We start from the raw sequence: 71,238 nt of genomic DNA, 5'->3' as shown, positions 1-71,238 counted from the left end.
TAGAATAGTCTCAAAACTGCAAACCCCTCCAATCTGGCACTCCAGGCAGGCTCAAGCAAATGCTCAAAATACTATTTGAACCCGGGTCTGTGTCTGTCACTCCTCAGACAGATTAGTAAGCAGAGTTGTTGGAGCTGGGGCTGGGGCTCTTTCTCTAGTGTAGCACATGAGCTCATAGATGGTAAATCTCTCCGGTGATGTGCGTCGTGAGCTAATTGAGTTTCTGTCTTTGTCCTGGCCAGCTGAGAGTCAGAGGACGTCCCCAGGCTGTCTGCTTGTCAAACTGGTCCAATCCTAAACATCCTTCTTATCTGTCACCGGCGGTCTGAGTATGCAGACATGTTTCATGTTGTTTGTTTATGTCCTGCGACAGATGATTGTCTTTATCTGGGCTTCGGTTAAAGGAGGAGACAAGAAAAACCAATTCATTCATACCTATAGCATGTAATGGTTATTACATCAATATAAAGAAAAAGTTACATGTCACCATAACGATTGCGGCAGCGTAGTGTTCTTTAAAACCCCTCAAGGAATGATATATCAATTGATGAAAATGTCATTTTTTTTAAATCGGAGGGTTTTCTAATTGATAATAATGTTGATACGTAATGCTTTGCATTCATGGTGTACATATTTGTAAGGTGTTTAGTTCTTTGCATTACATGGGGTAACTCACCCCATCCAACGCAAATGTCGAGCACCCACCAGTTTCGGGGGGTAATTAGATCGAAGTGTTGCTTTCTAAAAGTCGTACCTTCCCATCATAAATCCTGGCTATGCCTTTGAGCTGAAATCAATATGTTCAGATTGCATCACGTGTTTGCGGTCATAGTCCTTGCGGTGGTTATGAGAGGTCAAAGCAGTGAGCGCATCTGCTGAAGTGACTGTCTCTAACATTACATTTCTCAGGTTTTCAATCATCACAGTCCTGAGTCACTCCAGTGTTAAACCTTTAACGGTATCACTGAACAAAGAAACCTATTTGCTCCCAAGCGGGCTTGATGCATTCAATTAATTAGCTTTGATATAAACTGCTTGCTTTTCTGTTGGCTTCCGTCCTGGAAATAAATTGAATTTTAACTGATATAAACCAATTGAGTCGCCAGCATATGGTTCACCCACCATGGCCAACCTCAAGCCACAGTCAGCCCTCACTAGTGAATTCTAATTTCACCTGTTTGTTGTTTGACCATTGATTCTTGTCAGTCCACATATGCCTCCCTTCACATCATCTCTGAGTGTACCTCTGTTTCTTATGCCTCTGATTTTGGAGGTAAGGATCAAGCAACTCAATACTTATTTCAGATATTATTTTATGTACAATCAACTCGTATAGTTTGTCTATTGGCCCTGATACACAATGATGTTGTTCCTTTTTGTAAACATCGCTCAAGCATTTAGGATCAGAATGTTAAGAGGATGTTCGAGCACTTTGTTCTGGAGTGTTATCTACACAGCACAGGAGGTTGGTAGAGCCTTAATTGATGAGAACGGGCTCGTGGTAATGACTGGAGCAGAGTCAGTGGAATGGTATCAAATACATCAAACACGTGGTTTCCAGGTGTTTGATGCCATTCCATTTGCGCCGTTCCAGCTATTATTATGAGCCGTTCCAGCCTCCACTGTGACACAGTTATCATGTTCCCCTGTTGCCTTGGATTTCAGGGCAGGTTGACCGTTTTAGTTGTTGGATCTGAAAAAGGGAAATGTCTCCCTCTGATGGTCATTGGATGCTGCTTGGATTTGGACGCTGGATGCTGTAATAATACGTGTCACATTTCTTGCTATGCTGTCCATGTGAATACTCTGATCGGTGGAGCTTTCTTCTTAGTACTTGATGTACTTTATGATTATGTTGCTTTACAAAATCTGGCACCTCTTCACTTTCTTAATCCACGTCCACATTTTTGTCCAAATGTTGCGGTTTATTCTTCGACGTTTTTTTTTTTTCTTCAAGCAGATCAAATGTTATGAATGGCTTTCATTTGAATAGATCATGGTGTTGGTTAATGTTCCTCACTTAACTTCGAGATGTGGAGAGAAACCAAATAATCTAGCCCAATAGCAGAATTTTATGGAGGGAAAATACTTTTGGCCAGAATTTGGCCAAGATTTTTCAGACAAGTGGACCACTGGCACTTCTGTTTGTTTTTCATCTTAGCAAAGCTTTTAATAAAGAGGGTCATAGCTTTGGCTGACTGAATTTCCATCCTTCAGGAAGACTGGACACGTTTTTTCCACCAATTCGACCCCCTGTCATCCAAGCACAGCGAAATTAAATCAATGTCTGAAACCAGAGCCAAGGCCTCAACTGCACCAACAGAAATAGGAAATCTAGTTTCGCTGTCTGCTAATGACATTAGTGTGTTCCCTAAATGGCCGTCCCCACCGACATTGGACAGGAACACAACATGGGATATAATTACAGGTCTAACACTCACATCTCAATTTTCCTGTAAAACATGCATAGCCTGCAATTGCACTTTATAGATTAACCAACATTGGCCACAACCCCCCCCCAGTCCCGGCCAGCAGGTAATGATTCATGATTCATTTCTTCCCGGTATCATGTTATCCCCTGGAATTATACTTCCCAAGGTGAAACCAAGGAGAAACGGAAACCACATCCTCATGGACCATGTGAGAAACTCATTACTGCTTACGTGTCATTTGAGCCCCTCTTTTCAATTTCCGTTGACATAAGAATAAAATATTTGCCAATAAAACGTATATATTGTAAGGATACAGTCTCATCGTATAGTGTAGTCTCATCATTTGACATGTATGGTGGCATAATTGAAATAGGCCTATCAGGGAAGAGATTTCTGATAGTTGATGACGCTGTATGTGCGGGCACACCCTCAAGTTAGGCAGTAAAAAAAGTGTAATAGGATTGTGCAATTCACTGACATTGTAGGCATAAAAGCTACATTCAGTGGATATGTGTCCCATGGTACAGTCACCTCCAAAATGATTGGCACACTTGATAAAGATAAAGATTCCTCCATACAGAATCTTTCCAGATCCTTGATGTCCTTCGGGGTCTGCGTTTATGGACTGCCCTCTTCAATTCAAACCACATGTTTTCAATGGCAACCTGGACTCAGGGGTCGACGTAACAAGGTAATTGTAAATTTGATTCGCTCCATTTTGTATGATATGTTACGTTTCACATGGTGTGCATTAATTTGTGGATGTCCATCATCCATTTCGCATGTAATGTTACGTCCTCCAATTCGTATTATATGCTATGAATTGCCAATATGTATGATACATTACGAATTCAAATTTGTTGTGGCTAATAGTGATGGGAAGTTCAGCTCTTTTCTAATCTTTTCGACTTGTTTGGTCAAAAGAATGAATCTTTCGACTAATTTCGTTCATTTGAGTCAGTCATGCCCAGAGCGTGAAGGACCCCCTACTGACAGGCATTGACAGGATGGTCACAGATGGTCCAACACGTTCAGTGGTTGGATAGAACACATTATATATTTTAGATAGGAGCAATAGTAATGATACGTGCCCTCAATGTGAAGTGACATCAATCCATATATACAGAGTATTTCATTTAGATTTTTTTTAAACCTTTATTTAAGAGTACAAGAGTACAAGTAGAGTACAAGTACAACCCTTTTTATAAAAAACATTTAAGATGGTAAGAATGTAAACATTCACTTATTCATATTTCGTTAAAGAAATAAATCACTTGCTAGCAATAGCTAGCGTTACATTACAGTGCGCTGGCTGACAGTGATAGTTAGCTCGTCATTGACATGGCTAGCTAAGCCATCAAACACTTGGTTAACTTGACGAAATAGGCTTTATATACATTAACGGCAACCTAAATATATACATAGTCACATTCGCTGACGACTTCGGAATATATGAAGCAGTTTTCAAAAGACACTATTGTGTCTGTTTTAAACAGTTTTTTATGTACAGAGGAAGGGAGACATGATCCTGCACTCAGAATGTCTCTCTCAGACTGAAGAGCAGGAGGACCAACTCTTTAAATAGGGGAGACACACTCAAAATCCACTGGCTGTCCTTTCGAGGAAAATAATGTAAAAAGGTAAGTATAAAGACAGCTTTAGCATTTTAGCTAACAGCAACTTTAAAGTCAAGTTGAAACTTAAAAGTTGCAAATTAGCTAAAATACTAAAGTTGTCTATTATGTGATTCAAACACGCAACCTTGGGGTTGCTAGATGTTTGCGTTATACACCCAACTATCCTCCCTGACCAGTCTCCCTACTTTTGTTTTTGTCTTAAGTAACCCACTGTCCTATGTAACCATACCAAACATAATATATAATGCAAATTGGAGGGGGAAAAATGAACATTTACTATGTTACATGTGGATTTTGCGGCCAGGCTGTCAATGGGGTTCAAGTCCGGAGACATTGCCATTGCAAAATGTACATTTTGTGGTCAATTTACCATTTCTTTGTGGATTTTGTTGTGTGCTTGGGGTCATTGTCTTGCTGAAAGATCCACTTTTCAAGTTTCATCCTCATGGCAGAGGCAACCAGGTTTTTGGTTAAAATGTCCTGGTACTTGGTGGAGTTCATGATGACGTTGAACATAACAAGGGACCGAGGACCAATGGTAGCAAAACAACCCCAGAACATCATAGATCCACCAGCATATTCTAAAGTAGTTATAAGGTTATTTCTGCATATGCATCCTTCTTTTGACGTCAATCCCACTGCTGGTTTGCATGGCCAAAGACCTCTATTTTTCATCTCATCTGACCATAGCACCCGGTTCCAATTCAAGTGCCAATGCCATTTAGCAAACTCCAGGCATTTACATTTGTTAATTGCTCACAATAAAAGCTTTGTTCTGGTAAACCTTCCAAAGAGCCTATTGGCATGGAGGTGGCATCTAATTGTAGATTTGGAGACTTGGTAAACCCAAGATGCCCTTGGATTTTTCTTTGCCTCACAAACCTTCTTCGTCACTGGGACAAGATACACTTGCGTCCTCTACCACACAAGTTTATCACTGTTTCAGTGGTTTTAAACTTTTGAGATATTTCCCTAATATTGGTAAGTGGCATACATTTTTACCCATTGCCTGATTTATGAAGGTCAACAACCATTTGTTTCTTTAAGTTAGTGATGGATGGATGACAAATGGATTTTATATGCGTGTTACCTCATTTTCAGGGCCGGGTTACCAAACAATCATGCAGGTCAAGTGCCCTGGGGCCCCCAACCCCCCAAAAAATAATCACACAAAATTACACAAAAGTTTTTTCCTATTTTTGGGGGGTTGGGGGCCCTCCAGATAGTATATGAACATGCCATAAGCAATGGCAAAATGTGTAGAATTGCAGGAAATTAGCTTTAAAACTGCTATATTTTCTCTCGACTTCATGGCAAAATGTGTAGAATAGCAGGAGATTAGCTTTAAAACTGCAACATTTTCTCTCAACCTCATGGCAAAATGTAACGAGTGACACGCGATAAGCTAGAAACCAGCAAATGTTTCTCTCTGCCCCATTTTTGACAGCTATCTTTTGATAATAGGTTGTATTACTTGTTAAATAAAATCTCTTTCTTTGAGCAATTGTATTAGTATACATTTTTTTTGGAGCATATAATATAGCTCAGTATTTTAATTATTTATTTGATACAGTCTTTTTAGCTTATCATTACCAAGGGTGCCAATCATTTTAGAGGTGACCTGTATGTTAGCAGTAGCATATTACAATGAACATATGACATCAGGGATCGTGGTACTAATAATTCAACCCAACTAAAATGAAACATTATCCTGAAAAAAACAAAACTGTTAAGTTACAGGTCTTGGCTGCATTTGGTAACGAATCTCCCTGTCTGTTTTTGGCAACAGTGCTTACTTTTTTTCTCTCTTCAATCGAACAGCATCTCAGTTACTTGCTACAGTACTGGGAATGTCAAAGACTGTGTCTTGATATTTCAGAGTGCATTGTGGTTATTCAGACTACATTCCCAGGTATGTAAATAGTATCTGGGTGGTTTGGTGATTCCATGTGTTACGAAAGCAGCTAGCCAACCATGTGGCTCAGTTGGTAGAGCATGGTGTTTGCAACGCCAGGGTTGTGGGTTCGATTCATACGGGGGACCAGTACGGAAAGAAAAAAAAAATGTATGAAATGTATGCATTCACTACTGTATGTCGCTCTGGATAAGAGCGTCTGCTAAAATGTAAATGTAAAAAAAAGGAGTCTACTCTCGCTATGTCTAGGTGTTATTGGCCTGTCTAGCTGGTCTTGACTCTATAACATGTCTGCATTTAATGTGAAAGTAGGAGAAAGCTAACATGCATGTGCCTAGGAAGAAAGTGTACTCACCAGGGTCCAGGATGAGCTCTGTCCTGACTCTGTAGTTGTCCAGCCCAAGCAGTTCATAAATGTTAAGTTGTTGGTGACAAAAACAATAAGTAAAGCCATAACAAAAAGGTATTCAAACAAATGCAGAAAGACCTTGTCAAGCCTTACTGGCACTCTCAGCACCTGCCCCAGTTGCTGCTGCCCCCTAGAGATGGGATGTGGAAGTGGAAGTGTGCTGTCTACCTGTGCGCCTAACCTCTAACTACCTCCATTCCTAACACATGGCCTTTCTTTCTTTTTGCAGGGTCAGTTGGGCTCTACTTCCCCCAGAATCAGTACAAGGAGACCGTGTACGTCGGGCAGTCTGCAGGGACACCCGTGCTCCAGGTCCACGCCATGGTGGAGAGCGACTCTCAACGGCCCCACTTCTACCTGTGCTACCTGAGGCCTCCAACCTATGCCCCGTGGTTCCACCTGGACGAGACCACAGGGATACTCTCCATGAATAAGACCCTGGAGTGGAGCGACTTTGACTCTGCATGTGAGTTTAATAGAGACAGAAGGTTGTGCACACGTATTGTTTTCCCATTGTTTATGGAATATGTTAGGAAGTTGACCGTTCAATTTATTTCCTTTGATATACAAATGTTCAATTGTCCATTGAACACAACACTCCAGTATATTTCAAATATAGTTATATTTAACATTGTCAAATGTGTGGGGGGGGAGTGATTGAAGTTTGTTCAGCTTTCACGCTTTGTGCATTGTAATAACTTTGAGCTTCAAGGTGATACATCATGTTCACGGATCTGCTTTCAGAATCTGGTTTTAACCATTGCTTCTAACGATGAACTTAGCATTACGATGCTTTTGGGAAATCGGAGCCTGGATAGTAATGTAATTGCATAGAAGCCCAGAAAGTGCCCAGTCATCAAGAAATAAATGCACTGTGGGAGATTTAAATGGGATACTTTGTTACTCTTTTGGTTCCCTTGCTGACCAGATAAGTTTTGGAAGCTGCCGCTGAGTGTCATTGCTGCGACCAGACCATTGAAGAAGTTCCTCTGTGGCCTCAGCCACCCCACCGTACAAGTCAGCCTGACCTTCATCAATGACACGGCGCCACCGTGTGGCCAGACCAGACCAGAGCTGAAGAAACTGTGCTTCCCTGACAAAGACCTGAGCTCCCACATTAAGGAGAACAGGTTCCCCGGGGCCCTCCGCCAGCTCAGACAGCTCACCAGGCTTAACGTCTGCCCCAACTACACCATCTCCTACAGTGTAGAATCCGGTGAGGCTTGCTACACTCACCTTCACCCACACTGTCTCTGTGCCTCATATTATGAGAAACATCAAACACTTTGCAGGTCTCTACACTGGCATACCACACACCCCCACAGCCCCCCTTATCACAGTGCTGTGATAAGATATTCTGTATAATAATGAATTTGAAGAATTTATCAGCACTGTATGTTTGTCAGCTAGCTAGCCAGCCAGTTTTAGAAGAATGATTCCATAACTGTTTCTAATAAACTGCCAAAATGTCAACATTCCATTCAAATAATGCAGTCAATCTACAACTATACACTGGCTGAAATCAGTTGATGATAGGACGTAGACAAGTTGTAAATGCAACAAGTACTGATATTGTATCATATAAAGAAAACAAAAAAGTATTGGGACTGTGATACATTTTTTGCTATTTTGGCTCTGTACTCCTGCACTTTGGATTTGAAATGATACAATGACTATGAGGTTAAAGTGCAGACTGTCAGCTTTAATTTGAGGGTATTTCCATTATATCAGGTGAACCGTTTAGAAATTACAGCACTTTTTGTACATAGTCCCCCCATTTTAGGGGAAGAAAGTATTGGGACAAAATCACTTATATGTGTGTTAAAGTAGTCAAAAGTTTAGTATTTTGTCCCATATTCTTAGCATGCAATGATTACATCAAGCTTGTGACTCTACAAACTTGTTGGATCCATTTGCTGTTTGTTTTGGCTGTGTTTCAGATTATTTGTGTCCAATATAAATTCATGGTAAATAATGTATTGTGTCATTCCGAAGTCACATTTATTGTAAATAAGACTAGAATATGCTTCTGAGCACTTTCACATTAATGTGGATGATACCATGACTACGGACAAATGCCCAGCTATCAATTTCTCGCATGGAATAGCCTTCATTTCTCAGAACAAGAATAGGCTGACGAGTTTCAGAATAAAGTTATTTGTTTCTGGCCATTTTGAGCCTGTAATTGAACCCACAAATGCTGATGCTCCAGATCCTCAACAAGTCTAAAGGCCAGTTTTATTGCTTCTTTAATCAGAACAACAGTTTTCAGCTGTGCTAACATAATTGCAAACGGGTTTTCTAATATCAATTAGCCTTTTAAAATTATAAACTTGGATTAGCTAACACAACATGCCATTGGAACACAGGAGTGATGGTTGCTGATAATGGGCCTCTGTACACCTACGTAGGTATTCCATTCAAAATCAGCCGTTTCCAGCCACAATAGTCATTTAAAACATGAACAATGTCTACCTCATGTTCCCACTCTTATAGAATGCATGATATTAACTTCAATCTTTTTTTCACGATTTTCTTTCTCATTGTTGTTCCAGTAGCTGGGTGAAAATGAAACTACAAAGTCTGGCAACATGAGACTAACATGATATGTTTACATCTCCTCTTCATGTTCCGTTTGTCTCTAGATGTTCCAGCCCCATTCGCTGTAACTGACAACACCACTGAGTTGGTAGTGACTGCTCCATTGGACCGCGAGGAGAGGGAGACATACAGTCCCATGCTGATCTGCACAGTGCAGACTGACACAATGATAGACACGTTTTTTGTTACACTACATATCAACGTCTACGACGAGGACGACAATGCACCGTATGTCAGTGGAACAGACACAGAGGACGTGGTGCTGGAATTTGATCGCAAGCAGGTGACTTTACTTTACTACCAAACTGCATATCAGTTTATTGCTATACATGTATCATTGATACCACTGTTGTTCTTGTTGTGTGTTTCTCAGGGAAGTTATTTTGGGAACTTGGTTGTCTACGACAGAGACACAACACCCAGGTATCCCAAATCCCAGAGTCAGAATAGATTTGTCGGAAATATGATGACCAATGACTCATGGATAAATGAAATGTTCGCCATAGAATACTCTTTCAAAGAAGAGAAGGCCATTTTTGGCAACGTCCGAGGCACTGTTCATGAGTTCCGTGAGTAGTCCAGATGACTTCCCCAATCACCCAATCACTCTAAAGACTGGTTTCCCAGACACAGAGTAAGCCTTGTCGGTTTTCAGTCTAGGACTAGACTTAATATGTGTCCGGGAAACCAGCCTGTTAATGTGACAAACTTCTACTAAATCTTTTGATCGATTCATTAAATAAACAGCCCCCCCCCTTCCCTTTGTGTGGCATGTAGGGCTTGCACTGAAGAAGAATTTGTCTGTAACCGAGAATAGGACCTTCCAGCTGGATTACCTGGTCAATGACACTACGTACCCCCATCCAGAGGGAACTGTGATGCTGCACTACAATATCACCATCTTTCCTGTCCCCATCCACTTCACCAATGTGACATACCTCTTCGCCCTAACACGTAGAGCTAACGTCTACTCCCAGGTACCTATAGAGTCCACACACAGCCCTCTATGCTTGAGAAGAGGGATACTGCTCATGAAATGCTTATGAGGCAGACAACTCTTTTAAGATAATAGTATTCCGCTGTTCAGGAATAATGTGATGAAATGCCATTAAAGCAGTCTGTGAGGTTACTTGGTTGATATTTCAGAGGTTGGCTCATCACGGACCTATTTCTTCCCCCAGTAGACTAAATGCAAGATCATGTGTCAATCTGATTAGAACTGTAGCATTTTCCCTGTATGATTTATGTTCCTTTTCTTTTCAGGTCGGTCGGATTTGTGTGGACAACAGCCTGAAGTTCCAGGGCATCAATGTCACATACCGGCTAGCAGTAGCAGAGAAGACCGAGAATGTGTCCGACGACGTACAGTCATGCTACGCTGCGATTAGCATTGCACAGAGCCTCAAGGACATGGTGGGGTTGCTATATGTGAACGACACAGAGGCGCTTCGCAGGCCAGAGTGCCAGGACCTGCAGTATGTGGTTATTGCTCAAGAGCAACAGAATCTGCTGCAGGCTAGCACTCAGATCCTCGTTGTGCTCGACAGCGATAGTAAGTACTCTCCTGAGATAATAAGTTCATGCCCAGCAATACTCCAGACTGATGCTGATTTGGCCACAGTGATTACCAATGAATCGGGTGTATGGCATTCATATTTGGAAGTCATCAGATCAGTTATTTTTCAAGGCCTCATTGTTAGAGACCTTAGTACTAGTGTAGTAGAGACCTGTCAAATTATGTTAACTCTATCCGTGTCCAAGACACTGTCCATAGCTTTGTCCATGTCCAAGACTCTATCCATAGCTTTGTCCATGTCCAAGACTCTATCCATAGCTTTGTCCGTGTCCAAGGCTCTATCCATAGCTTTGTCCGTGTCCAAGACTCTATCCATAGCTTTGTCCGTGTCCAAGACTCTATCCATAGCTTGGTCCGTGTCCAAGACTCTATCCATAGCTTGGTCCGTGTCCAACACTCTATCCATAGCTTTGTCCGTGTCCAAGACTCTATCCATAGCTTTGTCTGTGTCCAAGACTCTGTCCATAGCTTTGTCCGTGTCCAAGACTCTGTCCATAGCTTTGTCCATGTCCAAGACTCTGTCCATAGCTTTGTCCGTGTCCAAGACTCTATCCATAGCTTTGTCCGTGTCCAAGACTCTATCCATAGCTTTGTCCAAGACTCTGTCCATAGCTTTGTCCATGGCCAAGACTCTCTCCATAGCTTTGTCCATGTCCAAGACTCTTGTGATCTTGCTTGACAATTGCATCATAGTGAAGCATATGGTGGACATGCGTTTTGTCTTCATAAAGTTTGTGTTTGTGTTGTGTAGTTGATAAGCAGGGCCTAGACCAGTGGTTCCTCTCCTGTGCAAAGGGAAGACAGCGTGGGGATTGTGAGAACATCAGAGGCCTGGGGGCAACCACAGGGAGGTGCCAATGGAGGCAGGGCTATGCAAAAGGTACCCACACTGTCATTGACCAGATTACCTGTCATTGACCAGGTAATCCAGCTGGAAGGTCCTATTCTCGGTTACAGACAAATTCTTCTTCAGTGGAAGCCCTATGTGCCACATATAGGGGTATTTAATGGAAACAGGAAATGATGCTTTATATTTTTCCTTTATCTTTCAGGAATATCAGAAAGTTATTCCACCTGCTCCCCTGACCTCCGCACGTGCCCTGATGGCTTTTGTGATGCAGTTGAAAGCAAAGACGCATCAATATGTCCTCAGGATTGTACAAGTGAGCAATGTCCTACATCTTTTAGGGCCATTTATATTTGGCTACCTTATTGACGTTCTTTCTTTTTTGACAGTATTTGAAGTTTTTTTTATTATTGTTAAATTCAATAGATTTACATGTGTTTGTGTCTCTCAGTTGAACCCGTTATAGGTGGTCATGAGAAGGGCATCATGTCTGGCATTAGAGCTGGCCATGGAACCTGCTACTGCTACTCTGAAAAATGCTTCTGTGAGAAGGATGATGTAGAGGGTGAGTTGTATCATTTCAAATCCTTTTTGTTGTACGTGTATTGACCCATATACCCCCCCCCCCCCCCCCCAATAGGTAACGAAACAGCATTCAAAATGGAGATGTTTCAAGATATGATACAGTATGTCAATCAAAGGTGAAATTACATTTTGCCCTTTGTTGTCAAAGGATGGTTTCCATCGTGTTTTTTGTTCACTGAGACCTTCTGTCTGATGCAGAGGCCATGTGTGACGAGGTCTGCAAGACCATCGTTGCCACTGCCGTGCTGCTCTCCTTCATTGTCTCCATCCTCCTGTCCTCCTACTTCATCCATCGTTACCACAAGAACTCCCCCAAGCCGCCCATCACCTCGGCTGAGATGACCTTCCGGCGGCCCGCACAATCCTACCCAATCAGCTACTCCGCTAACAACATGCGCCGTGGCTCGTTGGACTCCATGGAGAACCAAGTAGCCATTGATACCTTCAAAATACCCGTAAGGCCTTTCCTGAAAATGTTTGGGAAGTTTCCAGAATTTTCCAACCTAGCTATACTAAATTACCTTTTGAATGATCATGAGACCTGCAAATATATGTTGTATTGATAGAGACGTTTTTTTTTTTTTTTTTTATGTGTTGCTTAATTGTTTTAACAGGAGGATCCCAAATGGGAATTTCCACGCAAAAACCTGGTGCTGGGCAAAACATTAGGAGAAGGGGAGTTTGGGAAGGTTGTCAAGGCGACTGCATTCCGGCTGAAAGGAAAGGCTGGTTACACCACAGTAGCTGTGAAAATGCTTAAAGGTAAGATTAACCGGACAAAGAGCAGACAATAGGAACAGTTATTGTAAGACTCATGCAGTGAGTGAGTCCCTAGGTGTCTGTATACTGAATATACAGTGGTAGTAGATTTTTATGATGTGACTTTTGACCAGTCCATGATAGATATAAGGTGCAGGCAGTTCTGCCCCCCTAGGCGAGACAAAATAAAATGCCCTCGCAAGGTAGAATTGTAGCCTATAGTATACAGTGTCAGCTCGCAATTCATTTCATGAATGCCCATCCACGGAGGTGCAACTTTGGTTTTAGAAGTGGGGGGGACATGATTATTATTTATATTTTTTTATCCGCTATGAGAAACACTCCAAACAGCCTACCCAACCGCTCTGAGGTTTCCGCATGGTCCTAAAGCACACCGTTGCCTCGTTTTGTATCACATTCCAATGATAAAATTGGTGGGGGACATAAATGCAATTTCAGAATGTGGGAGGGACATGTCCCCTCCCATCCCCAGTGAAAGCTGCGCCCTTGCCCATCCATATGGTACAGTTTGTCAGTCCTGATTCCTGACAAAGACCTAAAACAGATCACTTTGGCTACTCAAGCTCTGAATATAAACTACCCAAGATTATTAAATCCCGCCCTCGTCAGTATGTCCCCCTAGGCGGCCACCTAATCCTGTCTAGTGGGCAGGCGTATAAGGTGATGTATTTTATGAAAGTATTTCATGAATCTCTCTTTTATTTTGCAACAGACCATGCCTCACATAGTGAACTGCGGGACCTCCTGTCAGAATTCACCTTACTGAAGCAAGTCAACCATCCACACGTCATCAAGATGTACGGAGCCTGCAGCCAGGATGGTAAGGCTTCATACCGATCCACTCCGAGCACCATTTGAGGGTATCAATGTTGCTGATTGACTGTACCTTCAACAATGGAGATGTGTGATACTTGAGAATCTTGTCTTCAGATCTTGTCCTTTATGGTAGCAGTGCCTCAGATACCCTGTCTGATCAAATGATGCTCAAAGTCATCATGAGATTGTGGTATAATAAATTGGGGGCCCACTTGATCATATTAATGAAAACATGATGTCCTTGCAATGCTTAACCTTCCGGTGTTATACCTGGTATATGTGATGCATATTTAATTTAATCCTGCCAGATACTGTAAGCCTAAGTGTGTGTTCTGAAGTGTTGTGTCTTTCCATCTAGGTCCAATGTATCTGATTGTAGAATATGCCAAATATGGGTCACTGCGCAACTTCCTGCGTGAGAGCCGAAAGGTGGGACCCAGCTACATGTCAGGCAACGATGCCAACCGCAACTCGAGCTACCTGGAGAATCCAGATGAGAGGGCACTCACCATGGGCGACCTGATCTCCTTCACCTGGCAGATCTCCAGGGGCATGCAGTACCTGGCTGAAATGAAGGTGCCTGTCTAGCAATTACCACTTTCAGAATATTCACCATGTGGCAAATCTTAACTTCCACTTAAGTCAAATTTCACTCAGTCTCCCATTGACATCAATGCATGACTCAGTGAAAATTTGACTGAAGTGGAAGTAAGGATTTGCCTTTATTATACAGTCACCTCCAAAATTATTGGCACCCTTGATAAATACTGTATGAGCCAAAAAGACTATATAAAGTAAATAATACAAATACTAAACTATATTGTATGCTCTAAAAACTTTAATATTTATACTAATATAATTGTTTAGAGAAAGAGATTTTGTTTTACAAGTAATAATTGTTTATCTCAAAATTATAGGTGTCAAAATTATTGGCACCCCTAAAGATTCTGATCTATAAAATCAAACAAAATTATACCCCTCTCACCATTACCAATTTCAAGGGAGATTGGGAGATTAGGGAGATTAGCATGTCTTGGGGGTATGATCTTTGTGCCTCAGTAACTTTCTCACTCATCATTATTCACGATTCATTTAGGATTATCTGTAATCATGGTAGCATGCACATTTATGTAGAAGTGTTTAGAAACATTCTATTCTTATTTACAATAAAAGAGACTCCAAAATGACACAATACATGATTTACCATTCATTTCTATTGGACACAAAATAATCAAACACAACTAAAACAAACTGCTTGATGTAGTCAATGCGCGCTAGGAATATGGGACCAAATATTACATTTTGTTTGATTTTATTGATAAGAATCTTCCCAGCTAACAACAAATGTTCACACAACTTTAGAGAACGTTCCCTTAAGAGTCTCATTAGGTCATTAACTAATGTTTTCATAGGAATATTCCAGTGATGTGACTGTTTCCAAGAGCCCATTCCCTTAACCCTTTACACTAGTAGGAATAGGTTTATATGGATAGGGCTACATTTGAATGTTTCTATGAAATGCATAAGCATAGTAGCAATTGAAAGGGAACAGTTTGGAGATTGTGGAAAAATTATTAGACCAAAGTTGAGGACACAGCAGTTCACCTAACATAAGACTAAATCCAAAGATTACACTGTTGATTTTATGTGCATTTTACATTTACTGTACTTTTCACCGCGTTTGTTGATAACGAAATATGAAAATACAATGTAGAAAATAGTTTAAAAAAAGAAAAACCCTTGAATGAGTAGGTGTGTCCAAACTTTTGACTGGTACTGTACATGATTACATTGTACATTTTCATTTATACAGTCATTATTATTCAACTGGGATTTTAATTTAACCTCTTGGTTCATGGCATTCTGATCTTCCTGTTTTGGGTTTGTTCTTTGTTCTGGGTAAAGTTCTGGTTATTGTTCTCCTAACTCTAATGCCAAAACATGCTAAAGATAAAATAAATATGACTTGTTAAACAAAATCCTTTTCTCTAACCAATTGCATTAGTATAAAGTAATATACATTTCACATTTTTTGGAGCATATAAATTGCTCAGTATTTTATTTTTTACAGTCTTTTTTGCTCAATTTATCAAACCCACTGTATGTATGAATTCCATGCTAAACCTAGCTCAATGTCAATGTGACTCCATGTTTTGTAAAGAAAGGAGCTTGAATTGACTTTTGTCCTCCAATAGCTTGTTCACAGGGACCTCGCTGCAAGAAATGTCCTAGTTGCGGAGGGCCGTAAGATGAAGATTTCAGACTTTGGTTTGTCCCGGGACGTGTATGAGGAAGACTCATATGTGAAGAGGAGCAAGGTAGGGAACCCAAATATCAAATACCCAAGTACCTTTAAAAATGACTAAATTATATTGTTTTCTGAAGTTGTCAATTAGTTTGTTATCGATTGTAATAAGGATTTCTTTCACAGAACTGAGATAACAATGTCCATTCTCTTATTTTTTTGCCTCTCTTTTCAGGGTCGAATCCCAGTGAAATGGATGGCAATAGAATCCTTGTTTGATCACATTTACACAACACAAAGTGACGTGTGAGTACCTTGCGCAATCAACTTAAAACACCTGTGATACATATCCATAACCAACAATGTTTGCATGCTCAAAAATCGACTAAATTGCACAACTGAATGCATTCGACTGAAATGTGTCTTCCACATTTAACCCAAACCCTCTGAATCAGAGAGGTGCTGGGGGCTGCCTTAATTAACATCATTGGCACCCAGGGAGCAGTTGTTGGGGGTTAACTGCCTTGCTCAACGGCAGAGTGGCAGATGTTTCCACCTTGCCAGCTCAGCGATTCAAACCAGATACCTTTCAGTTACTGGCCCAATGACCTTAACCGCCAGGCTACCTACCTCCTCGGATAAACTATACAGCAAACATCAGAATAACTGTTTCATCCAGGCATTAGACTGTGGTGCTATTAATGCGGTGTCCTCTGTCTCCTGCCAGCTGGTCCTTTGGTGTGCTGTTGTGGGAGATTGTGACACTGGGTGGAAACCCGTACCCAGGAATCGCCCCTGAACGCCTATTTAACCTCCTCAAGACTGGCTACAGGATGGAGAAACCAGAGAACTGTACTGAGGAAATGTACGTTTGCCACTTTACTTTACCCCAGCATCATTGTAACCACAGTAAAACTCACTGTTACTCTATTACACTGTGATGGTAATGACATCCATGACATGACAAACCAGCAGCAAATCCACACTTATTCATTCTAATGTTGTAATGAGCTATTGTAAATTGTAGGTAAACCATCCCATTCATTTATTTTCACGGTGAATCGTGTGTTATGTTTTGTTGCTTCTGACCATTAAGTGTCGTGTGAATGTGTTTCTGCAGGTATAATCTGATGCTTCGATGCTGGAAACAAGAGTCAAACAAAAGGCCCATATTCATAGACATCAGCAAAGAACTGGAGAAGATGATGGTGAAAAACCGGGTAGGATCAAGCAAAACAACCAACACTCTTTCTCTGTCTAGTGTGGTCATTACATTGCTCACTGGTAGTTACAGTACGTGATGTCATAAATGGTAGTTACAGTACGTGATGTCAAATGGTAGTTACAGTACGTGATGTCAAATGGTAGTTACAGTACGTGATGTCAAATGGTAGTTACAGTACGTGATGTCATAAATGGTAGTTACAGTACGTGATGTCATAAATGGTAGTTACAGTACGTGATGTCATAAATGGTAGTTACAGTATGTGATGTCATAAACAGTCTCATGTCCAGCAATAAGTAGAACCAATGTCAGGTGACCATCCCCAAAATATGGCCCTGGGCAACATTTGCAAAACGTATAATTACAATAGATAGCAGTTAGTCTTGTGTTGAGGTAAAGAGGCGAAATATAGTAAAAAAAAATGTGGATGTCAAATACAGTGCAAAAATGTGATTCATATGTTTAGAATTTGAAACAGAGTACTTTTAATACTGTTTATCTCACACAAAAGTAGGAAATGTATTGCTCTAATATATTCGGTTTCCTATCAAATGTTTGTCATTGGATGTCTTATGCCAGTTAGCTACAATCATAACTATATGGGAGGTTAAGTTAGGTCATAACTGCATGGTAGGATATGACTGTATTATGACTGTATTAGCAGTGATTAGCCTAATCAGGGTGTTCCTCTCCTGTTATCAGGATTACCTGGACCTGGCAGCGTCTACGCCAGCCGACGCCCTACTGTACGACGACGCCCTCTCCGAAGAGGACACACCCCTAGTGGACAGCAATAATGCCCCTCTCCCTCGAACCATTCCCTCCACATGGATTGAAAACAAGCTCTATGGTAGAATTTCCCATGCATTTACTCGATTTTAGAGACAGGACACATAAGGTCTGTTTTTGACATGCTGTGATTGGCTTCCTGTAGTGTGTGACTGTGATCTAGGCATGCTTCATGAAAAAGTCTCCCATTTCTTAGGAAATGAGAGTCAGTGGAAAAGGAGACTCTTGTGTCTGATGATCACTATTTGGACCTGCTTCCGATGTACATTCAACCTGACCAAAATATTTACACATTTGTAAATAGTAAACATTTCCATAATTCCCTCATATGACATATTGTAATCCACATTCAAGCCTGCGTATTGATTTTATATTAGGAAACATACATTTTGGACGACATAAACATTTGCAAAACACATTCCAACACCCCCAATTTTTTATTAATTTGGAAAATACTGTTCAAATACAGTTTAGCATTTGAAACAGGTCCTTGCTGAATCAATCATTATCTATTACATTTGGATTCCAGACTGTCTTAAGTTATCTGAATTGTTTGTGTGTATATAGGCTACCTATTAAGCATAATGTAAGCATACAGTAAGTCTTTTGAAATAAACTTTTGGCTAACATTGATAAACAATACTTTGTAAAAGTATTTTCATAAGAAGTTCCCAAACAAATCCTATAGATCCTAAGCACTTCCAGTTGATAGTTCATAAAAGTATTTAGCAATAAGATGGCTGCCAGTGACTTAGTTACCATGAACAAACAGTGACTTGGTGACCGTGGTGTCCTGTTACAGTGATGCAATTCTTGTATCTGCTTTATATGGACAACAGTTATCAATGGTGCATGAGCCAAGGATAACATTTAGAGATCATGACATACATTACCAAAAATGTAACGATAATTGTTATTTTTCTTAGAATCTTATTTAATCAATCCAGTATATTTTCTCAGTTAAACTATACAGGAACTATGGACACCATTATTGTCTGAAGTGATTTCTGCATAGGATTATAAATGTATAGCCTTCTCATGTTCCTATGTCAAACAACCGTCTATAATTCACTTCAGAAAAATGTATTCTGTCCAAAATTTAAGGGAGCCTTACTGTCTGCACTCTACTTTTTCTTTACTCAGTGCAGAAAAATGATATGTTCTCGTTTTTAGGCATGTCATACCCGAACTGGCCTGAGAAGAGCCCGGTACTGCTCAACAGACTTGATGCCACTAACCCAGTCTTTACAAGATATGCCAATGATAGTGTTTATGCAAACTGGATGGCTTTGCCTTCACCCGCAAAAATTGTGGACAAGCTTGATAGTTAAAAGCAAAAACCATTGTAGAAAATAAAGATTCCTAATTGGGTAGATATGTATATTTATATAAAACTGTACATATACCTTCTAAAGTTGGTGCCCTTTTATTTCTGTTGCACGGGTATTCCAAGTTAAAACTGGAGGATTTCAAAAGTGCATTTGCTGAAAAATGGCCGGAATGACATAGACCGTGTTTCAAGCAGCTCTTCGGTATGTTAATCATTACCTCAAAGTCATGTTGGCCAAGTATCATTGCATGACTGTGTACCAGGTTGTATGTCAATGTTAATGTCTTTCAAGTGCCTGTGCCGCTTCTACGATAGCCTCCAATTAGTAGTGTACGACTGTGAAGATGTTGTTTCCAGACCATAAATTAAAGGGGACTTCTTTACCATCACCTGTCCTATATTGTAGACCTGTGAGATTAAGATGGACAAAGAGTGGACACTGAGTTCATCCAGAAAAACTGCAAAGTTTCTACTTCATATGATCATGTTCTTTGAAATGTAAAAGCCACTTTTGTCTTTCCACTTTAATAGAATGTGGGCGTGTTCGGTGTCAAAGCTGCAGCTCACCATTTTTGATTCCTCGTCATGGCAATCTTTGTGCAACTTTTAGCTATGATTTTGAAAACAAATGAGTGTTATCAATTGTTATTTTATTATTACGTGATTATGTTGCAATCAATAAAAGTTCAAATATGTGCGATCTATTTATATGCTAGGCTCCCTCTCTCTTTCTTTCATCAGATGTAATAATGTAAAAATAATGGAAGCTTACATTGTGAATAAAACCTTATTTATCTGAAACAGTCAGAAAACATGGCTTTTTTTTTCCGGTAAGACATGATTGGTAGAATTTGATTACCTTATTATTTAATACAAAATATTTTGTGTGAGTCTGTTACTCTTTAAGATTGGTTTGGTGTAGCTTTAGTTTTCATTGGAGGAGGGCAGGAAGGGAAGTCTAAATTCAAGACAAGTATAACATGAACATTAACTTTCCATGTCAACTTCCGAAGACCTAAACCATGGTTATGAGGCAAAGGAATTATTAGACAGAACGTGTGCCCAGCAAAACTGTATTATCATGAGACTGCAGAATATACAATTATTTTAGGGGATGGAAAATGGTTTATGTGCCATATTGAACTCCTTGATTTGCCCTGTCAGAATGACAAGCATTTAATGAAGGATATTGGCTTGTTATTTAATGATTTAGCCATTGTCTATAGAATAACATGACTTGAAATACTGAACTTGCTGCCCAGTACTAGAGGTTATCTATATTTGTTGGAGTAGATGACTGCACACCTTAAATGGATTATTTTGCTTAGAAACTGTACAAACAAGAACACAATTGTTTCAGACCTTATGATCTTCATCATGTGCCAATTGAGGGAAAAATATTTTTCCTCATTTTGTTTTCAAAATAAAAGTTAGCACCCCAAAATCTGAGTTTGTCAGATTTATTTTCAGATAAAAGTGACATGGATGGGAATGGGAAATAAGGCACCATCTAATGCACTTTTATTACACTTTCAATCAACTTTTCATTTAGATTTTTATGAAATGTTGTTCTTTTTTGTAGCCTATGGCGAAGATTTCACCTATTGTTCTCTGCAAAGATATATTAACTTTTATTTTGAAGTAGCTACAGGTAACAGGGCATTTAGAGTACTGAAAAAGACGCATAACTTCCAACATCGGATTCAGTATAAGCAAGCCCAGGCTGTCACGCCCTGATCATAGAGAGCCCTTGGTTCTCTATTGTGTAGTAGGTCAGGGCGTGACTAGGGGGTGATCTAGTATATCTATTTCTATGTTGGTGCTGATATGGTTCCCAATTAGAAGCAGCTGTTTATTGTTGCCTCTGATTGGGGATCATATTTAGGTTGCTATTTCCCCACCTGTGTTTTGTGGGATATTGATTGTTTGTTAGTGTGTTTGGGCGCTACGTCATCACGGTCTTTGTAAGTGTTGTTATTTTGTTAGTTTCACTTAAATAAATATGTGGAACTATACTCACGCTGCGCCTTGGTCCGCTCATTACGACAACCGTGACAAAGGCCCTGGTGAGGAGAACTATCCGTCAGGCAAAGAGGTCATGCTGGCGTCGGTTCTGTGACGCCATTGGAAGGGCAACACCTGTGGGAGAAGTGTGGGGGATGATTAAGAGGATGAGTGGGGTCAGAAGGGAGTGGGATTATCCAGTGTTGACGAGTGGGAAGGATGTGGCAGTAACAGATGAGAAGGCAGAGATGATGGCCAAATCGTATGTCGAAGTGCATAACTCAGCAAATTTGTCAGAGGGGCAGAGGACGAGGGAGAGAATGAGAGAGGAGCATGCTGGATTGCTGGATAAGAGGGAGGATGTAAATGATTCGTTGAATGCACCATTTACCATGGCAGAGGTGAAAAGGGCAATAGGTAAGGCTGGGTTAACTTCACCTGGGAAAGATAAGGTGTGCTATGTTATGTTGTACCATCTTAGTGATGAGACACTGGATTGGTGTTGTACAACAGTGTGGGAGGAGGGGAAACTACCAGGCAGCTGGAAGGAGGCAGCAGTGGTACCAATTCGGAAGCCAGGGAAGGACCCAACGAGGCCAACAAGCTATCAGCCAATAGCTTTAACATCACACGTATGTAAGATTATGGAACGTATGATTACGGCGAGGGTAACACCAGGGGCGAAAATCTGATATCAACTTTGGAGGGGACAATTACATTACATTTTCTCAAGAGCAATTCCTGAGGGGGACACCAAAAGTAGTGCTGTAACACATAGCCTACATTGTAATATGGTAAATGTATATTGAGGAACCAAAGAAATAAGGTGTTTGCCGTACTCCTAACTACCGGTACCCAAAACTACACAACTAATCACAACAGCAATACCATTGCCTTTAACAAATCTTAGTTCAGTCACCAGTTTAAGTTGAGAGTAGGGGTATCCATGGCATTTTCCAATTATGTTCCTATTTTACAAGTAAAAAAAATTGAGAAGCTTTCATAATGTTGCCAAACAAAGACTCAACAAACTTACCTGAGACTCCCTGTCTCTGCCAGTCTGTCCCTGGATATCTGTCCCCAACTCTGCTGTCTGTGTGCCATCTGTTGCCTGCTCTGCCTAATGACATCATTGTGAAACATTTCCATTAGAATTTCATTTCTTTCTTATGAACATTTTATCAACTAGTCTTTGAGATATTAGGCTACTAGGGTTCTTACTTTGCGTTTTGGTGTACTGAAAAATACTCTGCCATTTTTCTGCCATTTTTCTACCTGGTTGGCTACACACACACAGTATGTAGGTTATTTACAGTAGGAGATGGGCTTCTATCATCTTATCTTCTATCATTCTATATGGGCTTCGATCTAAAAGGTAGCTAGCAAATGTGAAACGGATTGCAGTGACAAGAGTTGACAGCTGTATGAGTTCACCATTTACACAACATATGCTGCAACCTTTTGTAATTTTAATCGTTTGTTTCATATTGGCTGGCTTCTAACAATAGCTGAATTTGCAAAGCTAGCGAGCACCAATTCAGTGGTGTTTGCTATAATCTTTGCTACCCGGGTTAAATAAAGGTGAAATAAAATATATAAATAAAAGTTCCCTTGCGACAATTTAGCTTTTGCAACGAGACCATTAAATATATTTAAAACAATGGTAGAAGAGAGTGTAGTTCTGTTCAGTTTATCGCTAACCTTATCACAGGGACTTTGAAGCACTAACTTACATGCATGCTGATCTTGGAATAAATTGACGATAGCAAAGATTCCATCTTTGACGACGCCACATAAATGGAATAGGTACTAGCTAGCTTAATAGTTCATATTTGCGCGCTAGCTCTGCATATTCAGCTAGTGTGAGTGCGCGATTGACTGGATTAAGCTCACGTCAGTTACGTGCATTGAGTGCCTTTCAGACAGTAGATACGACCTCTACGTTACCTCGCAAGCTAAGGAACTGGCAGTGGATCAAACCATTGTGAGGCAAAGGGTGGGGGGGTCGCAATCTTTTTAAACTTAAAAACGCACTATTAAGTGTCTATAATCAGCACAATTGCTTTCATTGCGTATTATTAATATTATTTAAATTACATAGATATGTTTCAGTGATATATTGGGGGGGACAAATCATTTTTCCCAGGATGGGGGGGGGTCGTGTCCCCCCTGTCCCCCCAGGGATTTCCGCCCCTGGGTAACACACTTCCTAGAGAGCAGGGGGCTAGTATCGCCACATAAGAGTGGGTTCAGGAAGGGAAGAGGAACTATGGACCCAGTGCTCTGCTTATAAGCAGAGGTCAGGAAGGCTCAGGTGAACAAGGAGACTGTTGTAGCTGTCTTTTTTGATGAGGAGAAGGCGTATGATGTGGAAGGAGGGATTATTAATCAAGCTTGATATTATGGGGGTAGGAGGAAGAATGTACAACTGAATAAAGGATTTCCTGTTTGGAAGGTCTATCCCGGGTGAGGGTAGGGACGTATACCTGGTGGATAACGGTACACCACAGGGGAGCGTGATTAGTCCTCTGTTGTTCTCAATCATGATCAATGATGTTTACTCTCAGGTACAGCCAGACATTGGGAGGTCGATATTTGCAGATGATGGGGCCTTATGGAAGAGGGAAAGAAATGTGCCATACATAGTCAGGAAGGTACAGGAAGCAATTGATGAGGTAGAGCGGTGGGCATTAATGTGGGATTCAGGTTCTCTGTAGAGAGAACTCAGAGTTCTCTACCAGGAGGAAGGTGTGAGATGAGGTATGCTTGAGGTTATATGGTAGAAACTTGGAGATGGTGGGGTCCTTCAGGTTCCTAGCGGTATACTTTGACACTAGACTGACCTGGGCAGAACACATTGAGAGAGTGGTGGGAAAGTGTAAGAAGGTACTAAATGTGATGCGCTGTCCGATGGGGAAGGGTGGGGGGGGGGGGGGGACTGGGCGTTCCTCATTGAGGACCATGTATGTTGCATTGATCCGATCTCTAATAGACTATGGCAGTATAGCGTATGGTTCGGCAGCCCGAACGTCATTGGAAAGGCTAGATGTCATACAGGGGCAATCACTACTGTGATTATTATTTGACCATGTTGGTCATTCATGAACATTATAACAGAACATGGCCAAGATGTTCAAATCTCCACCCGGCACAGCCAGAAGAGGACTGGCCACCCCTCATAGCCTGGTTCCTCTCTAGGTTTCTTCCTAGGTTTTGGCCTTTTCTAGGGAGTTTTTCCTAGCCACCGTGCTTCTACACCTGCATTACTTGCTGTTTGGGGTTTTAGGCTGGGTTTCTGTACAGCATTTTGAGACATCAGCTGATGTAAGAAGGGCTATATAAATACATTTGAAGGGCTCAGAATATGTAGTGGGGTGTTTCGGACCTCTCCAGTGGCTGCGCTACAGGTGGAGATGCTGGGATATGCCATTGCAGATTAGGAGACAGCAGCTGGCAATGAATTATTGGGTCAACCTACAGGGACATGGGGTGTCTCATCTTACAAAAGGGATTTTAAAGGCATGCTGGGAACATGAGCGAAGACAGAACACAAGCTTTGGGTGGGTGGGTAATACCCAGGCGAAGGGACTGTATGGAAGGGAGTTTAGTCCAATGGTAGCTATTCCTGTAAATCCACCATGGCTGCTCCCACCTCCAGTAGTTGATCTAGAAGTGTTGTAGAGACTACAGAAAGATAGGGAGGGTGTTTAAGAGAAGTCTGGATACTGTGTATCAGGATTTTGTGACCATTTACACAGATGGATCAAAAGATCCAAGGACAGGATGTACTGGGTCAGCTTTTGTAGTGCAGGAATGTGGAGTGGAAGTCAGAAAATGTGTTACAGATCATCTGGCTGTATATATGGCGGAGCTGATGGCCATACTGTTGGCCTTGCAGTTGGTGGAGGAAGTCAAGCCAGACAGACATTTGCTCTGATTCATGTGCAGTGTTAATGAGTTTCCAGTCCTTTAGGTCACGTAGCAGACAAGACCTGCTTTATGAGGTGCTACAAACCCATGGCAGGATTAGACAGATAAGATTTATTTGGGTCCCAGCCCATGTGTTGATGGAGGGGAACGAGGCAGTTGATGTACTGGCTAAACAAGCACTTAGTAGTGGGGATGTTGATGTTGTAGTTTCAATGAGCAAGGCAGGGGCAAAAAGCCTGATATGGACAGTGATGGTGCAGAGATGGCAGCAGCAGTATAATAGAGAGACTAAGAGCAGGCATTTACTTCATGTTCAGAGGAAAGTTGGGGAGGGGAGGATGGCAGAAAGGGATAGAAGAGAGGAGGCTATATTTGCAAGATTAAGGGTGGGACACAGTCAGTTCAATAAGTCCGTAAATGTGATAGGAAAGCATCCAACAGGAAAGTGTGATTATTGCCAGGAAACAGAGACCGTGGAGCATGTATTGCTGCAGTGTGGGCAGTATCAGAGGAAAGAGAGAGGCTGAGATCTAGTATGAGGGAGAAGTGGATACAGGAAATTAGTTTAAAGAGTATATTGAGTAGAACTTCATTAGATATAGTCTCAAATATTTTGTTATATTTTTTAAGGGCAACGGGGCTGGCAGGTACGATTTCATTTCTCCCTGTCTATGGCCCACACTCCAGTACAGTAGGTGGCGGTAATGCACCATAACGTTGGATGTCAACCACCGATAAAATAAACCCCACCGATGAAGAAGCTACAGAAACTCTTTTGCGGAAGTACTCTTTTTTTTCTCGATCAGTCCACTTTGCTCCGTGGCGTTGTTTAGAATAATTATTTTTGATGCTACTGCTTTTTAGTCCTTACACGGAGAGCTGAATATCTTGGTAAGTATTTGCAAAAAATATACTGTTCAAAGCAAATATTTCTCGATATACAGCTAGCTAGCTACACAATCGTTCCAACCGGCTCATAGTAAGCGGTTGTTTACACGTATCTAACGTTAGGTGTTAGCTAGTTTTTCAGCTAGCCAACTCTGGTTCCCTTTGTAGCTTGTTTGCTACAGTAGTTACCCAGCCACAAGCTCATTAGTTCGGCTAATGTTGTTGTCGTTGTTGGCTAACGTTAGCTACCTTCCTAGATGTAGTAGTTCCATAAGCAGACAGGCATTGCTGGACATCCCTCAGATCGAGTCTTGAATAAAAATCACTTTGAGGGAAAGTGGTTCAGGTGAAAGTCTATTCTCATATACGTGTAGTACCAGTCAAAAGTTTGGACACCTACTCATTCCAGGGTTTTTCTTTATTTTTACTATTTTCTACATTGTAGAATAGTAGTGAAGACAAACTATGAAATAACACATATGGAATCATGTAGTAACCAAAAAGTGTTAAACACATCAAAATACATTTCAGATTCTTCAAAGCAGCAACCTTTTGCCTTGACAGCTTTGCACACTCTTGGCATTCTCTCAACCAGCTTCATGAGGTAGTCACCTGGAATGCCTTGTTAAAAGTTAATTTGTGTAATTTCGTCCCTTCTTAATGCGTTTGAGCCAATCAGTTGTTGTGACAAGTTAGGGGTGGTATTCAGAAGATAGCCCTATTTGGTAAAAGACCAAGTCCATATTATGAAAAGAACAGCTCAAATAAGCAAAGAGAAGCGACGGTCCATCGTTATTTTAAGAAATGAAGGTCAGTCAATACGGAACATTTCAAGAACTTTGAAGGTTTCTTCAAGTGCAGTCACAAAAACCATCAAGCGCTATGATGAAACTAGCTCTCACGAGGACCACCACAGGAAAGGAAGATGCTGTGTTACCTGTGCTGCAGAGGATAAGCTCATTAGAGTTACCAGCCTCAGATTGCAGCCCAAATAAATGCCTCAGAGTTCAAGTAACAGACATCTCAACATCATCTGTTCAGAGGAGACTGTGTGAATCAGGCCTTCATGGTCAAGTTGCTGCAAAGAAACCACAACTTAAGGACACCAATGAGAAGAAGAGACTTGCTTGGGCCAAGAAACATGAGCAATGGACATTAGACCGGTGAAAATCTTCCCTTTGATGATGATATTTTTGGTTCCAACTGCTGTGTCTTTTTGAGATGCAGAGTAGGTGAACGGATGATCTCCAGATGTGTGGTTCCCACCGTGAAGCATGGAGGAGGTGTGCGGGTGCTTTGCTGGTGACACTGTGATTTATTTAGAATATGATTTGTTTTTCAACAGGGCAATGACCCAAACCACACCTCTAGGGTGTGTAAGGACTATTTGACGAAGGAGAGTGATGGAGTGCTGCATCAGATGACCTGGCCTCCACAATCACCCGACCTCAACCCAATTGAGATGGTTTGGGATGAGTTGGACCGCAGAGTGAAGGAAAAAGCAGCCAACAAGTGCTCAGCATATGTGGCAACTCCTTCAAAACTGCTGGAAAAGCATTCCTCATGAAGCTGGTTGAGAGAATGCCAAGAGTGTGCATAGCAGTCATCAAGGCAATGGTGGCTACTTTGAAGAACCTCAAATATAAAATAGATTTTGATTTGTTTAACACTCTTTTGGTTACTATATGATTTCTTATGTGTTATTTCATAGTTTTGATGTCGTCACTATATTTTTCTACAATGTAGAAAATATGAAATATAAAGAAAAACCCTTGAATGAGTAGGTGTCTAAACTTTTGACTGGTACTGTACGTAAAACATGAAATTCAAGTTCCTCTTGAAGTCATTGCTACGTCTAGGTATGTTTATTGCACCAGCATTTTCTTTCTTGCATCATTTGTTGACACCATCTGAATATGACATGAATGAACAATGATTGCTGAATGAGTGCTTTTTCATCGAAAGGTTCTAAATAATGTATACACTGATGGAAGAAATCCAAATGGATTCCACTGACAATGTAACACCTGCAAGATAAGTCACATTGCAATCATCAAACAAGATGCACCAGAGGTGTTCATGACTTTATCTGAATAATGTGACATGAATGAACAAAGTAGCTTTTTATAGCAGCACTCGGAACAAACGTCCACCTTGTTAATCTAACTTGTTAATTAGAGTGGACTTTTTAACATTCCTAGAATATGCATTGGACCTAATTCTGTCCAGCTTGAGGTAGATTTACCTGACGGGAAAGGGAATGCAGAGTCGTCGCCCATAGACCGGATGCGAGCGTGATGCCCAGGCGAAGCTTTCCGCTGCAGGGACGGATGCGCTGGCTGTTCCTGGGGCTCGTCCTGCTGCTGGTCCTCTTCCTTTTTGCTTACTTGCTGGAGTGCACTCCCCCAGCTGACGTCAGCCTGGTCCTGCCTGGCTTGGGAGGGGAGTCCTATGGGAAGGAGTACTACCAGGCCCTGCTGCAAGAGCAAGAGGAGCACCACCTCAGCCGTGCCGCCAGCCTCAAGAGGCAGATCGCCCAGCTCAAGCAGGAGCTCCAGCAGATGAGTGAGAAGCTCAAGGTCCTGCAGGACAGGAAGGAAGGCGTCGGGGTCCAGGGACTGGCTGAGACCAAGGACCAGGTGCCTGGGGATCTCCTCGAGTTCCTCCACTCCCAGATCGACAAAGCCGAGGTGAACACGGGTGCACGGCTGCCCAGCGAGTACGCCCTGGTCCCCTTCGAGAGCTTCAACTCCGGTAAGGTGTATCAGCTGGAGATGGGGCTGACCAGGCACCCAGAGGAGAAGCCTATGCGGAAGGACCGCAGGGACGAGCTGGTGGAGGTCATTGAGGCGGCCCTGGACGTCATAAACAACCCAGACGAGGAGGATGGCCAGGAGGATGATGTGCCCATGCAGAGGCAGGCGTACACAGAGAGCCACTTTACTGAGGGTAAGAGAGTTATACAGGGGTAATGTATAACAGTGGTTCTCAACCTGATCCTGATGATAAGTTGACCGCTTGCATGTGCTAGTGCTGCCAAATATCTGGAAGGGCTGAGGGCCAGCATGGGAACCCCTAATGCAGATCACTATCTGCTTGTTTCATGGATGCAAAAAAATGATGTAATCTTGCCTTTTAAAGTTGAACAATATTTGTTCCTTATGTTTGACAAAACTCTGATGTTTACCCTTATGTGGGCAGGGCTTTACAGAACGGAACGGGACAAAGGCACACTCTACGAGCTCTTCTTTGCAAAAGAGGACTCCGGCAATTTCCACCACGTTACTCTTTTCCGTCCATTCGGTCCTTTAATGAAAGTCAGGAGCACATCCGTAGAAACGTCCGGAGTCGTCATTAATATCATTGTGCCATTGGCGGGCAGAACAGAGGCATTCTCACAGTTCCTACACAACTTCAGGTCAGTGGTGGTGAGTCATGTGAAAATGGCAATATGCAACCTATACCTACTATTTTGTAAAGATTGTGTAATTTTTGTTTTTGTGATTGCAGGGAAGTTTGCATAAAACATGATAGGGGAGTGCATCTTACGGTGGTCTACTTTGGACAAGAGGGCTTACGAGAGGTGAAGTCTTATTTGGAAAAAATGTCCAGGTTTGTTTTCTTTTAACATGAATGAAAGGATTTACGATGTGCTTTTGATAGGATTTTACTGCGGGACATCTGTCACTTGTCTATATGTTTCTAGTCTAGACGTTTCGTGCTCAAACAGATAACTGAAATTACATTGTTGGTTTGTAGGGAGGAGAGTTTTTCCAACTACACCCTTATCCCAGTGGACGAGGAGTTTTCCAGGGGCAGGGGTCTGGACATCGGAGCCCGCGCCTGGAAGAAGGGTGACGTATTGATGTTCTTCTGTGATGTGGATATCTACTTCACACTGGACTATCTCAACACCTGCCTCCTTCACACCGCTCCAAGTAGGTGCCTTCTATCAAAACATTGTAGCCTACACCAACACGCATCGTTCCCCGATTTTAAACGTTTGAGATATGACTGCATCGGCCGCGGACCCCGAAACGGATCCAAATTTTGCAAACATCGGTCAGAAAATCGATTGAAATGGTACGAATCGTTGTTTTTTTTTTTGTTGTTGCTCATATTACTTTCTACCTTCTGAAAATACCTCATCTTTTGTGACAACTGATGCGCCCTCTCCTTCAGTGTCGAACTAAGCATGTAATTGTGTTGACAGTCAAGTCATTTTGCGTGCCGAACTACCTCGGGAATATCAGTAGCCTAGTCAAACTGCGCATTGTGCCCAGCTTCGTGTGCTGACCAGCGTGAGGTAGGCGGCCTGTTCCTGATCTGTAATGGCACCTTCAGTGTTCAAATGCTAAAATGACTTGCGCGACAACCTATGTAATTTGCAAGGTTATTGTTATCTATACACTGTTGAAAATGTGTTTTGCCGGAATAAAAGTAAACTACTGGAGACGCAACTTTTATCTGACTACCTGCTGAACGGGCCTTAACAATATATTTTATTTATATTGTTCAGGTTCACCATCAGCGTGTGTGTGTGGTCGTTTTTAGATATATAGGGTAAAGTGCGAGGCGCGCACTGCATGGCCAAATTGGGAGGAGAGAAGAAGCTCACTAAACTTCCAAACAGTCAAAACCATTCGATTTTCAGATGGGGATGAAATCCAAATTTTGCTATATATTCATTGACTGTGTCATAGCTAATTTGTAAACGATAAATATTGATCCATTACTAGCTCAAACACTTAATCTGCAAAAATGACATGTTAATTAGTGAGTGATGGTGATTTCAGAACCCAAAAAAACATATGCTACATTGCCGCCGCCCCCCCCCCAATCTGATAATGGAAGTGGGGTGGTAGATGCCTAGTCTCCCTTATGGCTCAGGTCAGGTGCCTACATAGTACATACACCATAGACCATTTATCATTTACACACACACGCAGAAGTCAGCTCAGACAGATCCAGCTCAGAGGCCCAGGTCATGATCTCCATCGGCAGCAAATTTTAACTTAGAATGGAAAATGAATGTGTTTATGCAACAAATGGTAGTGCGTGGAATCGTATCGAACCAAATCGTTTCTTTCTCGAATCAAATCAAAACGCACTGAATCGTTTCATACTAAAACTTATTGTTCCTGTATCGGAGCCCATGTATCTACAGTGCATTCAAAATATTCAGACCCATTGACTTTTTCCACATTTCGTTAAGTTGTAACTTAAAAGTTTATCAGCCTTCTCCTAAAATTGATGTTTTTTCCTCAATCTACACACAATACCCCATAATGACAAAGCAAATTTATAAAATAAAGTATTCAAACCCTTTACTTTGTTGAAGCACCTTTGGCAGCGATTACAGCCGCGAGTCTTCTTGGGTATAATACTACAAGCTTGGCACACCTGTATTTGGGGAGTTTCTCCCATTCTTCTCTGCAGATCCTCTCAAGCAGGTGATCTGGTTCAAGTCGGGGCTCTGGCTGGGCCACTCAAGGACATTCAGAGACTTGTCCCGAAGCTACTCCTACATTGGCTTGGCTGTGTGCTTAGCATCATAGCTGTGTTGGAAGGTGAACCTTGGCCCAGTCTGAGGTCCTGAGTGCTCTGGAGCAGGTTTTCATCAAGGATCTCTCTGTATTTGCTCCTTTCATCTTTCCGTCTATCCTGAAAAGTCTCCCAGTCCCTGCCGCTGAAAAACATCCCTTGCTGCCACCACCATGCTTCACCGTAGGTATGGTGCAAGGTTTCCTCCAGATGTGTTGCTTGGCATTCAGGCCAAAGAGTTCAATCTTGGGTTCATCAGAGCAGAGAATCTTGTTTGTCATGGTCTGAGAGTCCTTCAGGTGCCTTTTGGCAAACTCCAAGTGGGCTGGGTTTGTGCCTTTTACTTAGGAGTGGCTTCCGTCTGGCCACTCTACCACAAAGGCCTGATTGGTGGAGTGCTGCAAAGATGGTTGTCCTTCTGGAAGGTTCTCCCATCTCCACAGAGGAGCTCTGTCAGAGTGACCAGCGGGTTCTTGGTCACCTCCCTGACCAAGGCCCTTCTCCCCCAATTGCTCAGTTTGGCCGGGCGGCCAGCTCTAGGTAGAGTCTTGGTGGTTCCAAACTTCTTCCATTTAAGAATGGAGGCCACTGTGTTCTTGCAGTGCTTCAATGCTGCAGATGTTTTATTTAAATTAATACATTTTCTAAACATTCAAAAAACTGTTTTCACTTTGTCATTGAGGTATTGTATGTAGATTGATGAGGACAAAATATATGAATACATTTTAGAATAATGCTGTAACGTAAAAGAATTTGCAAGAAGGGGTCTGAATACTTTCCGAATGCACTGTAGATACAGTTGAAGTCAAGTGTACATACACTTAGGTTGGAGTCATTAAAACTCCACAAATTTCTTGTTAACAAACTATAGTTTTGGCAAGTTGGTTAGGACATCTACTTTGTGCATGACACAAGTAATTTTTCCAACAATTGTTTACAGACAGATGATTTCACTTATAATTCACTATATTACAATTCCAGTGGGTCAGAAGTTTACATACACTAAGTTGACTGTGCCTTTAAACAGCTTAGAAAATTCCAGAAAATGATGTTATGGGTTTAGAAGCGTCTGATAGGCTAATTAACATAATTTGAGTCAATTGGAGGTGTACCTGTGGATGTATTTCAAGGCCTACCTTCAACTCAGTGCCCCTTCGCTTGAAGTCTGGTTCTTCCATAAGTCTGGTTCTTCCTTAGGAGCAATTTCCAAACGCCTGAAGGTACCACGTTCATCTGTACAAACAATAGTACGCAAGTATAAACACCATGGGACCACGGAGCCGTCATACCGCTCAGAAAGGAGACGCGTTCTGTCTCCTAGAGATGAACGTACTTTGGTGTGAAAAGTGCAAATCAATCCCAGCAAAGGACCTTGTCAAGATGCTGGAGGAAACAGATACAAAAGTATCTATATCCACAGTAAAACGAGTCCTATATCGACATAACCTGAAAGGCCGCTCAGCAAGGAAGAAGCCACTGCTCCAAAACCACCATAAAAACGCCAGACTATGGTTTGCAACTGCACATAGGGACAAAGATTGTAATTTGGGGAGAAAAGTCCTCTGGTCGGATGAAACAAAAATAGAACTGTTTGGCCATAATGACCATCGTTATGTTTGGAGGAAAAAGGGGATGCTTGCAAGCTGAAGAACACCATCCCAACTGTGAAGCACGGGGGTGGTAGCATCATGTTGTGGGGGTGCTTTGCTGCAGGAGGGACTGGTGCACTTCACAAAATAGATGGCATCATGAGGGAGGAAAATTATGTGGATATATTGAAGCAACATCTCAAGACAGTCAGGAAGTTAAAGCTTGGTCGCAAATGTGTCTTCCAAATGGACAATGACCCCAAGCATACTTCCAAAGTTGTGGCAAAATGGCTTAAGGACAACAAAGTCAAGGTATTGGCGTGACCATCACAAAGCCCTGACCTCAATCCTATAGGAAATTTGTGGGCAGAACTGAAAAGTGTGTGCGAGCAAGGAGGCTTACAAACCTGACTCAATTACACCAGCTCTGTCAGGAGGAATGGGTCAAAATTCACCCAACTTATTGTGGGAAGCTTGTGGAAGGCTACCCAAAACATTTGACCCAAGTTAAACAATTTAAAGGCAATGCTACCAAATACTAATTGAGTGTATGTAAACTTCTGACCCACTGGGAATGAAATAAAAGCTCAAATCATTCTCTCTACTATTATTCTGACATTTCACATTCTTAAAATAAAGGTGTGATCCTAACTGACCTAAGACATGGCATTTTTACTAGGATTAAATGTCAGGAATTGTGAAAACCGAGTTTAAATGTATTTGGCTAGGGTGTATGTAAACTTCCGACTTCAACTGTACGTATCGAATAATCTTGAAAGAGAACGATGCACATCCCTACTGTTTCCAATCCTTCAAATTCTTTGGGGTTTTTCATGAGTACTTAATGCGGGCAGTGTGTGACTTGTCTTTTTTATAAATGTGTACTATTGGCATTTTGCATGTAATTTGTACCAAAATATATTTCAACCTCCATCTTGTTTTCTTTTTGTAGACAAGAGAGTATTTTATCCAGTGGTTTTCAGTTTGTATAATCCTGCCATAGTCTATGGAAATCTGGAGCTGGCTCCTCCCATTGAAAGTCAACTTGTAAGTATCTGTAAAAATGGATGACAAAACATATATACACTACATGACCAAAAGTATGCTCGTTGAACATCTCATTCCAAAATCATGGGCATTAATATGGAGTTTGTCTCCCCCTTGGTTGCTATAAGTCTCCAATGTTCTGGGAAGGCTTTCCAAATTGCTGCAGGGACAGCCACGAGCATTAGTGAGGTTGGGCACTGTGTTGGGCGATTAGGCCTGGCAGTTGGTGTTCCAATTCATCCCAAAGGTGTTCGATGGGGTTGAGGTCAGGGCTCTGTGCAGGCCAGTCAAGTTCTTCCACACCGATCGACAAACCATTAATGTGTGGGCCTCACTTTGTGCACGGTGGCATTGTCATGCTGAAACAGTAAAGGGTCTTCCCAAACTGTTACCATGTCATTGTCAAGATTTCCCTTCACTGGAACTAAAGGGCCTAGCCCGAACCATGAAAAACAGCCCCAGACCATTATTCCTCCTTCACCAAAGTTTACAGTTGACACTATGCATTCGGGGAGGTAGCGTTCTCCTGGCATCCACCAAACCCAGATTAATCTGTCGGACTGCCAGATGGAGAAACGTGATTCGTCACTCCAGAGAACGCGTTTCCACTACTCAAGTCTAATGGCGGTGAGGTTTAGACCACTCCAGCCAACACTTTGCAACGCGCATGGTGATCGTAGGCTTGTGTGTGGCTGCTGAGCCATGGAAACCCATTTCATGAAGCTCCCGACAAACAGTTCTTGTGCTGACGTTGCTTCCAGAGACCGTTTGGAACTCGGTAGTGAATTTTGCAACTGAGGACGGACTATTTTTACGTGCTTCAGCACTTGGCGGCCCCGTTCTCTTAGCTTGTGTGGCCAACCACTTCGCAGCTGAGCCGTTTTTGCTCCTAGACGTTTCCACTTCACAATAGAAGCACTTACAGGGAGGGGGCAGCTCTAGCAGTGCATACATTTTACGAACTGACTTGTTGAAATGGTATCCTATGACGGTGCCACGTTGAAAGTCACTGAGCTCTTCAGTAAAGCCATTCTACTGCCAATGTTTGGCTATGGAGATTGCATGTCTGTGTGCTCGATTTTATACACCTGTCAGCAACGGGTGTGGCAGAAATAGCCGATTCCACTAATTTTAAGGGGTGTCAACATACTTTTGTGTATATGTAGTGTATTTAACTCTAACTCAATGTTTACATTAGTCAACTTGCCAATGTCAAGTGTTCTTTCCGTATAGATTCACAAGAAAGATGCTGGATTCTGGAGAGATTTTGGCTTTGGAATGACATGTCAGTATCGCTCGGACTTCCTTAATATAGGTAAGCCGTGTTAACCGACACATTGCTACGGTGTTGTGTGCTTTCTATGTATTTTTACTGTGACAATTCTATAAGCAAGAGATCTCACTACCCCTCAATTATATTTTCTAGGAGGTTTTGACCTGGAGGTGAAAGGTTGGGGTGTGGAAGATGTCCACTTGTACAGGAAGTACCTGCGGAGCGACCTGATCGTGACGCGTACGCCAGTATCTGGCCTCTTCCACCTGTGGCACGAGAAGCAGTGTGCAGACGAGCTGACTCCAGAACAGTATCGCATGTGCATCCAGTCCAAAGCCATGAATGAGGCGTCCCACTCCCACCTGGGCATGCTGGTGTTCCGTGAGGAGATCGAGAATCACCTCCGCAAGCAGGCCTATAAGACCCAGGGCAAAACTGAAGACTGAATTGTGCCTTTTTCGCTAGGCGGCCATCTTAGGTACTCTCTGCATCAGACCTCCTCGCTTTGTTTTTTTGTTTTTTACAAATGCAAGAACTGAGGTACACTCATGTTGTTACGAACATGATTAAAATGCACTATACAGAAGACCCGTTTACACAAAATCCTGTTACATTTCACAGATTAGCTAGACACGTATGGGAATGTACAAAAATGTACGTTAGTAAATGTGAAGTGTCAACTTAAACATTTCAAAAGACTGAGAATGACATCACCTGTGTCAATACAGAAAGACTGATGGAACATCTTTGAAGTTGGGGAAATTTGCATGACCCATCACGTTAAGGCAATGTTCTTGCCTGTGAGATCAAGCAATCAATGGACAGTGTTCTTTTAAAAAAATGTATCCCTATAACTCTACTGCCATATTTATGTCAAGATTGATTTAAAGTTGTACAGCGATTTTTAAAAAAGGGGGCTTTGTTGAAAGGGAAAATAAGTCAGGGGGAGTGTTTATCAGCATCAAATGATTTATTCTATCGGTTTTAATTAGTTTATTTGGGAAATGTACCAACATGTACAGATCAGACTGGATTGTGACTGAAGAATCATCACATTATTAAACTTGCCTTTCATTAAATTGAACCTTGCAGCCACTCAATGATGTGGTCAATCTTAAATGGAATAATGTCTAAATGTGCCGGAGAGGAGGACATTAAAGATACTATCCCTCCTGAGGCCATTGATAGTTATGAGACTTGGGGCTCTTCAATCTGTATCACTGAAGCGTTACAGATTGCGAGATAGGAAAGGTAATTGCCGTATGCAGCATTTACAGTGAATGCAGTCTCCTCTAACACTGGAACATTGCCTTTTAAATTTAAATCAGGTTGTAATGCCGCACTTCCACAATAAGGTTTGAATAAGCCCAAACAAATTGCGCGATAGAAATGTAAAGGGTGCTGACATATGCAGTGTTAGTCTCCGCTAACAAGGGGGAACTTGCATTTACAGTTCAATCACGCTGTAACGTTGAACTTCTGTGATACAGACTTGGTCGAAGATAAAGGTTAAAAGTAATAACGTGCAGAAGCGTTCCAAATAATAAAATTCACTGGAGCGAAAATGACTTGAGTGTTAAACGGAACCCAAACTGGCTGCGCGCGTGCACCATCGTGCATACATTTATTTTGTCCCCCTACACCAAACGCGATCACGACACGTAGGTTAAAATATGAAAACAAACACTGAACCAATTACATTAATGCTTTTCGACCTGTCCCCAAATTAAAAATGTATGGCAATTTAGCTCGCTGTTGCTAGCTAATTTGTCCTGGGATATTAAGATTGAGTTATTTTACCTGAAATGCACAAGGTCCTCTACTCCAACCATTAATCCACACATAAAACCGAATCGTTTCTTGTCATCTCTCCCCCTTCCAGGCTTTTTCATCTTTGAACTTATATGGTGATTGGCATCTAAACTTTCATAGTATTACTACACCGACCGGCAACACAGTTCGTCTTTCAATCACCCACGTGGGTTATAACCAATGAGGAGATGGCACGTGGGTACCTGCTTCTATAAACCAATGAGGAGATGGGAGAGGAAGGACTTTCAGCATGATCTGAGTCAGAAATAGAAAGGACTCCTATTTTAGCCCTTTGCAACACGTGTGAGCAGTGTGGGTGCAATTATTGGATAACAGATTTCTACATTTATTTTGCGATGCTCGCGCACGGTCTGGTCAGCATGGTAGTAAAGAAAGTTCGCCATCAAAGTGGAAAATAAACACAATCGTAGTGAATTTCAGATAACTACCCAGCAAACACAGGAACTGTTTAATTTCATTCTATAAATGTTTTCAGATCTACAGCCGTTACTTGATGTCACATTTTCAATGCTAATCCTGTAGAATCAGCAACCGTGCTGGGCCAATGAATGTGTTTATTTTCTAACTGCCACATAGAATTATTACATTGTCTTAATCCATTTTTTTTCGACCTAGGGTATGGATTGATTAGAGCCCTGAATGTCGGCAGGTACCGTTAAAAAAAAGTTTCATTTTTATTGATAAAACATTACTTGGAACTACCCATTGAAGTGTAAAAAATGTGATGGTAATTTAGATTTACATAAAGTCCAAAGTTGTATTATGTTAAAGAGCAAGCAAAGCATGTTTGCGATTTATTGTGATTAAGTAACAGGGTTGCGTTCAGTATGACAGAATGGTGTGCAATGTTGAATTCAACGAAACGGTATTGTATTGAATGACCAGTTGAAAAACTATCAAGGTGGCCCACCTTTTTGTATCAAACTTGAGCCATGACTGCCTTGTTAAATGCTTATTTTCTCATTAAACATTGCTCTCCTCCCTCTGTATACAATAGGTTTCCAGTCTTTTGGTTCTTGAATGCCTCAGAGCTCAATCTTTTCCTGAACACAACTGAAAAACAAGTATTGGTCCTCTTCTCTATTTAAGCAAACTAGGAACACACAAAAAAAGCAGAAAGTAAATGCGGCAGTCTTACCTGTGCAACAATTCAACATAAAAAGCACCAAAGACTGAAAATAAGAGTCACAATGTGAAAGTAAATGGTTTATTTTACGGCTATTGTTAAACATAAGACATTTGAAGTAAATATTTAAATTAGCAGTTTCTGTGATTTCTCTTGTAAATGTTTAATTTCATTTTGTTCAGCAAACCTCACCATTTCTATAATTTAGGCTGTAAAAATTTAATTTCAAACAAGTAAAGTGGTCTTGGAATCCACTAATTTGATCTATTTTCTTAATTTAAGACAAAGGGCATATTACAAGCATATTCATCCTCATACAATAGACTATGAGAATAGAAAATCAATACTAACAAAGAACCATATACAATATCAAATCAAAAAGCATTGACATGGACAAACCTGATGGAGTATGATGGTTTCAGAAAGGTTTATTTTTCATTCCAACCAATCCATTAACCTGGTGGAACCGGCCTGATCACTGCATTCACCATTCCATTTCACTTACGTGGAATGAACGCAGCAACCAGGGTGGTTCCACCAGGTTACCAACCCATTGCATTAATGTAAAATCTGTTCTGGGTTTATCCCCATGGTCTTGTAGATCTCTTTCAGGAGTAGTAGGGCTGTATCTTCAGACTCCCTGTGGGGGGGGGGAAAAAAAAGGAACAACTAAATCAATATCTGCAGACGGAATTATTTTTCAAAAACAGAATACCTCAACTCAAAATAGATCAGCTGTGTAGAGAAGACAAACGTAATCCAGGTCTTAGTCTCGGGTTCAAAACTCAAGCAGTAGACACAAAATCGGAGGTAAAGCTCTTGAGAATAATATGACATCATTTGATGAAAATGTTATGGCTAAATGTTAATCAATCAGCAGCTATAAACAACCACACACAAGTATGACATGTGGAGTACCCAAGGGGCAGAATGAGATGATTGGCCACCCAGCCATGAAATCTATTCAACAGTGCACGTTGATCAACATTTCCTGTTCCACCTTAATATATAAAAAAAGGGCCCGAGTAAGCAGCAGAGCTGATTTTCATACCAGTAGCACAGGTGACTCTGCAGGGCGAAGAGGTACTCGTTGAAGCTCTCGATGGGCTTCTCCTGTAGGACGTAGTCAATGCGGTTCCCCCCGTTCAGCATTCCTATTTTCACCTGGGGCTCTTCTTCTCTCAGCAGCTCAGGACTCTCCACTATCCTGTGTTCTGCGGCTAACCAATGTTTTGACGTTTAAATAAAGTTGGTTTTTAAAGCCCTATCCCAATAAACCGAAAGAGCAATATTTCATGACTTACTTAAATCACTCTTATACTCACCATCACTGTGTGCATGCTTCTCCTCCTCCTCCTTGATTTGATTGGCCACCATGGCGAGCTCGGCTGCCAGCTGGGCGTTGGAGGTGTGAGCACGGGCGAAGTCGTTGAGGGTCTGCCAGGCACTCTTCAGGGAGCTGATGAAACCGTGCTTCAGGTCTGAACCCATGCGGGACAGACTCTCCTTCAGCTCTGCCACACACACAAAACAATCCATGATTGTAAACTTCACTGACATAAATTAAACATACTACACTTTGCAATCCTGGTCTTCCAGGACTGCTCTTTGTGTTCTGTTGGTGAGGTTTCACTCTGCCAAGATCTGAGTCATTGTATTTGATTTACTTCTTGTAATTAACCAGTGTTTGCACTAGGATTTTTTCCCAGCAGTGGTGGCAAGGGGTATGGTGGTAGGTGCCAGGCGCAACGGTTTGTGTCAAGAACTGCAACGCTGCTGGGTGTTTCTAGCTCAACAGTTTCCTGTGTGTATCAAGAATGGTCCACCACCCTAAGGACATCCAGCCACGTTGACACAACTGTGGGAAGCATTGGAGTCAACATGGGCCAGCATCCCTGTGGAGTCCATTCCCCAACGAATTGAGGCTGTTCTGAGGGCAAACTGGGTGGGTGCAACCCAATATTAGGAAATGGTTGTTCATGTTTTGTACACTCAGTGATATATATAATTAAAACATTCTCTCCCCCCCCAGCGGTGGCAAGAATAAATATAGGGGAAACACTGTTCCTCGGAGACCAGGGTCTGATTAGTCATTTTCAAAGACAAAATGGGAAGAGACAGTGATGACAATGGTAGGGTTCACCTGGCGATGGTAATAAATAGAACACAAATCTGAAGATAAAATAGCCAGTGGCGAATCTATAGTTCCATACCGAGATGCAGCCTCTTCCTCCCTTTGTGATGTGGAATCAGAACAGGTTTCAAGTCCAGGTCTGGCAGGATCATGGGCTCAATCCTGTAAGCAACTGGGTCCAGCTAAAACAAGCAGTTCCAACAAGCAGTTCGAGCAAACAGATATTTTAACATTTTATTACACCCTTCCATATCAATTCATGTATTTGCTACTCTGATCTACTTTAATTAAAACACATTGGCATTAACCATGTCACAGTTCAATTAAATGTATTTATAAAGTCCTTTTTACATAAAGTTCTCACAATGTGCTTTATAGCTGACAGTGGCAATCCTGTCACATTCGGTATGTCATCTGCATGCACACCCATACTCCGCTCAGAACACTTGTGAGGAAGATTGGCTAACCGGATGGTAAATGTTGAAGAATCCCTTGCAGGTGGGTAGCTGGTAGTTTTCCTCAATCTTCTCCAGGCCTCGCACTGTGAGGAACATCCCTATGGGAGATCCCAGGGCAAAGAAATTCACCGGTTCAAAGTCCAGAGTGTGGTACACCACCGACACCTATGGGGCAGAACATCAACACCAGACAGTGCTTTTATATGTGCCCTGATGAAAATGTATGCTTATGCATTGACATTACAGAAAGGCTGTAGGCTAACGTCATTACTCCACGCTAACGTCATGTTGTAAGGTCGGGATTCAATCAGATCAGTGGGACTCCCGCGCTAGCTGACAAATGATTAGCTTTTCATTACTTTTGTTTCGGCGTGTCGGATGTGTAACTTGATCTCCACTTATAAGAAGCATTTAAACATTATCTCACATTACTTTTAGAGTAACATTTAGTTTTCAACAGCGGATATTTGTATAAATTTGCTGTCTGTCTCTCCTACATTTGCTTTGATCTCCAGCTGACCCATAGTAATGAACGTCAGGAGGAGACAGCGTTTCTCAGCCAGTCGAATCATGAATCAGCTGGCATCATTTTTATGGATATATACAAAGATGTAAATTGAAAAAAGGTGAAACAAAGTGCAGCTAGTTTGCAGTCTTTCCAGCTTCAGTTTGAAGTGATTGTGTTAGCGGTGTTGTTGGCTAGCTCCTCTGAACAACAGTGTCCTAACGAGAGAGCACATTGTCTATGCCAGGTGAAATCATGCCTCATTAGCTCATTGTTATGGATGTATCCAAATAAATGTCACTAGAAAACAACTTTCCAGTATTCAAACAGCTGTAACACGGCTGCGACTCGGTGCATCCAACTGAAATGTCTGCGATCGGTAACACCAGGGGTCGCTTGAGGATTTGACAGCTCTAAACGCAGTTACACCTTCGACACCGCCTAAACAAAAGCAACGAAGAGTTACGCGGGTTACGCTGATCTGATTGAATCCTGGCAGAGGTTTAGGTTTACCTGTCCAGTGCCAACTTTGAAGTAGTTGTAATCCACATGGACGGACGAGTAAGTCCCGCCAACAGGAAGCTTCGTGGTGCCGGGCCCTGGAAGGGACTCACTTAATTGGGCGGGGACGACCTCTTGACTGGCCACCTTCACTTCTGCTGCCTTCTTATCTCGTGCTGCCTGACTTGTTGCCTGACGAAAGGAGTCCCGAAGATAGAAGGTACACGAACACAGAAGATTATGTTCAGTTGACACAGTTTTAGCCATCACTGGGTTGTGTTCAGTACGGCACACTGTAGTGAAACATTTTGGAATAGATCAAATGTTGTATTCTAAGTTCAGGTTGTACCAGCCCATTTCAAAACATTTTCTTCCTGTTGAACACAACACTGGTGACTGAGAGACAAAGACGATTAAATGCTCACCTGCTTAATTGCTCTTTCTTTGACAAATTTAGCAATTTTCTTCCTTGGCCCCAATGGAATTCCCATCTCTTTCAGGTCCTCAACTGTGCACATAAGCTAACAAAATATAGAAAAGAGGAAATTAATCAATCAGACGTAATTTCACAGTGGGATTTGGACCATAGATTGTAATCACCAATTCTAGGAAATGGCCTAGGGAGGCATTGTAATACAATTGAATCATTTACTTTCCGTTTCTGGGAAATTTCACTCAAAAGTCAGTTATTTTCAGGCCTCAAATGTGTTTTTTTTTTTACCCAAGGACATTTGTTTTGTAGATCCATATAGCTATATCCTTATAGACACAATCCAAAATAAATGTTAAAGATGAGCACTGTAATATTATCTTTTACATTCATTTCAGATATGAATCATTTAGGCATTAAGCTGGATCTGCACAACCAATGCTGTGGCATGTGGACTCACCTTGACTTTTGAGGTCTTAAAACATCTGACATACGTTATTTTGGAGTGTAATGTCTCTTTAATAGTGTCATAAGCAATGTTCCCTAATTTTTTTCATCACTAAGCAAATTTCAGGCCTGCTGAGCGCAAACTTGAAAGTTGTGCAAATTCTGGTGTGCGTTTACTGTGAACATGAAGGCTGCACCCGCTTTAAGTTAATTTTAACAGTGGTCAAGTAGGCTACTGTGGCTATTTGATCATAATGCAGGCCTACCAGAGTCGCCTACCATAAACTATGGAGAAAATGCATTTCATAACATTTTAACAGTTTAGCTGTTCTATCATTCAGCCTACAGTAGCAGCCAATGTGTGGTGTTCAATGTGAGCCTACATTCCACGAGACTTGAAGAAAAAAAAACATGCAGGGCTTGACATTAACCTGTTTATCCACTTGTCCTTCAGACAAGGTGGTGACTGAAAATGTAGTGTTGTTTGATGCAAGAAACCACTTTACTAAATGCATTATTCCCATAACATTATTACAGAGAATCAGACAAATTATGCTACCCTCTGCCTATTGGCTGCTAAGCTTATTCAAGCCTGTCTCAAAATACAACACTGCCCGTTTAAGACAAAAAAAAAAGCTCTTTACCTGACCTGCTTTTCAAAGATGTACATGTTTTGTGCTCTTGTAGGAAGCAATCACTCCCCAATTGCTGACTACAAATGATCTATAACTGGGCTAATAACTCACTAACTAGGAAAGGATATGAACAAATGTGCACGTCGCTACATGTAGCTCTCGCTTTGATCTCAAAACAAGTGCAACTACTCACGACTGCTCATGCTGTAAAAACAGTCCAGTTCAAAGTGAATGGCACAGATCCATATGTGGCAATGGTCTATTTGCATATAGCCCTACTGCAGCTGATTGGTTATTGCGCACCAGTCTGTGTAGAGTATGGGTCTGAGTTGTGTCTGTCAATGCAATATAATCCTACTCCGAGGCGTTCTGCCTACAATCTCTTGCATAGTTAGTTTCGCATACTAAGTCTAGCATCGTTAGTTTTGTTTCAGTATGTTGCATTGAAAGTGGCTAATATTGCATTGATTCGGTCCCAATTGCCACAGTAAAGGGAAACGTTGATAGTGTCAACTAACGGGTAAAACTCTAGGAAGTCGGGTAGGGGCGGCAGGTAGCCTAGTGGTTAGAGCGTTGGACCAGTAACCGAAAGGTTGCTGGATCGAATCCCCGAGCTGACAAGGTAAAAATCTGTCGTTCTGCCCCTGAGCAAGGCGCCGAAGACGTTGATGGCGATTTAAGGCAGCCCCCTGCACCTCTCTGATTCAGAGGATTAAATGAGGAACTGACTGTTGTACAACTCCTCCTTTCCTTTCCCCTGAAGTTCAATCTCGTGCTTCTCTGTGCTCGCTGATATTTCTTCTGTGAAGCAGCTTAATGGGAACATAGGTCATAAGAATTTAAAGTAAATATCAATAACTACAGTATATGGGTTCATGACAAGCAGGGAGTGTTCTTACAAAAGATTCAAGGTCAATCTTCTCCTGTTCTAAAGTGCTCTGGTACTCAGACAGGCCCAGATGTTCCAGCGATGCAGAAAGATCGGCAAACTCCTCCCCTTCCTCCTTAGGCTCCTCCCCTACAGCAGCAGGTGGGGTAGCAGCAGCGGGGTGAGCCACCTGCTTTAAGGAGAAGAGTTACACTCTCTGGTGTCACCGAAATAATGAAATAAACAATGTTTGGATAGCTATGGACCAATTACCTGTTTGTTGCCTGCAGGGTGGCCCCCATTTGCAGTTGACATGGTTTGCAAAGGTGAGACATTCTTCTGGTTTGACAGCAAGTCAAAAAGTATGAGGGAACCTGCAAACACACAGAGAGCCAGGTTTGTCCATATCTTTCTCACATGACTTAGCTAAAAGTATGAACACTTTGGGCTGGTTTCCTGGACCCAGATTAAGCCTAGCCCTGGACTAAAAAGCACTTACAATAGAGATTCTCAATTGAACAAAGTTTTTCTTTTAAGCCAGCACTAAGATTTCATCTACCGTAATTTCCGGACTATTAAGCGCACCTGAATATAAGCCACACCCACTGAATTAAAAAATCTATATTATTTTGAACATAAATAAGCCGCACATGTCTATAAGCCGCAGGTGCCTACCGGTACATTGAAACAAATGAACTTTACACAGGCTTTAACGAAACACGGCTTGTAACGAAAATAAATAGGCTTTAACGAAACACGGCTTGTAACAAAAATAAATAGGCTTTAACGAAACACGGCTTGTAACAAAAATAAATAGGCTTTAACGAAACACGGCTTGTAACAAAAAATAAAAAATGAGCAGTAAGCTTTAGTTGTCTTTTTGCACTGAGTCAATTCCTCGCGCTGCTGTTTCCAACGTCTTATCATCGACTCATTAAGACCAAGCTCCCGTGCAGCAGCTCTATTTCCTTTTCCAACAGCCAGATCAATCGCCTTCAACTTGAAAGCTGCATCATATGCATTTCTCCATGATGAGGGTGACAAAATGCCTACCGTAGTCAGAATGATGGGAAGTTTGAGAGCGCTCGATTTAATCTAAACAGTAAACAAAAAAGTTGTTTGACCTTAACCCGTTCGGCAATTTCATTGGTCTAATGAAAGCTTCATGCCGCCAAAAAACCGAGCACATCACAGAAAGTGTTTTTTTGGAGAAAAAAAAATTGAAAGCAGGAAAAATCCATATATTAGCCGCGTCATTGTTTAAGCCGCGAGGTTCAAAGCCTGGGAAAAAAGTTGCGGCTTATAGTCCGGAATGTACGGTAGGTCCAGAAAAGTGGCCCTTGGTGTCTGGCTGTTTGTACCTAAACTGTGTCCGGATACCGAGACGCCTCCTGTGAAGTCTGGATTCCGCTGCATGAACAGGGCATAGATCCTGTTCATCTCCAGGGCAACTGTGTCCATGATGGTCTGGCAGTAGGTGGGACTGTTGTAGAACAGCACGTCTAAGAGGGTCTCGTTAGTGAAGTGACGCAGACGACCCGTGCTGGGCAGGGTGATCTTCTTTATCCTCCTAAAACAACAGTAGGAAAAGGTTTGAGTCAGAGTGGGAGAAATTGGCTGTGTCTGATTTACAAGCGCTCAAATCCTTGCTTCCTCCATCCTTCTTTCCTCAATTCCTCTCGAAGCGTATTGGAGGACAGGATCTGAGGTCCATCCTACGGGCGGGAGCATTAGCAAGGATTTGACAGATAGTAATGTTCACAGACACAGCCATTGTGTGGTTACATTTGTAAAAGCTTGCCGCTCACGTCAGCACAGATTTTTCGTGATACAATATAATTTCCCGATCCCACAAAGAACAGGACGCATTCCCAAGTGTATGAACGTCCTTAAAATTCCATTATGGTTCACTTCCACCTGAGACTTACCCCACACCGGTTTGTTGCCAATGTTTACAGTACATTCGGAAAGTATTCAGACTCCTTCCCCTTTTCAATATTTTGTTACAGCCTTATTCTAAAATGGAATAAATATCCTCATAAATCTACACACAATACCCCAAAATGACAAAGCGAAAACAGGTTTTTATACATTTTTGCAAATGAATAAAGACACTGAAATACCTTACTTACATTAGTATTCAGACCTTTGTCTGCAGCATTGCACCATTAAAAATGTCTGCAGCATTGAAGGTCCCCAACAACATAGTGGCCGCCATCATTCTTAAATGGAAAAAGTTTGGTACCAACAAGACTCTTCCTAGAGCTGGCCGCCCGGCCAAACTGAGCAATCGGGGGAGAAGGGCCATGATCAGGGAGGTGACCAAGAACCCAATGGATCACTCTGACAGAGCTCCAGAGTTCCTCTGTGGAGATGGGAGAACCTTCCAGAAGGACAACCATCTCTGCAGCACTCCAGCAATCAGGCCTTTATGGTAGAGTGGCCAGACGAAAGCCACTCCTTAGTAAAAGGCACATGACAGCCTGCTAAAGGACTCTCAGACCATGGCAAACAAGATTCTCTGGTCTGATGAAACCAAGATTGAACTTGAATGCCAAGCGTCACATCTGGAAGAAACCTGGCACCATCCCTACGGTGAAGCATCGTGGTGGCAGCATCATGTTGTGGGGATGTTTTTCAGCAGCAGGGACTGGGAGACTAGTCAGGATCGAGGTAAAGATGAACAAAGCAAAGTACAGAGAGATCCTTGATAAAAACCTTCTCCAGAGTGCTTAATCAATTTTAGAATAAGGCTGTAAAGTAACAAAATGTAGAACAAGTCAAGGGATCTGAATACTTTTGAAATGCACTGTATGTTAATATATAGTGAGGGAAAAAAGTATTTCATCCCCTGCTGATTTTGCAGAGGGGTCAAATACTTATTTCCCTCATTAAAATGCAAATCAATTTTTAACATTTTTGACATGCGTTTTTCTGGATTTTTTTGTTGTTATTCTGTCTCTCACTGTTCAAATAAACCTACTATTAAAATTATAGACTGATCATTTCTTTGTCAGTGGGCAAATGTACAAAGTCAGCAGGGGATCAAATACTTTTTCCCCCTCACTGTGAGCTCCAGTGTTATTATTCGGGAATTGCTTTTCCATCAGGAGTGTGACACTAAAGACTTGGGGGGAGCAGAATGTGAGAAGGTGTTAAGCGTGGAAGTTGTTAACCCATGTTCACAGTTAGCCATTATGTTAATGCAAGCAGAAAAGTACCAGTGGCCTGGCCTTGGCTCCCAAGTCAGAGCAGGTCCACTGGGCCATGGCCCAGTGAGACACCGGAGCCGGGCCATGGAAGTGGAAACAAAAGTCTGAGCCTTTTTTTGTCTCCTCACCTGTCCACCCCTGTGGCGTCCCCATGCAGGGCCGTGTGCCACTGAACAGGAAGGAACTCCACTCGACTGATGACACGCTCGTCCTGCGCCTTCTTAAAATGACTCTGCAGCAGCTTCAGGGAAACACTCCGGAAGTCATCCACTGTGAACACAAGCAACACACATTTCTAATACTCTATCTGGGTTAGTATGGAGCAGTAAATGGATATTCAACAGAGTTACATTCAATACACTTTAGGGGCATTTGCTTGGCATAGTAAGAAACACCATGACAGGCAGAACATACCACAACCTATACCATTCATGGCATAAACAAACACATCCAATATATGATATGAATATAGAGCTGGGCAATAACGGAGACTTAATGAGCCATGTGGAGCGAAAGATCACACATACCACACTCCACCATGCTCCTAAACCTCAGGTCACAGACTGGACCGATGCCATGCACCATGAACACCAGGTGATCCACCTGAGGGAGCTCCCCATCGGGAACTTCATCATGGTCATCATCAATGCCCCTCTTGACCACCCTGGGTCTGGTCTGTCCATCCTGGGTTGTACCCCACTCGTCCGGCATGGCGGATGGCTGGAATTGCACTATCACCTGTAAAAAGACAAAAAGAACCTCTTCACAAACTAGAAATACAGTCGCGTCTGGGTCGGCAAAACAACAAAGTCCACTCAAAACCATGATATGTTATTTTTCGTTACGGTCTTGTTCAGTGTTCACGATTGGTAACTACCTGGTGCTTGTTTTGATGAATTTCAAAGAAACAAACAAGTTATTCACAAGTTATTACTATTTCATGTTTTAGTAAACACCTGGTAATTATGCATTGTAAAATGAAGTCACACAAACATACCTTTGGATTGTGCATGACAATGGTTTCCCCTGATGGGAACTCCAGTCGACGGTGCCATTGGTTGGTTGACACAGCTTTCTTATATTCTCCCTACGTAAAGACAGCCAATCAAACAATGCTCAGATATAATAATATTAATCTCTCAGTCCACTCTCAGGGCTACCCCATTGTCCAGCTGTATTCTAATCTGGGTAACAGTGAACCCTGGGTCTTGTTCATTAGGGCACACCGTAGTAAAATATAGTTAAACATTTTGCAATGGAAATCGAACACACGACATTTTCTTTAATTGCGTGCCCTAATGAACACGACCCTGGTCCTGTTTATTTTTTTCTCCCATTGATGGGACCAACCTCTAGCTTCTCGCTGAACTCCTCTGAGTAGGGGATGAAGCGGCTGTCTGTGTCTCCCTTGTAGAACCAGGTGCAGCGCCGCACCTCTGTAGGTTCCTCCTCCCAGAATACAGCTGTACGTATACGGTCATAGAGCTGCACGTCATAGCGCCCTCCTTCTGTGCACACAATCACATTCTCAGGGTCTGGTTGCACTGGACGAGAATGAAAAAAAATATCATATTAGATTCGATATTCCTTTATTGTCTGCTTCTCAGATATTTGCTTTACGTACAAGAAAATGCATTGCGATAGGAAAAGACAACAAAAAGATAGGCTAAACAAACACACAAATGAATGAAAAACAAAACAAAAATGACAGACTTTTGTGAGATGATTATGTATCTGTGAGTGTGCATGAATTAGGGTGGAGTTTACTAGGGCGCGCAACGAATAATGTTTCAAAACATTTTGCAATGTTTGGTGCCTAATGAACACGCCACATATTTCAAAATGGCTCTGTTTAAACAAACATGTTTTACAAATATCTAGGCCTACATAAAGAAGAGAGCTATGCAAAGTCAACTTGGATACCTAGAATATAAAATGGCTCTGATGATACTTTTTTTTTTTATATAGTAGAAATCACATCATTCATCTCACCTGAATTGTAGATCTCCTCCAGTTGAATGGAGTCCAGGATACTAAAGGGAAGCCAGACGCTCTTGGACTCCACTTGTTTGCAGAAGAACCAGTGAGGCTGGACAGCCTCATACACGTTATATTGCATCATTTGATTGGCTGGGACCAGTGCTCCAGCAGTGGTGGAGTGTTGGGTCATAGGGGGTGGCCCCTGAATCTGTGTGGGAGGGGGCTGAAGAGAGAGTTAAAGGAAAAGTTAGCGGTTTTTTTTTTTACAAACAAATCTCTATTTTTGATGTAAATGGCATGTTATAGAAGAGTCCAGACACTTTCTTTGCAATTTCATTCATTTTGAGAAACTTACCCCAACCAGCGATTCACTTCGCAACAAAATGGAATATAACGTTGTGCATAAAGTACGGAAAAAAACAATTTCGTGTGCAGAACATCTAAAGACCTGCATCACTTTACTGAGAGCTTTTCAGTTTCTAAAAGGACGTATTTGGGTGTTTTTGGAGCATTTGTTTGTTTTTTCAGAGCCCCCGTACTGCACAACGGAGATGAGGAAGCAAATCACTGGTTGGGGCAAGATTTCTCAAAAAACAAGTCAAATCGCAAACAAAGTGTCTGGCGCCATCTACAACAATCCATACAAAATGTTGATTTGGTTGTAAAAAAGCTAAATTCTCCTATAAGACATTTAGAGACATTTATATTAGCCTGATTGCCAGTAGTTTAAGTCATCTTAAAATAAGAGGTTCACACCATTCACTACTAAGCAATAAACGGAGTGGAGTTGTTGTTTACCTTTGTGTATGTGGAGGGTGCCGATTGGAATGTTGGCGCTTGAGAGCCCATAGTGTAGGGATTTTGCTGCATCGGTGGGCTGGATAGTGACTGGACCTCTGGAGCTGGCATATAGGGTTTGGCTCTGCTGCTGAGGGGTGTGTGACGGTATGGATTATAACTCTGATCGGGGGCTTGTGGAGGGGGTGGGGTCACTGTGTTAGGGGGAGGAGTGTATCTTCCCATGGGGTTCTGGTAAACAACACTGCCAAATGGCTGTGGCACAGCAGGGTTGGTTAGTGGGACAGGGGGTGTTGGGGCCATGCTGGCAACAATGGGGACAGAGGTTGGTCCAGATGCCACGGGGGCTACTGATAGTGATGCTGGGGGTGGACATGCCGGCTGATGTCCAATGGAGGCAAATGGGTCACTGCTGTTCACGGGACTGGAGAAGTAGCTGAATGTGGACGGTGCTTGGGTATTTCCAGAGGTCTGGCCAAGAAAGCTGTCTTCTTCTCCGACATCTGCAGAATCATCTAGGAAAAATAACAGAAATATTGAGCAACTGAGTTACATTTGAACTTGTCAACAGTCTAACTGTGAGCAATGTCAAGAATACAATGTTAATCCACCCTTTTGAGAACCTCAACTCTGATTTACTTAAGACAAATCAGATGAAACAAGGGTTATGTTGATATGAGTTTTGTTGACCTGACACTGCAGTAGCAAATATTATTATATTTATTTACTAAGCTCCCACAGAAACATCCTGATATCTATTAAATTGCAGGGATTTATAACTATTCAAATGTAAAATGGGCTTGTTGGCAGCTAACTAGCTAGCAGCTAGCTAACGTCGTTAGATAGCTAGCTGTCATGTTTGTCATGGGTGCCCTGCTGTGGCCCTCGCCATTATCTTACCTCCTGATAACACCGCCGGACCACTGGCCTGACTGACAGGTATGAAAGGTAGGTTGAAATTGAACTCTGGTGCCGCAGAAAACAGTAAATTTGCGCTGGAATTTGGCACAGTATTGGTTTTCCTATCAGCCATTGTCACCACCAAATTACACGTAGCCAAGCTTATTTTACAGCCAGAGCAGCATAACTTCACAAACCGGATCTCAGACGTGGTTCTCAGTGATGGCGTTTGGATAAATTCACTGATCTGTAATGCAAGTCATAAGGTCAAGTATTCCTTGTTGAGTAAGTGCTGATTGTAATCAGCTCAATGAGTCTCCGCAAGTTCTTTGCAGTCTTGATGGACCGGTTACGAAATTAAATATGAGTAAGATTCAGTGCTGCCATCTACTGCCGTGGCTGAGCTACTGCAATTAAACAATACAACGTTTACACAAAGTTTCTGATTTACTTTCTTCTCTAGTCGACAGTCAACATTAGTAACATAGCTTTTATTTAAAATGCAATAATATTACAGATATTGGCGAAAATATCCCTAAAAAGATGCAGCGACTACGAGGGCGTTGCGTTCTCATTTCTAGTGACGCAATTTTCCCGCCAGTGTGAACGCGGACTGAGCTGTGCACTGCAGGAGAGCGAGAGAGATAAAGTTGTTGAGGAATAATTATTAATATTTTCTGTAGTTTATTTTATCGGCCTTCCAAACGATTTACTGGTAAATAATGCCTTCGTCTCACGATTGGATAAACAAGCCATTGGGCGTTGTCGAAGCGATGTTTGGTAAGAAGACAAATGCCATGGAAGAGGTGCTAGCGAGACCATGCTGGTTCAGGAACTTAGCTAGCTACCTAGCTAACTAGCCGGTGCTAGCCACAGTTAGCTAGCTAGTTACGAGTTTGAAAACAGCTGATTTCCAGATCAACTAACTGATGAGACTGGAATAACTTACTAATGTTAGCTAACGTGGAACTGCTTTAAGTGTGGTGTAGGTTTCCGGGAGGTCATTCATATTTAGTTGAATTTCTATTCTGTATTATAATAGTTAGTCGTTTCTTATGATTACTCAATACACATGTTTACGTCTCCCGTTTATGGTGTTGTGACTTTCTGCTGATCAGCATGCATAATGCGGATGTGGTTTGTCTTTCGCTTCTGTTGTCCTGCAGCCCAGAACAACTCTAACCCAGAATGGGAAGAAAAAGTGTTGGAATACTTCAGAGGGCAGCTGAAGGAAAAGGAATCTCTTAGCTGGGTATGGACATTTTTAAATGTCTCTGAAGAATGCCATTTATTCTCATTTGACTAAAATTGGTCACTGTGAACTAGCAGTACACTAAACACTTAAATGAATATAGAATCCAGCACACCCTTCCTTTGTACATCTTTTGTACGTGTGTTTGTTTTCATTTCAGGTTCCTTCACTGAACGATGTGCCCTTGCACTACTTGAAGCCCAACAGCCTTGTGAAATTCCGTTGTTTGGTCCAAGACATGTTTGATCCAGAGTTCTACATGGGAGTGTATGAGACTGTGGACCCCTCAACCAAGACCAATGTAAGACCTTACACTCTTCCATTTCTTTGCTTCAGTAGCTGCAGAATGCACTGTATTACACAGACACCTGCTGTCAGTGTTCTCTGTTGACATTTCCCTGCATGGGAATCTGCTGATGAGACTCTGAGAAATTATAGGTTGTTCAAGGTGCATTTCACCTAGCCCTGTGAAAACAATCAGTTCTAGTATTGTAGATAGTTCACAGTCTATGTACTTGTTGAAAGTGCAGTCAATTTACTGTAATTGGTGGAAGTATATGGCAAGTAGGAAAAAGCTTTTCCAATCTTGTTCTCTTCCTCCAGTCATTAGTTGTTGTCTGTCTGACAATTCTCAGGTGTTGAGATGTGGGAAGTACAAAGATGTCACAGAATGTGGGGTAAGCTCATCTCTCTAACATTGGCTGGTGCTCTACTTAGACATAGTTTCAAAGATGTGTAGCTAATGTATTAGACCTTTGCATGGAAGTCAGGGCAGGTCATTTTGACACGGAGTAAGCAAGTGTTGTCTACAATGTAGATTTAGTTTAAACCCAGGAGTGGTAGTGTTTTAAGATTCAAATTCACATGACTGCTCTTGATTACCTGTGTTCTTCAGGTGGATTTGAACTCCAGAAACACTGTGACTGCAGAGAGACAGACCTTCTATTGTGTCCCTATTCCAGGAGAGAGCCCTTGGGCTAAAGAGATATCCTTTCTTTCTGCTGTGATATACAGTGCTTTCGGAAAGTATTCAGACCCCTTGACTTTTACCACATTTTGTTACGTTACAGCATTATTCTAAAATTGATTAAAACGTTTTAAAAAATCCCCAGCGTTCTACACACAATACCCCATAATGACAAAGCAAAAACAGGTTTTTGGACATTTTTGCAAATTTATAAAAAAAATTAAGAAAGAAATATCTGATTTACATAAGTATTCAGACCCTTTGCTATGAGATTCAAAATTGAGCTCAGGTGCATCCTGTTTCCATTGATCATCCTTGAGATGTTTCTTCAACTTTATTAGAGTCCACCTGTGGTAAATTTAATTGATTGGACATGAGTTGGAAAGGCACACACCTGTCTATATAAGGTCCCACAGTTGACAGTGCATGTCAGAGGAAAAACCAAGCCATGAGGTCGAAGGAATGGTCCGTAGAGCTCCGAGACAGGATCGTGTCGAGGCACAGATCTAGGGAAGGGTACCAAAACATTTCTGCAGCATTGAAGGTCCCCACGAACACAGTGACCTCCATCATTCTTAAATGGAAGAATTTTGGAGACACCAAGACTCTTCCAAGAGCTGGCCTCCTGAGCAAACTGAGCAATCAGGGGAGACGGGACTTGTTCAGGGAGGTGACCAAGAACCTGATGGTCACTCTGACAGCTCCAGAGTTCCTCTATGGAGATGGGAGAACCTTACAGAAGGACAATGACCCTAAGCACACAGCTAAGACAACAGACAACTTATGAGTGGCTGATTGTCCTTGAGTGGCCCAGCCAGAGCCCGGACTTGAACCCGATCGATCATCTCTAGAGAGACCTGAAAATAGCTGTGCAGTGACGCTCCCCATCCAACCTGACAGAGCTAGAGAGGATCTGCAGAGAAGAATTGGAGAAACTCCCCAAATACAGGTTCGCCAAGCCTGTAGTGTCGTACCCAAGAAGACTCAAGGCTGTAATCGCTGCCAAAGGTGCTTCAACAAAGTACTGAGTAAAGGGTCTGAATACTTTACGTAATAATACACTGTATATTCAACAAAGCATTTTTATTTGGCTGTCTGCCAAAAGAGGAGGGGCTTATCCTCTGACTTTTTGGTCCAAATTCGACTTTGACTCTATGAATATGATTATGCAGTACGCTCTGTGATTATCCATATTTGTTGTTTGTTGAAATTAGTCAGAATTTTGCTCACTATTTGTGTAGGTGCAGTGGTTTGCCTAAGTAGCTGTCTCAAGCTATGGAGTTGTTCTTAACTCTGCCACACAGCTATGGCTGTTCTAGTCAGGCAAGAGTTGTCCCATCCACCTCCTATGTCCCAAGCAGACAGAAGCGCAGTTACGAAGAGGACGACGACGACATGGACACACAACCCCAGAAGCAGAGAGAACCACACACAGGTGGGTACACACCCCTTAAGAACTGCTTTACTTGGATGTTTGAGTCATGCTCGTTAGGGCACACTGTAGCAAACCTTTTTATTGTTTTTTTATATATTTTTTTACAACATGCATTCAGATAGTACCTCCCCGGTTTGGACAGTTTTTTTCTTTAGTTTCATGCCTAGTGAACATGAGCCTGGCTGGTCCAGCCAGGTTGAAGACTCGGTTTTAGCAGTACTACAGTGGTTCCTCATTTTTGAAGTTGCATCATACCGCAGTATAGGATGCTGTGATGTGCTTCGGTGAGTCACAGTGCGTGCCGTTAATGCTCATTTGAATCACCAGAGGGCATCTTTGAGCACGTCTGCTCCATCTCGTCTTTTTATCCGTCTTTTATTAACGAAAATGGTGAACAAATACTGTATGCTTTCCATTGGATATAGAGTATATACATCGTGACCTATTTATAAGGTAGTTTTGTTGGTCGGGCATTGGTACATTTTCGTCAGGGCAAATCAGGTCTGTGATATATTGACTTTAGTCTTGTCAGGTGAACTGTTGTGTCCTCATCTTTTGGTCTGATCATTTCATTCAAGCATTTTAGTTATAAAAATAAGTAACAAATAATTAAACAACAAATTAACTTCATGTTGGCTGAAGAAATTGCAGTCACGAATGCATACCACTGTTTTTAATCTTGCCTGTACTATTGTTGTGTTCCAAATGGTCTGACTTTTTTCAGTAATACATTTCCTTCTCTGCTGCCAATCGCCAGATATCTCAATTCTTATTAGCCAATGCCCATCACGTGATCGGGTCCTTCTCGCAGGCATTGCAGCTTCGAAGCAGGCTGCAAGTGAAGACGGACTGATGCAACGGAGTGCGTAACGTAAAAAAATGTGGGAAAATTCAAGGGGTCTGAACTTTCCACGGTGCAATCGGAAAGTATTCAGACCCCTTGACTTCTTCCACATTTTGTTACAGCCTTGTTCTAAAATTAATGAATAAATCAATCTACACACAATACCCCATAATGGCAAAGCAAAAACGTGTTTTTAGACATTTTTGCAAATTTATATAAATAAAAGTATTCAGACCCTTTACTCAGTACTTTGTTGAAGCAACTTTGGCAGCGATTACAGCCTCGAGTCTTCTTGGGTATGACGCTACAAGCTTGGCACACCTGTATTTGGGGAGTTTCACACAATACCCCATAATGACAAAGCGAAAACGTGTTTATAGAAATTTTTGCGAATGTATAAAAAAAAAACAGAACCCTTATTTACATAAGTATTCAGGCCCTTTGCTATGAGACTCAAAATTGAGCTCAGGTGCATCCTGTTTCCATTGATCATCCTTGAGATGTTTCTACAACTTGATTGCAGTTGACAGTACATGTCAGAGCAAAAACCAAGCCATGAGGTCGAAGGAGTTGTCCATAGAGCTCCGAGACAGGATTGCGTCAAGGCACAGATCTGGGGAAGGGTACCAAAAAATGTCTGCAGCATTGAAGGTCCCCAAGAACACAAGGGCCTCTATCATTCTTAAATGGAGGAAGTTTGGAACCATCAATACTCTTCCTAGAGCTGGCCGCACGGCCAACCTGAGCAATCGGGGGAGAAGGGCATTGGTCAGGGAGGTGACCAAGAACCAGGTGGTCACTCTGACAGAGCTCCAGAGTTCCTCTGTGGAGATGGGAGAACCTTTCAGAAGTACAACCATCTCTGCAGCACTTCAGCAATCAGGCCTTTATGGTTGAGTGGCCAGACAGAAGCCACTCTTGAGTAAAAGGAACATGACAGCCCTCTTGGAGTTTGCCAAAAGGCACTTAAAGGACTCTGACCATGAGAAACAAGATTCTCTGGTCTGATGAAACCAAGATTGAACTCTTTGGCCTGAATGCCAAGCGTCGCATCTGGAGGAAACCTGGCACCATCCCTACGGTGTGAAGCGTGGTGATGGCAGCATTAAGCTGTGGGGATGTTTTGCAGCGGCAGCGACTGAAAGACTAGTCAGGATCAAGGCATAGATGAACGGTATAAAGTACAGGGAGATCCTTGATGAAAACCTGGTCTAGAGCGCTCAGGCTGGGGTCAAGGTTCACCTTCCAAAAAGGAAAACGACCCTAAGCACACAGCCAAGACAACACAGGAGTGGCTTCGGGAGAAGTGTCTGAATCTCCTTGAGTGTCCCAGCCAGAGCCTGGACTTGAACCCGATCTAACATCTCTGGAGAGACCTGAAAATAGCTGTGCAGCAACTCAGCCCATCCAACCTGACAGAGCTTGAGAGGATCTGCAGAGAAGAATGGGAGAAACACCCCAAATACAGGTGTACCAAGCTTGTAGTGTCAAACCTAAGACTTTAGGCTGTAATCGCTGCCAAAGGTGCTTCAACAAAATACTGAGTAAAGGGTCTGAATACTTATGTAAATGTAATATTTCCGTTTTTATATTTTTCATAAATTTACAAAAATGTTTTTTTATTTTTCCTCGTGGTATTGTGTGTAGATTAATACATTTTAGAATAAGGCAGTAACGTAACACCTGGCCTGCAGTTGGGGGCATCGCCAGCTGTGAACTCTGCTGCATGCTCATAATTATTGCCTGATCTGTTGGTATTCATAACCTTATTTAACCAATTCTCCCCTAACCCGGACGCTGGGCCAATTGTGCGCCGCCAAATGGGTCTCCCGGTCGCTGCCGGCTGCAACACAGCCTGGGATCGAACCAGGATCTGTAGTGACGCAGCTAGCACTGCGATGCAGTACCTTAGACCACTGCACCACTCGGGAGGCTCTCAATTCTCATATTTTTTAGTGATGTGATTGGCAATGCACTGAATCATACAGCATTATGCCGGTTGAAAGAGGAATTTAGATAATATTACCATTTATATCAACACACTCGACACTCCCCTTCAACTCTAAATCGCTTTTGTGTGCGTTCCAAATTGATAACTTGAAGTAACATAAGTTAATTGAAAGGAAAATGTGATTATTTATTAGCCTAGTGGTTATTAGTATTTTCGGGCATATCGTGTGAATTAGGCCTCATGTAAAATCCTTGTCAAAAGCTCAAGAGATACTGTTGCGTATAGGTCTAGATTATTTATGGGCTGATCATATAAAAAAATGTTCACCAACTCCAAAGCAAGAACTGGCGCAGGAACTACTGACTCGCTACCTTTTTCTATAATCAATACACCTACTGGTAACTCTTAACTGTTAGGACAGCATATGAGGTCTCCTAAATATCTGTCGACTAGGTGGAACTCTTATGACTGGAGATGCGTCACGCATAGCAAGTTATGGTATTGAGGCTAAAAAGGATGCGCTCTTAGGCCTACAGCTCAATGATGGTTATAAAATGCATGAAGACATTACAATTATGATCATTATTATAATAAGTAATAACAATAAGGAGATAAAGAACAAGGAGGGTAGAGGAGCGAGAGCTGCTTGCATATTATTTTCTGTCTTTATTACACCATAGCAATGATTTTAAAATCAGCCGGATTTGTGAAATTGCTTTATCCAACATTTTGAGTTTGCGTGAGGCTTGGTGCTCACGGAATCAGTAGGCTATTAAACAAACTCAAACAGGCAACATTTATAAAGCCAGGCGCATTTAAGATAGGTCTATAAATAAATAGCCTAATTAAGTTGTTTACTCGCTCCTCAATTCGCTATTGTGCACAAAGTAACATATAGGGAAAGGCTCCAATTCAATGGCGCACTGAAGATTGTTTCAGAACCGTGGATTTACTTTTCCGCGTAGGACTGACTGACTCACTCATTTGTGGCTTTCCTTCAAAATAAGTTGTACTATAAAGAAGGGTTAACGACACATTATTTCTGATAATCTTTAGCATTCCCAGTCTCTCTCTCACTACAGCTCATTTTGTTTGAATTATGTGGATTATAATAAATGGACACTTTTTTTAGGGGTTGATGCGTTTTTTTTTGTTAGGTAAAATCAGGACTGTGATATTGTGTTCGAAATGTAAAACTTTAGAGGACTTCAGCCTTGAATTCATTTCAAGTTTGCCCTTTTTTGGCCGTTAGGCTGCGCTTTACAATAGGTCAGTCGGTGATCTGTATCCTAAACTGTAGCACAAATTGGGGGATTTTTCACACCTAGCCGAGCTATTAGACTAACCCTTTGTAAATGAATGGAGGTGGGAATTGTTCTGTCCGAGAGTCTCTCTCTCTCTTGCGCTAGAGTCTTGCATCGGGCAAAAAAAATCAACTGGCGGGTTGTCCCAGAGTTGAGAACTTGGGTAAATACAATGGCGCAATTACACTTGACATGTGGATTCAGATTTATTAAACATTTTTTTGTTATGCATTGGTGCTCGTGCAGAGGGTGCAATTCACCATGGAGTGGGACAGTTCCCAGCTGAAAACTGCAGATAAAATAAGGCCAGCTTTTGTGAAAAAAATACTTATGAATCTTGTTGATTTACTAAATTGCGTCAGAGGCCACACTCGCCTCGGAGGCGAGCGAACAGCCTACTCTTCACTAGACAACTACGTGGTTCCAAACAGGGGCGAAAATCTGATATCCACTTTGGAGGGGACAATTACATTAAATTTTCTCGAGCAATTCCTGAGGGGGACACCAAAAGTAGTGCTGTAACACATAGCCTACATTGTAATATGGTAAATGTATATTGAGGAACCAAAGAAATAAGGTGTTTGCCGTACTCCTAACTACCGGTACCCAAAACTACACAACTAATCACAACAGCAATACCATTGCCTTAAACTGGTGACTGAACTAAGATTTGTTAAAGTTGAGAGTGGGGGTATCCATGGCATATTCCAATTATGTTCCAATTTTACAAGTCAAAAAAATTGAGAACCTTTCATAATGTTGCCAAACAAAGACTCAACAAACTTACCTGAGACTCCCTGTCTCTGCCAGTCTGTCCCTGCATATCTGTCCCCAACTCTGCTGTCTGTGTGCCATCTGTTGCCTGCTCTGCCTAATGACATCATTGTGAAACATTTCCATTAGAATTTCATTTCTTTCTTATGAACATTTTATCAACTAGTCTTTGAGATATTAGGGTTACTAGGGTTCTTACTATGCGTTTTGGTGTATTGAAAAATACTCTGATGTCCGTCTTTTATTTTTCTACCTGGCTGGCTGGCTGGCTACACACACAGTGTGTAGGTTATTTACAGTAGGAGATGGGCTTCTATCATCTTCAATCATTCTATTTGGGCTTCGATCTAAAAGGTAGCTAGAAAATGTGAAACGGATTAAAATGACAACAGTTGACAGCTGTATGAGTTCACCATTTACACAACATATGCTGCAACCTTTTGTAGTTTTAATAGTTTGTTTCATATTGGCTGGCTTCCAACAATAGCTGAATTTGCAAAGCTAGCGAGCACCAATTCACTTTCAGTGGTGTTTGCTATAATCTTTGCTACCCGGGTTAAATAAAGGTGAAATAAAATAAATAAAAAAGTTCCCTTGCGACAATTTAGCTTTTGCAACGAGACCATTAAATATATTTAAGACAATGGTAGAAGAGAGTGTAGTTCTGTTCAGTTTGGACTTCAGTTTATCGCTAACCTTATCACAGGGACTTTGAAGCACTAACTTACATCATCTGCATGCTGATTCCATCTTTGACGACGCCACATAAATGGAATAGGTACTAGCTAGCTTAATAGTTAATATTTGCGCGCTAGCTCTGCATATTCAGCTAGTGTGTGTGTGCGCGATTGACTTGTTGAACCTCACGGCAGTTACGTGCAAACTAAGGAACTGGCAGTGGATCGAACCATTGTGAGGCAAAGGGCGGGGGGGTCTCAATCTTTTGAAACTTAAAAACGCGCTATTAAGTGTCTATAATCGGCACAATTGCTTTCATTGCGTATTATTAATATTATTTAAATTACATAGTTATGTTTCAGTGATATATTGGGGGGGACAAATCATATTTTTCCCAGGATGGGGGGGTCGTGTCCCCCCCGTCCCCCCGGGATTTCCGCCCCTGAATCAATTTGTTGTATTGTTGGGGAATGGATTGACTCTCGGAACTCGTAAGTCGGCCATTTTCTTGAGTATAATCATCCATTCAGAAGGTTAAACCTGTAGGTCTTAGGTCGGGCAGCCAATTCAATTAGATTACCAGGTTCATTTTCCATTCGGTCAAAATAATCCGTGCCGCCTTGCAACGTTATGAAGTCCAAAAGTTATGGGCGGAGTTAGAAAGTTGTCTGTCAGAAGTATTACAATGTAAATGTACTTTTCCTTAATCTGTCTGTCAGCGTATTTCAAGACGTGGTATGTGAAGGTGCGTGCAGCGAGATACCCGATGGGTTGGAGGATACTTTCCTTGTCAATCATCTTGAGGGAAAAAAAAACTATACTTAACTGGAAATCGACCAATATTACATTAACACAATGGAAAGGTCAAATGCTTTATTATCTAAATGTTGAAAGTGCGTGGGCAACGGAGAGAAACAAAATGTTGCCGTTTGAGGCCATGTGGTGGAGAGTCATGCTGAAGATGGGGGTGGTGTGTGAGCATGTGGAGCTGAGCAGGTGTGATGTAGTTGATCATTGTGTGATGTTTTTGTAATGTAACAAAAAAATAAGGAAAAGTACAGCTCCCAACACGAATCTGATTATGAATAGGATTTATTTCGTTTACATTCTTCATTGTAACCATTAATGTCACAAATAATTGAGCAGATTAACTTGGCAAAAAATACGTTTTATTAGACTATCAGAAAGAATGTCTTATTTATTTTGATCCAGGGCCACAAATGAGTGAGTCACTGAGCTTTACGCTGACAAATATAGCTTTATGCCCCAAAATAGCCTACTAAATAGGCCAAGCCTAAACAAATACATTAAATTGTCTAAATAAACAAGTACATTTTAATAATTAAAACAAATTCAATGGCTCAGCTCTTGAAAATATGGGCAACCTTTTTTCCGTCCGTTTCCTCGCAAGACTCTTCAGTTTCTTCTTCACATCAGCAAAGGAGGAGTCCGTGTTTCAGAAACTCCCATCATCAAAAGGGGCTATCGGTATTTCCACACTGGTAAATAAAGCCAGTATGAAATCTTAGATTTCTTTCTGTGTTTTTCGAGGGAGAGAAACCAAAAGCATAATCAGTGTTCTAACTCCCCCTTGTGATAGTGTGGCGGAATGATGCAATTTACCACTATCTGCCACAGTGTCGCGGCATAAACTCTCAACTTTTTAATTGAGAAACCACTATACCAACCGTTCTCTCTTCTATTTACAGAGCCCCATGGCAACGGGGACTCCAAGCGGCAGGAGACCGAAGCCCCCTCCAGCCAGACAACTGCCCCCTCAGACTGTTCCTCCCATCTGGACCTCAACTTTCCCCTGCCGGGGGAGAGGGGGCCAGCCTGTCTAGTGAAGGTAAAACAAACCAAATCATCCTGGGTGATTTTAATTTTTTAGGCCCAGCCTGTCCAGTGGTTGATTTATATAATATTTTGCCTGGGTTTTGTAACTAAGCTTTATCAAGGGACTAGCCTATTTGTGTGTCAGAATAGTCAAGTGATCCCAAAGATCCCATTGACTCTGACTCACCAGGTGCTCTGTTGACAGGTCTATGAGGGGTTGGACAGCTTCAAACTGAACGACACACTGGAGATCTACGGGATTCTCTCCGTCAACCCAGTCCTGACTGTGCTGGGGGAAGAAAAGTAGGGCGCTTGAGTTTCTTTTTAAATGAGGTTTGTTTCGTTTTAGTTGCGTTTTGGGCGTCCGTATTGCTCACAGCATTGTGTATCCACGCAGAGACCCCTCGTCGTTGCTGCTAAACCCCAGCGAGAGTATGGAGAGTCCAGAGGAACAGAGAGCTCATGACCCCCCTGCTTCACTGGTGCCCCGTCTCCACATGCTGTACGCCCGTCCCCCTGCAACACAACAACCCCCTTCTGCCCTCTGCTCCCACAGAGGACCACAGCGCCTGTAAGACTGGGACACATCACAATATACATTTACTTGTATTCACTGAGGGCGGTGCAATTCTCCCACTGACATCAATGAATGATTTATGCGAAAAATCTGAGTTTGGACCTGAATTGTATGCTTTTAAAAAAGAAAATCAAATTATAGTGTTCCTTAACTGTTATGTGGAGTGTCTGTTTTAAACTTTTGTGTCTCACCTTCTCAGTTGTATCCTCTTTCCTGGTCGAGATGGCATCTGTGAGGGCAGAGCTGCTTGCTTACCTCACTCACGTTCTTCTGGGAGACGGACTGGCTGCCGAGTACCTCTTACTGCACCTCATCTCTAACGTGTGCGTGTGCACTCCATACACAAAGGGATGGTTTCCCCAAACCCAGCGTGAGCTTAGTCCTGGCATAAAACATTTCAATGGACGTTCTCCATTTGACAATGATTTTTAATCCAGAACTAGGCTTAATCTGGGTCCGGGAAACCGTGCCAGAGATACATTTATGTATGTTTTCTTTCTCTATTTACGACTCCATTTGTAGTGCATAGTAAGTACCACCACAACTCTTTATTGTAACAAGCTCCAAGGTGGTTCCTGATAGTGATTGTGTGGTTCTCTGTCATCACAGGTATACCAGGCGGGATGTCCTGCCTTTGGGTAAATTCACCCTGAATCTGAGTGGCTGCCCGCTCAACTCCTACACAGAGCGACTCTATCAGATCATCCAGCAGCTGGTGCCTTGTGTGAGTTAATATTCTTTATCGTGGTCCGTGTTAAATCAACTGGTTTGACTGTTACTTGAGATTATGAATTGAGATGTCGCAGCACGTCTGGGTGCCACTAGTAATTGAGATTAATATTGAGTAGAACACTGACATGCAACTCCTGCCTGAAGTGTGGCAGTACAGTTTCTTCATCGTCATGACTAAATGAATTTAGCCATCCACTTAAGGTCACTATTAGATTAGATTCTGAAAGAAGGCATACTTTGTAGATCTCTAGGATGACAATTAGGGATCCATGGGCTCGTGGGTAACATTGCTTGTTCCGAATCTGAGGGCAGTGGCTTTGGAGTTTGACAGTTTGTATGTGTACATATCCCAAAGAGAAATTTGCTTGCGAACATACACTCTTTATACAAAAAGTACACTACCGTTCAAAAGTTTGGGGTCACGTAGAAATGTCCTTGTTAATGAAAGAAAATGTTTTTTTTTTTTTTGTCCATTTTAAAATGACATCAAATTGATCAGAAATAGTGTAGACATTGTTAATGTTGTAAATGCCTATTGTTGCTGGAAACGGCTAATTTAAATATATATATATATTTGTAATGGAATAGCTACATAGGCGTACAGAAGACCCATTATCAGCAACCATCACTCCTGTGTTCCAATGGCACGTTGTGTTAGCTAATCCAAGTTTATCATTTTAAAAAGGCTAATTGACCATTAGAAAACCCTTTTGCAATAATGTTAGCACAGCTGAAAACAGTTGTTCTGATTAAAGAAGCAATAAAACTGTCCTTCTTTAGACTAGTTGAGTATCTGGAGCAAAACGTTTATCATTTAAAACAATAAACTTGGATTAGCTAACACAACGTGCCATTGGAACACAGGAGTGATGGTTGCTGATAATGGCCCTCTGTACACCTATGTAGATATTCTATTAAAAATCTGCCGTTTCCAGCTACAATAGTCATTTAGAACATTGACAATGTCTACACTGTATTTCTAATCAATTTGATGTTATTTTAATGTATAAACATTTTAGTTTTTCTTTCATTAACAAGGAAATCTAAGTGACCCCAAACTTTTGAACAGTAGTGTATGTGGACACCCTTTCAGATTAGTGGATTCCGCTATTTCACCGACACCCGTTGCTGACCGTTGTATAAAATCGAGCACACCGCCATGCAATCTCCATAGACAAACATGGCCTTACTGAAGAGCTCAGTGACTTTCAACGTGGCACCGTCATAGGATGCCACCTTTCCAACAAGTCAGTTAGTCAAGTTTCTGCACTGCTAGAGCATCCCCGGTCAACTGTAAGTGCTGTTTATTGTGAAGTGGAAACATATAGCAGCAACAATGGTTCAGGCGCGAAGTGGTAGGCCACACAAACTCACAGAACGGGACCGCCAAGTACTGAAGCGGGTAGAACGTCAAAATCGTCTGTTCTCAGTTGCAACACTCGCTACCGAGTTCCAAACTGCCTCTGGAAGCAGCGTCAGCACAAGAACTGTTCATCGGGAGCTTCATGAAATGGGTTTCCATGGCCGCACACAAGCCTAAGATCACCATGCGCAATGCCATGCGTCGGCTGGAGGGGTGTAAAGCTCGCCGCCATTGGACTCTGGAGCGGTAGAAACGCATTCTCTGGAGTGATGAATCTCACTTCACCATCTGGCAGTCCGATGGATGAATCTGGGTTTGGCTGATGCCAGGAGAACGCTACCTGCTCCAATGCGTAGTGCCAACTGTAAAGTTTTGTGGAGGAGGAATTATGATCTGGGGCTGTTTTTCATGGTTCCGGCTAGGCCCCTTAGTTCCAGTGAAGAGAGATCTTAACGCTACAGCATACAATGATATTGTAGACGATTCTGTGCTTCCAACTTTGTGGCAACAGTTTGGGGAAGGCCCTTTACTGTTTCAGCATTACAATAGCCCCGTGCACAAAGCGAGGTCCATACATAAGTGGTTTGTTGAGATAGGTGTGGAAAACCTTGACTGGTCTGCACACAGCCCTGACCTCAAGCCCATCGAACACCTTTGGGATGAATTGGACCGCCGACTGCGAGCCAGGCGTAATCGCCCAACATCTGTGCCCAACCTCACTAATGCTATTGGCTGAATGGAAGCAAGTCCCCGCAGCAATGTTCCAACATCTAGTGGAAAGCCTTCCCAGAAGAGTGGAGGCTGTTATAGCAGAAAAGAGGAGACCAACTCCATATTAATCCCCGTGATTTTGGAATGAGATGTTCGACAAGCAGGTGTCCACATACTTTTGGTCATGTATTGTACATTGCATGAGTATAATGTATCACACGACATGCATTACAAGACTTGAACCGACAGACACTGTACATTGATAAACTAACTTCGGTTACCGTTTTTCTTCTCCCCGTTAGTCTTACCGTCTCAGTATGAGCCTCCACACAATGAACAGCATGCGTCTGGTGCCTAAGAAGGACTACGTGGCCAACCGGCTGGTGAGTGGAGCCTTGCAGCTGGCCAGGAACACCTCCCTCTTCCTGGATGAGACGCAGCTGGAGCAGGGTCAACTGGACAGCTCAGGTAAGAGGAGGGGGAACTGTGAACTACGGGCCGCAACTAGGGCTTTGACCCTGAGCCACTAGGGCAAGAAACTGAGGCCCTGCCAAGAAACAACTTTTAAGCTCGGACACTCGTGTAGATCTGAGAGGATTTGATAGGTGTTCATAATGTGGCGATTGCTCCAACTTGCCCTCTGATAGGCTAGGTGGAATTTTCCACATTGCTTGTACCCGTCTTATCCTCTCAGATGTCCACAAGTGGGGATAGGTGGTAGGGACAAGGGGTTGTTTCTGGGCAGGGCGAAAGAACTACGGTGACTGGGAACACATTTTTAAGACGAGCGCGCAGCAGATATCGGAGTGCCTCTAGCTTTTGTGTGCGAAGTCCGGGGTATATTAATGAATTCATTTGGTTTACCAATTGCCGGTAGTGCAATGTCATGTAATCCGTTGAATAGCTTTGTGCCGTGGCGAGATGTCCATAGATATCCGTGTGTGCTGTAGGTGTGCGGAACATCACTGCCCTGGGGAACCTGATCTCTTGGCAGAAGGTCGATTATGACTTCAGCTACCACCAGATGGAATTCCCCTGCAATATTAACGTGCTCGTCACATCAGAGGGCCGATCGCTGCTGCCGGTGAGTACAAAACAAGAGGGTCTGAGGAGGCAAGGCCCACACACCAGAGGGCGTAAGTGGGGGGGTGTGTGTGTGTGTGTGTGTCCGCGTGCGTGCAGGGGTTAGGTTTCAGCCAGGATGTCAGGAGACTGACACGTGTCAAATGCCATGGGGTTGTTTCCAACCAGCGCCACCATGCTGCCCATTCTCACTGCCCATTGGTCACCCCAGCCCCCTAGCAGCGTATGGTCTGGCTTTAGAACTTGGCCTCACCGTGTTGCCAAAGGAATGCGCTGTGTGCTATTTCTGTGTGTCGGTCGAATGGAGTTGCTATGGCTGCAGCTGTGGCACCGGGACAATCCTGGCCAGAGGCGTCGGGATAGGCCCGTCTATCAGGCCACGCCACAGTGAAGGGCAGGGTGAGTGTGTCATAAACAACTGTGGGAGCAGATGGTCACAAGTTAATTTTCCTGTCGATGATGAGTACGTGTTGTGAAATGAGCTGATGAAGTTTTATATACACACCAACTCGGTTTAAGTGAACCAGTGCCTACTAGCACCAGAGGTTTGAAATCAAGCCCTCGACATGAGGACTTCCTGCAAATACCTCGTCAACATATTTGCCACACTCCCATTGACTGGATGGTCTGAATCTTTCTCGGGCCGTTACAGGAAACTCATAGAATCTCTGCTCCCATTCCACAGTCGGACTGCCAGGTGCCCCTACAGCCCCAGGTGACCCCACCCAACATGGAGGAGTATCTCACTACCATCCACATGGCACAGTTCACGTCACAGATGAACAAGTTCCGTGTGTACCTGAGTCTGGCCCGTACCCTCGACTACAGCATCTCTGATGAGGTCACCAAGGTGAATGCTACTTTAGATTTCTCAGGTTTCCAAACCTTTTGTTATGAACCCAGCTTCTGTGCTGAAAGCAATATTGAATAGTTAAGCTCAGTCAAGGTGTTTTTGTTTAAGGTCGTGGTAAGGTAGCAGGTTTCCAAGACCTGTGGTTACTGCGACCACTCCCTCTGTTTTCTATAGAAATTGGCCTAATTTGTTTCTTATTTTTGTTCAATCTTATTCAGTTGCCTTGTTACTTTTTTCCACAGGCAGTTGAGGATGACTTTGTTGACATGCGCAAAGATGACCCCCAGAGCGTCACCGCAGAGGACCTGCATAGGATGCTTGTTGTCGCAAGGTACGTGAAAGTTATTCGGCCGTACCTGTCCTGACGTCTTCATTCAGCATGACACGCTCCTCAAGTTAAGCAATCATTTTCTGTAGCTAAGTCGGCGTAACGTTTGTCCCCAGGTTGCTGTCCTTAAGTATGGGACAGACCACCCTTTCCCGAGATGGATGGATGAGAGCCAAGCACATAGACATGCTTCGCAGGAGCAGGACCGAACAACAGAAGAGTCTCAATGGCAACGAGCCTTAATCACAAACACCCATCCGGTGTGGAAATAAAAAATATGTTATGTGGAACAAACATTTTTCATTTTGATACTAGAAGAGCAATTTTTTTGTTGAAAAGTTCAACTTAATAAAACTTTTATGTACAAAAGTTTGTTCTTTTTCATAGCACTGGGATTCTATTTAGCTTTTTTGCTTTGGTATTGAGAGATCAGGATAAGCTTTTTATCAGTTGTCATATTTGCAATTTCTCGAATAAGAATTTTTTTTTAAATCCTGGCAAAACAAAATGACATGACTAATTGTACTGTGGGATATTTTGAGTGCTTTGTATGTTACTGCCTTAAACTCCATTGAAGTACTGTTTACATTTGGGATTCAGTCCAGGTAAGTTTGAACTAATGCAAAATATATGCGAAGCCAATGTTGACTTTTCTCCCCTTACTCTAGACCAAATGTTGTCGTTCTTAGATCAACATGTTGGATCTGGTATTGAAAGTATATGTAAATAGGGCATTTTGAGATCATATTTTATTCTCCCCATCTCATGCCTGAAAGTTCTCAGGAGTGAATACAATCATGATTTGCTGAATGAGCTTCCCCAAAATGTAATTCTTGCTTTATGGGATCAGTTTGTGAATGATTGTTTGCACTCATTAAAATATGGACAGCTTGACATTTATTTTGGGCTAATTATTTTAAGGGATACCCTAGATTCGGACCCAAATGCATATATACAGTACCAGTCAAGTTTGGACACCTACTGTCCTCAAGGGTATTTCTTTTTGTATCTACATTGTAGAATAATAGTGAAGACATCAAAACTATGAAATAACACACATGGAATTATGTAACCAAAAAAGTGTAAAACATCTTAGAGATTCTTCAAAGGAGCCACCCTTTGCCTTAACAGCTTTACACGCTTGTCATTCTCTCAACCAGCTTCATGAGGTAGTCACCTGGAATGCGGAAAATTAAGAGCTTTGAACGTTTTAAGTGCAGTCACAAAAACCAAGCGCTATGATAAACTGTCTCATGAGGACCGCCACAGGAAAAGAAAACCCATAGTTACCTCTGATGCAGAGGATCAGTTCATTAGAGTTACCAGCTTCAGAAATTGCAGCCCAAATAAATGTTAGCGGACACACCTCAACATCAACTGTTCAGCGGAGACTGAATCAGGCCTTCATGGTCAAATTGCTGCCAAGAAACCACCACTACTAAAGGACACCAATAAGAGACTTGTTTGGGCCAAGAAACACGAGCAATGGACATTAGACCGGTAGAAATGTCTTTTGGTCTGAGGAGTCCAATTTTGAGATTTTTGGTTCTAACCGCCGTGTATGTGAAATGCAGTGTAGTTGAACGGAGGATCTCCGCATGTGTGGTTCCCACCCTGAAGCATGGAGGTGGGGGTGCTTTGCTGGTGACACTGATTTATTTAGAATTCAAGGCGCATGGTTACCACAGCATCCCATCTGGTTTGCGCTTAGTGGGACTATCATTTGTTTTTCAACAGGACAATGACCCAACACACCTCCAGGCCGTGTATGAGCTATTTGACCAAGGAGAGTGGAGTGCTGCATCAGATGACCTGGCCTTCACAATCACCCGACCTCAACCCAATTGAGATGGTTTGGGATGAGAGTGAAGGAAAAGCAGCCAACAAGTGCTCAGCATATGTGGGAACTCCTTCAAGACTGTTGGAAAATTATTCCAGGTGAAGCTGGTTGAGAAAATGCCAAGAGAGTGCAAAGCGGTCATCAAGGCAAAAGGTGGCTACTTTGAAGAATCTCAAATATATTTTTTATTTGTGTAACACTTTTTTGGTTAATACAATGTAGAAAATAGTCAAAGAAAAACCCTTGAATGAGGTGTGTCCAAACTCTTGACTGGTACTGTAATACGACAGTTGGGTGAAAATGTTCACACTTCAACTCATGAAACAGATTCAGAACAGTTGGCCATGTAAAATAGTTAATACCTTCAATTTACTGAAATTATTCAAGACAGTGTAGCTACGGTATATTTTTCATAACAGGAAAAAGGACTTGCAACAGTAGAAATATGAATAAATAGGATATTTTAATATTCAATAAAATGAGTACAACATCAAAAACCATGAAAAGTCAGTTTAAAGAGATGGAAGTACGACCACAGACATGGGACAATGCAGGAAAATGTACTTAGATGCTGTGCAATTGTGTTGCGTCATCACTCACAATACATGTAACTACATTTTCTATGGGCAGGATTAGGGTTGCAAACCTAGGCAGGATCCTTACTGGAGCATGTCTGGTATAAGTCAGTGTTTCCCAACCCTGGTCCTCGAGTACCCCCAAGAGTACACATTTTTGTTGTAACCCTGGACAAGCACACCTGATTCAACATGTCAACTAATCATCAAGCCCTCAAAATCAGTTGAATGAGGGGTGTTTGTCAAGGGCTACAACGAAACTGTACTGTCGGCGGTACTCGAGGACCAGGGTTGGGAAACACTGGTAAGTGAAGTCAACCATTGAGCGTTTAGTACTATTCTGTACGTAGATCCAAGACTCTCAGTTTAGTATGATATGTTACATTTGGTATGGTTACATAAGACAGATGGTTACTTAAGGCAAAAAACAGGGAGGTTGGTGGGTAGATGGGTGGGCGTATAACGCCAACGTCTAGCAACCCAAAAGTTGCGAGCTCAAATCTCACCACAGACAACTAACATTGTAGCTAATTTGCAACTACTTGCTACTTTGCATGTTAGCTAACCCTAACCCTTAGACTAGCTAACTCTAGACAAAAAATACCCAATTCCAACATTAAAATCCCATCTCAAAAGGAATGTTTACACTTTAAAGAAACTTAATTTTTACAGTAGGTCCGAGTTGCTCCAGTCCAGTATATGCATTCCTAAATACAATAAAATCACAAATTCAACCCTTAGCCCTGCTTAAAGCCTTATTGTATTCCTATTGCATTGCAGCTATCATATTAAAGCTTTGGCAGTGCAAGACAATATCAGCAGGTCTGGTGACTGAGGAGTCAGCAC

At 42.1% G+C, this 71,238-nt stretch overlaps 4 protein-coding genes across 9 annotated transcripts in view; 3 read left to right on the top strand and 1 right to left on the bottom strand.

Moving 5' to 3' along the window:
* ret (ret proto-oncogene receptor tyrosine kinase) overlaps positions 1–20,631 on the top strand; it is a 30,337-nt gene extending 9,706 nt beyond the window's left edge. The window contains exons 2-20 of one of the 2 annotated variants that reach the window (XM_014154262.2): positions 6,623–6,859; positions 7,322–7,609; positions 9,039–9,277; positions 9,368–9,563; positions 9,772–9,971; positions 10,258–10,546; positions 11,322–11,450; positions 11,623–11,733; positions 11,869–11,982; positions 12,201–12,457; positions 12,617–12,764; positions 13,495–13,602; positions 13,957–14,174; positions 15,794–15,916; positions 16,079–16,149; positions 16,571–16,708; positions 16,964–17,063; positions 17,771–17,918; positions 19,031–20,631. In XM_014154262.2, coding sequence (XP_014009737.2) covers positions 6,623–6,859; positions 7,322–7,609; positions 9,039–9,277; positions 9,368–9,563; positions 9,772–9,971; positions 10,258–10,546; positions 11,322–11,450; positions 11,623–11,733; positions 11,869–11,982; positions 12,201–12,457; positions 12,617–12,764; positions 13,495–13,602; positions 13,957–14,174; positions 15,794–15,916; positions 16,079–16,149; positions 16,571–16,708; positions 16,964–17,063; positions 17,771–17,918; positions 19,031–19,188 — 3,272 coding nt within the window. In that variant the 3' untranslated portion in view covers positions 19,189–20,631. Of the gene's footprint in view, positions 1–6,622; positions 6,860–7,321; positions 7,610–9,038; positions 9,278–9,367; positions 9,564–9,771; positions 9,972–10,257; positions 10,547–11,321; positions 11,451–11,622; positions 11,734–11,868; positions 11,983–12,200; positions 12,458–12,616; positions 12,765–13,494; positions 13,603–13,956; positions 14,175–15,793; positions 15,917–16,078; positions 16,150–16,570; positions 16,709–16,963; positions 17,064–17,770 lie in introns of both variants that reach the window. The other variant, XM_045700700.1, reaches the window with a different exon arrangement.
* Positions 20,632–25,891: 5,260 nt separating this feature from the next.
* Positions 25,892–38,284, top strand: csgalnact2 (chondroitin sulfate N-acetylgalactosaminyltransferase 2). Of its 4 annotated transcripts, none has more exons than XM_014153972.2 (8): positions 25,892–26,012; positions 28,239–28,958; positions 29,211–29,427; positions 29,520–29,621; positions 29,769–29,947; positions 34,095–34,189; positions 35,423–35,504; positions 35,616–38,284. In XM_014153972.2, exons 2-8 carry the CDS (start codon positions 28,307–28,309, stop codon positions 35,906–35,908), a joined length of 1,620 nt encoding a protein of 539 aa, XP_014009447.2. In that variant the 5' UTR covers positions 25,892–26,012; positions 28,239–28,306; the 3' UTR covers positions 35,909–38,284.
* A 204-nt stretch (positions 38,285–38,488) lies between these two features.
* On the bottom strand, positions 38,489–51,633 carry sec23ip (SEC23 interacting protein). Of its 2 annotated transcripts, none has more exons than XM_014154264.2 (17): positions 51,290–51,633; positions 50,390–50,904; positions 49,604–49,814; positions 48,962–49,155; positions 48,609–48,698; positions 48,139–48,349; positions 47,740–47,881; positions 45,761–45,969; positions 44,673–44,773; positions 44,431–44,592; positions 42,445–42,540; positions 42,032–42,211; positions 41,023–41,178; positions 40,635–40,737; positions 39,747–39,935; positions 39,473–39,641; positions 38,489–39,061 (listed from the first exon to the last, which is right to left on the bottom strand). In XM_014154264.2, the coding sequence occupies exons 1-17, from the start codon at positions 51,420–51,422 to the stop codon at positions 38,980–38,982; spliced, it is 2,943 nt and encodes a 980-aa protein (XP_014009739.2). In that variant the 5' UTR covers positions 51,423–51,633; the 3' UTR covers positions 38,489–38,979. The 2 variants fall into 2 exon arrangements, with proteins under 2 accessions (XP_014009739.2, XP_014009740.2); XM_014154265.2 differs by having other exon boundaries at positions 44,431–44,589.
* A 284-nt stretch (positions 51,634–51,917) lies between these two features.
* Positions 51,918–68,871, top strand: mcmbp (minichromosome maintenance complex binding protein). The gene is given in 17 exon segments (NM_001141687.1): positions 51,918–52,069; positions 52,456–52,541; positions 52,702–52,842; positions 53,177–53,218; positions 53,437–53,526; positions 54,811–54,943; positions 62,204–62,343; positions 62,536–62,633; positions 62,728–62,841; positions 62,843–62,901; positions 63,107–63,230; positions 63,517–63,631; positions 66,016–66,181; positions 66,664–66,797; positions 67,482–67,646; positions 67,892–67,980; positions 68,094–68,871. Coding segments are annotated over 17 exon segments (1,881 nt in total). The 5' UTR covers positions 51,918–52,011; the 3' UTR covers positions 68,221–68,871.
* Positions 68,872–71,238: the final 2,367 nt, after the last annotated feature.

This window comes from Salmo salar, chromosome ssa18 (genome assembly GCF_905237065.1).
Source record: "Salmo salar chromosome ssa18, Ssal_v3.1, whole genome shotgun sequence".
In the NCBI taxonomy this organism is placed as follows: domain Eukaryota; kingdom Metazoa; phylum Chordata; class Actinopteri; order Salmoniformes; family Salmonidae; genus Salmo; species Salmo salar.
Note: the sequence above shows the minus strand (reverse complement) of the source record. Positions and strands in the feature narration are given on the sequence as shown.

What these genes read in the sequence shown, in the direction of transcription:
- csgalnact2 (XM_014153972.2), top strand. Translation starts at nt 28,307, where the DNA reads ATGCCCAGGCGAAGCTTTCCGCTGCAGGGACGGATGCGCTGGCTGTTC. An exon ending in AGAGAGCCACTTTACTGAGG is followed by an intron (nt 28,959 to 29,210) that starts GTAAGAGAGTTA and finishes TTATGTGGGCAG; the next exon opens with GGCTTTACAGAACGGAACGG. An exon ending in CTCCCATTGAAAGTCAACTT is followed by an intron (nt 34,190 to 35,422) that starts GTAAGTATCTGT and finishes CTTTCCGTATAG; the next exon opens with ATTCACAAGAAAGATGCTGG.
- sec23ip (XM_014154264.2), bottom strand. Translation starts at nt 51,422, where the DNA reads ATGGCTGATAGGAAAACCAATACTGTGCCAAATTCCAGCGCAAATTTA. An exon ending in GGAGGAGATCTACAATTCAG is followed by an intron (nt 49,156 to 49,603) that starts GTGAGATGAATG and finishes ATTCTCGTCCAG; the next exon opens with TGCAACCAGACCCTGAGAAT. An exon ending in TCTTCAACATTTACCATCCG is followed by an intron (nt 40,738 to 41,022) that starts GTTAGCCAATCT and finishes TGCTTGTTTTAG; the next exon opens with CTGGACCCAGTTGCTTACAG.